The 72,089-nt window shown below is 35.1% G+C and overlaps 2 protein-coding genes across 2 annotated transcripts; one reads left to right on the top strand and one right to left on the bottom strand.

The window, feature by feature from the left end:
- The first annotated feature begins 1,543 nt into the window (after positions 1-1,543).
- On the top strand, positions 1,544-7,028 carry LOC132548960 (retinal homeobox protein Rx1-like). Its single transcript, XM_060212861.1, is given in 4 exon segments — positions 1,544-1,707; positions 2,892-2,929; positions 2,932-3,077; positions 6,618-7,028. Coding segments are annotated over 4 exon segments (759 nt in total).
- Positions 7,029-33,843: 26,815 nt separating this feature from the next.
- On the bottom strand, positions 33,844-43,231 carry LOC132549026 (retinal homeobox protein Rx1-like). Its single transcript, XM_060212937.1, has 3 exons — positions 43,081-43,231; positions 41,363-41,727; positions 33,844-34,341 (listed from the first exon to the last, which is right to left on the bottom strand). Exons 1-3 carry the CDS (start codon positions 43,229-43,231, stop codon positions 33,844-33,846), a joined length of 1,014 nt encoding a protein of 337 aa, XP_060068920.1.
- Between the last annotated feature and the right edge of the window lie 28,858 nt (positions 43,232-72,089).

Here is a 72,089-nt window from a genome sequence, read left to right as displayed (position 1 = left end):
TCTATCGCTTTCTCTAGCTAATACACCTTATCACTAATTTACGATACATGTAATCCAGTGTAGTATTGTCTTCTCCATAGTAATAATGATATAATGTACATGACAGTAATAACAAAACATTAATAAAATATGTATAAATAAAGAAAAGAAAAAAAAAACATGAAATAGGAAAAACAAAAGGGAATGTTACTTATCATAGACTTTACTTTAGTATCACAGGTCATCAAATGAACAAGTAATAATTGTTTGCAACCTGTGTTTACATACAACTCCATTTATATAACCATACTTAATGATATGTGTACATTCCTAATGTAAGTTAAACTTGATGATTCCTATTTCCCTAGCCTATTTGTGAATTTTCTTTTCTAGATAACAGCATTTCTGCTTCCTTGATTGGGCATTTTAATGTTGAAGTTTATTCAATATTTTGATAGCTTATTCCCAATATCACGATTTTCCCTGCAATATGTCAACAATTGAGAGACGAATAGTTCTGTTGTTGTCAACCTTATCATCATTTGGAAAGGCGATATAAATTGGATTGGTAAAGATTTTAATGACACCATATAGGTCAGGAAACCACATGAAACATCCTTCGCGATAGTTCTTGAACAACGTGACACATATCATGGTGGATTATGCACCACATATCCATAATTATATCTGGTTCCATCAGATCCGGGAATGTTTTATTATTATTTGAAAAGTGTGGCGGTGTTTACTGCTGAAACGTTTAATTGAAATATCCATCTAAGACAGTTCCGGTACCGAAACCGGGCAATGTGAAAATGGGAATTGTATTAACGTTTCTGTCAATACAAGCTATGTCTCTTTATTGAACACTATATAGCAAACCATGGGAGACACTAAAGTCGAAGACGTGCCCCATCTACCCTTTAAATCAATTTGTTAACATGTCGTAGTCTTCACCACCTTATCTCGTCGTGTGTTTATTGGGCACATTTAACAGAATCCATAAAAGGCCTTCAAACCTTCACATTTAACTATCTCAAAGATTAAAATTCACAAAGTACATAAATGTTTGATTTCTCTATCTTCTTGGAGACGTTTGTTCTGTATTTAAACGGTTCTGTGTTAGCTTTGAGGGTAGGCGGCACTCAGAAGTGTCCTTTTTGTGTGTCTTGTTCTGCCTGAGAGACAGGGGAGGGTACCAGTCTTTTTTGTATAAAAGATTGATGCGCCATTCACTGTTTGAGAGCGGATTAAAAGTGTAATTTGACGGCCCTATTAACAACAACGTAGGACATGTCAACACCAACAATGTCTGGGAATGTTATTTGATTCCGGATATGTCATTAAGGTACAGTTTTATAATTGAATTAAGTCAGAATTACTCACCTAGTACATACACGCATTTGACGCTTGAGCGAATTTGTAAAACCTCGTAATTTTATGAATTATAATTTGATCGAAAGTCTGCTGTAGCCTTAGGGTATGATTCAGGGTGGCAAAGAAGATTGAAAAAAGAACGGAGCCCCAATTTGCTTTTTTTATTGTTAAACAGTGTATTGGGCTCAACATGACCATGCTAATTCTGCGAGGGTGTCAGATGATAGATTTAATTCACACAAGCCGAGTGTTGTCATTGTGGCAGCACTTGTCCCATTACAGAGCCTCGCCTAAACGACACTCTAACTATCTCATCAGCACTCCAGGCAAAAAGACCCAAATCAAAAAAGAAAGGTTCACTCTTCGTCATCATTGACGAAAACATCTCAAGTATGTGCAGCCTCGTTGTGATGTATATGGGCTCCTGCAGCCTTACAATGTGTAATCCTCCTAACATGTAAACGTGTATATTGATTGCTTTGAATATTTAGAAATATTATTTTGATACCTTATGATAAAACTAAACACATCCACATAAATACGTTTCATTCCTTGTTTATCGAAAACCCCGTTGCTCTGGTTGTGATTTGAAAACGTTACCATCACGTAGAAATATTTGAAGACATTTGATACAATTTTATGTGTTTTCCCATTGTGACCGATGTAAGCTATCCACAGCTCTTAATTATCAATATTATATTGGGACTAGTTTAACATAATACAACTGACTCTAACAACCATACCCCTGTATATATTGATAAAGAGAATATAAAATGGGCGAACATTTAACATTGATCAAATGGTGAACGATATAAAGGATTACGTTTACATATTAAAATCATGATAACACTTCTTAACTTCTGCAGCTCCAGCCTGTTTTCTTTTACACGTGATGTCAGATTTAAACGGAATACCTTGAGCTCAGGAAGACTGTTAACACAGCAATAGCTGTTAATTAACCAACAGATATGACCAGGCACACACAATGCACGTAATTGATGAAATAAACGAAGTTTATAACATGTATCATAAACTCCATAGAATACTGTGTATTTTGTAGTTTACAAGATCCCTATAAACTGTAAGTGTGAAAAACTGATCATACAATAAACATTAATTTTTTTTAAACAATATGTTTTCACTATTTGTATTTACTGTATAGCTGTTTGGACACTTTTACTTACAAATGAACATGTATCTTTATACTTATTCAAAACATTCTGATATGTATTCATGAACAGATGAAAAAACACCTATGTATACATGTAACCGAAAGTGTATAGTGTTGCTTCCGCCTCTGGTAGTGCTATGTAACCTAAACGCATTAGTATTGTTTTGGTGCTTTTATCTATATATGTAGTTTCTAATACCAAATGATAAACGGACGTAAATGTTAATTAGACAGAGCGGATCGATTGTCTAAGAAATATAAAGGCAGCCTCGATCTTGAGTATGAATTAGATATCAGTTTAACTTAATTCCCGTTTCTTTTGTCATTTGCAGATAAGAATGTCAAAGCTCGTAAGGAAAACATGAAGGACATTGACGGACGAAAACTGGATTATAGCGAGGAGCAGCGCAAGAAATCCCGAAGAAACCGTACCACTTTTACCACTTACCAGCTTCACGAGCTTGAGAGAGCTTTCGAGAAATCACATTATCCAGATGTGTACAGCAGAGAAGAACTAGCGATGAAAATAAATCTACCTGAGGTCCGAGTACAGGTAAATCTAGGATACACCATATAAACTATTTTGGAAATCGTTCATCAAATTTTAATGAATAGATGTTCTTGCATGTTTATCTGTTTTTCCCGGAACATCTGATAAGAGATCAAATAAATCATTCGTAACGAGTTTCATCAATCTCATATGAAAGGGAACCAAAGATTCTGTTACATGTACATGTTTTGACTCCGTAACTCTTTCCTCTGTATGAATAGGAATCCTCAGAAAATCACAGCTGCGCTGCGTCATATTATATGTAAAAATAGTCCCAAAATATGTTATGTCCTTTATGACACTAATAAAGGGGTAGGTAAATTTATGTTATAACTACCATCAAACATGATCCCTACGACCCTTGTATTACATTTTAATACGTTTATGTGAGATGAGCAAAACACATGAACTATTTGACAGACAACAGTCACATTGACAACACATAGAGAGAACATCATCATGTTGACTCGCCACTGACAGACGACCGTAACACTGACCATACAGTGAGAGAACATCATCATGTTGACTCGCCACTGACAGACGACCGTAACACTGACCATACACTGAGAGAACATCATCATGTTGACTCGCCACTGACAGACGACCGTCACACTGACCATACACTGAGAGAACATCATCATGTTGACTCGTCACTGACAGACGACCATCACACTGACCATACACTGAGAGAACATCATCATGTTGACTCACCACTGACAGACGACCGTAACACTGACCATACACTGAGAGAACATCATCATGTTGACTCGCCACTGACAGACGACCGTCACATTGACCATACACTGAGAGAACATCATCATGTTGACTCGCCACTGACAGACGACCGTCACATTGACCATACACTGAGAGAACATCATCATGTTGACTCGCCACTGACAGACGACCGTCACATTGACCATGCAGTGAGAGAACATCATCATGTTGACTCGTCACTGACAGACGACCGTTAGATTGACCATACACTGAGAGAACAGCATCATGTTGACTCGCCACTGACAGACGACCGTAACACTGACCATACAGTGAGAGAACATCATCATGTTGACTCGTCACTGACAGACGACCGTAACACTGACCATACACTGAGAGAACATCATCATGTTGACTCGCCACTGACAGACGACCATCACACTGACCATGCAGTGAGAGAACATCATCATGTTGACTCGTCACTGACAGACGACCGTCACACTGACCATACACTGAGAGAACAGCATTATGTTGACTCGCCACTGACAGACGACCAACACATTGACCATACACTGAGAGAACAGCATTATGTTGACTCGCCACTGACAGACGACCAACACATTGACCATACACTGAGAGAACAGCATTATGTTGACTCGCCACTGACAGACGACCAACACATTGACCATACACTGAGAGAACATCATCATGTTGACTCGCCACTGACAGACCATTACATTGACCATGCAGTGAGAGAACATCATCATGTTGACTCGTCACTGACAGACGACCGTAACACTGACCATACACTGAGAGAACAGCATTATGTTGACTCGCCACTGACAGACGACCGTAACACTGACCATGCAGTGAGAGAACATCATCATGTTGACTCGTCACTGACAGACGACCGTCACACTGACCATACACTGAGAGAACATCATCATGTTCACTCACCACTGACAGACGACAGTCAAATTGACCACATATAGTGAGAACGTCATGACATTGACGCGTCATTGGCAGAAGACATCGAGGCTGAAATATTGGTTACACAAATCACATACCCACTAAGATAAATACTTATTTAATAGGGGGTTTATTATGATGGACGAGAGTACATGTATGCTTGTTTAAGCTATGATCTCGATAAGTCTTTATAAAATCAGGCACATGTAAATTGTCTTATCTGAAACTGTTGTTCGACTGCCATCTTATAACTGTAATTGAAAAAAAAACCATTTAATTGTAATGAACGCATAGACGTACATCATAATGTACTCAGTTGGGAGTGATTCAAGTACACATCATATATAACAAGTGAAAAAATAAAAATAAAAAAAGATAGTGAATGAGGATTTGAGAAGTACAGATTCTAACACATGGCGCTGCCCCGTCTCTGTCAAAGAACATCATTTCAGCCTAAAGCACCGTATTTCTGTCTTCCAGCTTAGCTAGCTCCTCTATTAAGCAAATATCATAAGCTCATTAACACTCTTAACAAATGGGGTGGCTCTCAATGGGTTTCGTCATGTCTGATTATCATGGCCAATAATCTGTCTCTAATATCATTACTTGCCCCCTTTGTCAACTATAATGAGCTTTTAGTGAAAGGGAATAGAGATATTGGATAAATGTTAAGGGCCCTTAACGACAAAGGCAAACCATGATGATCTGTAATTGACTTAGCTTCAAGTCCGCTAACTTCATAAACAGTGCATCTTTTGAAAAATGGCAGCTGCTAACCTAATACAGACAAGTCAATCTCTATTGGGAAGGCAGAAAAGGCAACAAGGCAATACCTTGCCAGAGACTATCAATTATATGCTAGACTAAACACAGAAAGAAAGACTTTTTCAGTTCGAGGGCCGATAATTGCTCTCGAGTGAGTTTCTCTATAGCCACACCTAAGGAGTGATCTCGCGACTGTTGATAAGGCGACAATGGTGCACCCGCAGTTCAACACACCTCGCCTTCTCGTGAGGATGCGTTTAGGTTCATTATCTCATTGTTACTCAAGTATTTATGCTAAACAAGCAGCCATTGAAAGTGGCGTCAGGACACCTGACGACTACTTCTCAGCCACCCAAACTCCACACTAACAGTTTCATGAGATGACCCATGAACACACATTTTTCTAGCCAGTAATTATCTGGACAACCCGCAAGTTTTTCAACGTTGACATCTTTAGGCTATATCTGATGTTACTTGTCAATACCCTTACGAACAATTCTTGCTTTGTGGAATCGTCTGCTCTGAATAGGGTGTAAAATGCTTCAAAATTAGGAAGCATTTTATTGGCAATTATTTTGATAAAGCTTGTTATCTCCATTTAAATTATAGCTTGTCGACTTTGGATATTGTGTTTTAATGTTGACTTGGTGTCTATCTTGTGCTAATCAAACAGAAGTACAAAGTATTATTTAAAATGAACTGAGAGCGAAATTTGCTCTTTACTGGTTAAAGCCTTTGTATTATAAGGCAGGAATGAATCATATGTAATGAATCATTCTAATATCGATGTAAAACATCGTCATTTACGCAAACGTATTCAACGGAAAGCATTGGAATGGTTTATACTACAAGTCACTCTGAAAGTGACGCCGATCTCATTAAATTTACAAGAAATTACAATTTGTCAAGGGTATATAACACCAATGAATGTACACAAAAATATCGCATTTGCGAATTCACTCGATCACGTTACACAACATCAATATGTACATTATTAGGTAAATATATTTACTCAATTGCAATCCAGTTGTAAACAGTTGTGTACAATTTTATGTTACAATTAATAATTATAATATTTCATTTATGCTACGATTACAGGTTTGGTTTCAAAATCGCCGAGCGAAGTGGAGAAGGCAGGAAAAACTCGAAAGTTCCGCTATTAAAATAAATGACACATACCCCATGTCCGCGCTCACTACGAAGTCCGGATGTGGTTTTGGGACGTCACTTCCGCTTGACCCCTGGATGACTTCGCCGATCACAAACAACGCTTCATCTCACCCCGTCTCGTCCCTTACATCATCATCATCATCCATTTCAACTTACCCGACATTCATTTCATCGCCGGTGTTCAACTCGAACTGTGCAATGAGCTCCACACTTCATGCTTTGTCAGGTGTTTTTAACTGTGCCGGTAAAATACCGGAAGTAGATTCACGGAATTCAAGTATTGTTTCGCTTCGAATGAAAGCTAAGGAGCATATGGACAGCTTTGAGCGGAAATACTGAATCAGAATATTCATGTTGAATCATACAATACATTACTTAACCTACAGACACATAAATCTTATCATAAATTATAAAGCGTATACATTATTTTCAACATGATTTTCAAGCAGTATGGTACCATAACAAAAAAGTAAATGACTGACATCAGATAAAATTAATGTAAATGTGTAGTGGTTTTGAACGATTAACATTTTTCGTTAAATGTATTTGTGGAAATATTTTGTGAATGCATTTGTCTGATATGTACAGGTCCAAAATATTTAGTGGATGAATGAAACTAGTTCGTTAAAAATGCCAATACGAAAGCAGCCTGAGAGTTAAGTTTATGACGAACATTAGTGAAAATGACTGTCTACCTTATTTTCAGAAACCTGTTGATTTTTTCAAAGACTTGTGATGCTTGTGGAAGCCATTTCCGGAGACAATTTAACGCTGTTCAAACAATGCCAAACAAACCGCTACATTTTGTATAACAAACAAGTTTTTAGCGAGAATGAATTTGTTATGATTTCATTTAATATACCAATGATTAGTGGCGTATTTTGTCATTCAACAATTGTCTGCACACTTGAAAACAAAATGGAAATCATTGCGATATTTTCGATTATATGTGTTCTGATAAAATTCCCTACTACTGAAGATATCCAGACTAGCATTATAGCTTATGAATAATCAAATCAAATAATTTCACATACTTTTGGAAAGATAGATAGCTTTGTACAGTGTAATATCTTTCGTTCTATGATGTGCTGTGTTTATTCTATACTATTGTAAACTAGAATCAATATATTTTTTCTGCGTTTGTTAAGAAGCATTGTCATGTGACCGTGCAATATAATTTCTTATCCTGAAAAGATGCAGAGCATGCCACACGATACCTAAAAATATCATATTGACCAATCGTGAAAAATATTTTTGTAGTGACAATGGCAGTTATATTAAAACCAATTCAATAAAACCAGCATTGATCAAAATAAAAAGGCTTATACTGTTTGCAAAATGATGAAACTAGGACGAAACATGGTTTACACGGAGTCGTTTATAAGCATTGGGCGCTACTTGTTTTTTCGGGGCACACAATATTTGTCTCCTTGTCGATTGTACTCGTTCTATTGTTTTGCGTCTCTTTAAAGGCGCTATTTAGTCAAGCAACATTTTTTCTATTCAGCTGGAAATGAAAATATTTGTGTCCAGACTAACAAATCTATACATAATACTTTTCTCCTACGTAGCCGATGTCCAGTGTGGTCAGTTTAAAATCTGGGGAAGCCCCCGCCAAAAATAGCGATAATCCAAATATGGCGCGGAACGCTGCGCCCTCCGGCGGGAAGAAGACTGTTTGTAAACAAATGCACGCGATATGGAGGCATTATGTGACGAAACGGTGAGTTAGATTTCACGTTAACTCCTTTCGTAAGGAAATCATGAAAGAAATTGCGTGGTAACCCTATGTGAAACATATAATAGTTACTAAAATTCACGGCGAATTGTTATTTGATGGTTAAAATCTGCCAAACACGATCAGATATACAAAAAAATATCACCAGAGATGATGACTTATCACTTACCAACAGACTAAGAGAGTCTTCACAACTTCTTCATTACTCTGGAAAAAATTTTCTTTCTTAAACTTGTCCCACCTCTCCTATTGTAATTCGAGGGAGAGCTGTCTGCCATTGGCCTTTTCTACGTTTTGTGTGCGATGACGTGACCCGTTTGCCACGAACGCGCTTCGGCTAGGAAGTCATTTTTGTTTAGGTTCTTCAGACGCCTTTGTGCATGCTTACAGATCAAAGTGTGCATAGGCGGCTTGCTCATTTGCATTTTATCGTGTCTGTACAGACGATTAGGATTCCCCATATAATTAATTAAAAAAAACATTGTGTAATATTATGTGAAGTATAATCCTTTATCATATCCAAGCTGTATTATTCAGTGAACATATCTCTGTCTTATGTTTTTGTATGACATTAGTGCAGTATGGCATTTTTTAGCATAAAGTAATAATATCCTGCACTTTCATGACAATAGGTAAAAAACCATTAAGGTGCCGTTAGGAATGAAATGGAAGAAAATCAAAATCAGTGTGACGATACAGTTTTGACAGAAAATGAGAGTAAATCTGTTTATATCGAGAAAGAAACTGATGACGTGTTTGTTATAGAATAATACTGTATTGCTAAAGTGTCACTTTCATAAATATTTTATGAAAATGATAAATCTTCTATCATGTATGGGTGCAGTATAATTTATGTTACAGTGTACTTTACACGACAGGAAATGTAATATTACATGCATACGTTCCTTCTCAGTTCTGTTGTCACACAGAAGTCGGATACTCATGATCTAGAAACCCAGCTCCACAAGCAATTTGATTCACTACCTTCGGAGCTGTCACGCCCCGACTGTGTCTGAATGGAGAAAGTTTGTTCTATACCAAATTAGGATTGACTTATTCCGAATTTCTTTTAGCACTTTCTAATCAAGCTAGTGTACAAAGTGAAAGCTGAGTACTTTTTCTTTCAGAAAAGCTTTTTTTATTTTTAATCTTTATTTGCGGCTTAAAGTTTCAAAGTTTTAAATACTTTAAAGCAAGACAGAACACAAATAGAAAAAAAACAGGATATACCGATAGATCACAAGGAAACAGTAAGAATGATGTACGGAAATACCATACCAACACCACCACCGCAACGAAAATGTAAGACGAAACAATAGTGGAGCGGATAAACGAAATAAAATGCACAGTTTGATAAAAGGATGGAATTTGGTAAAGATGTATGTAGGATCAGAAGTAACTAGCTTAGTTGTGGGGGATATCTCTAACAAGAAAACAATTTCCAAACTCTTTTCGCTGGTGGTCATGTTCAGGCCAATAGGTGATTTAGCCTAGGTAAAAGCAATGATTGTTGGTACAAATGTAACTATATTAAAAACAACAAAACGATTGGGCTTTGTTGCGATGCCTGTATCCATTTGTATCTAAATATTTCAGCTATGGTCCAAAGTAGAATTATTTTATACGACAGCAATCTGTTGCACTGTTGAGGGAACACCGTGGTATTAACACGCATACATTTTTGAATACATTTGCGTCAGAGCTGATTTTCATAATTTAAAAAAAATAAATAAAAAACAAACAGAATCAACCCCCATTAATGATAACGCATGCGCACAAACCGTCGTCGCCTGTTAACAAAAAAAGATTTCCCGGTAAAAAACCGTTATCAAAAACCTTTACATGTCATCAGTAGTGACATTAAACACGTAATTGAAATTGGATATGGAAACAAGTTTACGATTTATATAACTCCATCTCCAGTTAGAGAAAACGCAATCGAAATTTAGGACATAAACTACTATACTATGTGAGAAGTGAAAAAAACAGTAATACTCATAGTATATTGTCTATAGGAGAAGAGGAGGGAGAAAGGGGACTGGATCGCTCAGATATACCATGAAACAATTTCAAAATATATAGTAACTGCATATTTATAAAGCTCATGATAAATGAAAGACCTGGACATGCGTGTATTGAGAGAAAATAAAGAACTTTTATTCAAATATTTTCGATCTGAGGATGAAATTTAGCGTACATGTAAAAAATGAACGCATTTTCATCGTTTAATTACTCGTCCTCACCGAATAAGAGCAATTTGACTGAGATTGTGTGATTTATTGCAACAAGATGGAAAGGGGCAATATATTTCCTACTTATTAAAACAGTTTCAGTTTTAGCAGGGTTTAAATTTACCAATCCACTTACCAACCACTCATGGATTTTACTATGGTCATTATTTAAGAAATTCAGAACAAAAGAGGTCCAAGAATGGAACCCTAAGGAACACCAGCTTTCCCTTCAGACCAATTTGAACTTTGCCGTTAATAATGTTGATATGAAGATTATTTTCAAACCAATTTATTAGTGAGCCCCGAATTCCAAAGCTTGAAATTTTAAGAAGAAGACCCTTATGCTAAACCCGATCGAATGATTTGCTTATATCACAAAAGACCATTCGTATTTCTTGACCGTTATCTAGGGTAGAGTACACATCATGAGTTGATGGGGGAATAGCCGTGTCTAAATCCAGACTGATGAGCTGATAATAGGGAATTGACTTGCAGGAATTCATAGACATGTTTGTAGACAAACTTTTCTATCAATTTACCAAGTATAGATAATAAAGATATAGGCCTATAATTAGTTAAAATGGACTTTTCTTTTTATGAACAGGAGCGACATTTGCATTTTTCCATTATGATGGAAATACATCAGAGTCTTTAAGTAACCATGGATTCACTAGAATTGGGCCAACATTTTTAGAACAATCAAGGTTAAGTATAACATCTCTTACATCGAAAACAGATGTATTGATATTAGATAAACTGTTGTTATACTCATCAATAATTTTAGGAAGGACAGCGTGAAATTCATCAATAGATTCATCATCAGAAGAAGTCGTGAAATAAACAAGATTTCTCAAAATCATCAGAGGTACAGGTGTCATTGTGAAGAAGAGGTGGTATGCAGAGTTTTCCGGAGTTCGGTAATAGTAAATGTACGGTTTTCCACCAGTCCTTTGCATTGAGATTTGAAGAAATTGAAAGTTATTTGCATATATTATCAATATATTTGAATTTAGCCTGCTGTATAGTATTAACACATTTATTACGGATACGGCGAAATTTCCCCAATGAGCATCGCTAAGACTAGTTTGACTTTCTTATGTACACGTTTGTGTTTCCGAATTTGTCTCCGTATTTCGTTCGACATCCTAGGAGGTTCGTTTGATCCGATTGTCACAAAGGAGTATGTATGGTTTGGGTACCTATGTACCCCCAATATTTTACTGAGAAAAACTGTCTCAGAAAATCAAAAGAGTGAAGACATTTAATAATGGAAGTGTCCATGATTCTAGAATTGTTTTCAAGATTTAAAAAATATCACCAATTTTTTAATATAGCTGTTTGAAAATTGACAAAAAACACGAAAATCGGTGATTTCCCCCATTTCGTGGGTACATTTTACTGAAGTTTACCATGAGCGCAGGCTTGAACAAGTTTCATATTGATGCTACAAAATAAAAATTTTAATAAAGTCATTGTGTTAAAAGGAAAAACTTGTTCAAGACTGCGCTCATATTAAAAAATTAATTTTTAAAATTATTTTTCGGCATTTTGGAAATACACAATTAAGCAATATCTAGGAGAGTGTTTGTATAGTTTTTTAACAGAGACATAAATATCTTATACTTTAATCAACATGTTCCAATTTACTGCATTTAACTTCTTTCTAAACAAATCCAAATTCCCACGATCAAAGAGCCAAACGTCACGTTTGAACGTATACTGCAACGACATCAAGATGTTAAAATGAGCAATAGGTGGGGCAGTGATATCTAACAGGTTGGTCGAGAAAACCTTCCCCAACGACACATTTACCAATTATATTGATGTCACTAGTACAAACTATGTCTAACAAAGACGTGTAAGCGTCTGTATAAAAAGTTTGAGACTCTACGAATTGTACTAGTTAAAGGTGATAAGCAGATCACGAATAGGTTAGCATTTAGGTCGAAACGGGTGGCGAGTAATGCTACTTTTTTCATAATTCTTAATTGACTTGGAGTTATCAAATAACATTTGCTACACCCATAACAAAATCCGATACTGAAAAGCGATATGTTAATGAGTGCCACTTCTGCCTGCTGTCATTTTGTGCCCACCTTCAGGTGTTCGTGTTTACAAAATAAACTGCCTCGTTTTCAAAACTTTCGCATGACATTATCAGTGCCAAATTTGAGAGGGGTTTCCCTATCCAAAGTAGTGGTCAAGCTGGACATTGGAAATCAACTGTGACTATTGTGATTGCATAGAAACGTAATTGGAAGTGCGTAATACAATTAAAATCGGTAATATAATTTTTACTGTGATATCCCCTTTTATTCATTACCTGTCTTAACTGGATCTGAATCTAAATTTGTGTTGAAAAGTGACATTTACATGAACTTGCGTGTCTTTTCTAAAAACCATACACTTATACAAGTCCAATCGCCATGCGTAACATCGAAAGGGGTCAACATTGGGTTTGGAAAAACAAATATATAAGAATAACATATTCTGGAAAAAACCAACGTATAACAGAGAATCACAAACTTAAAGAAATTAATACAAGGTGTACGTAACGACTATAACTGTGAAAACTCGGCTTTATTTAACCAACAGTTTCCTTAAATAATGATATATTCATCAGACACTGAAAACATAAATTAAACAGGTTTTAGTAGAAAAAAAAAAACACTAGAGAACATTTATTATTTTAAATTATCAACATTTAAAAAATTTGAATTCAAATTAAAGCGTAATGAAATGAGCGATTTTTTAGCGAAGATATAAGTACAAAGGAGAAAAAAAACACGTGTTGCAAAAAAACTTAATAGCCTAGACTTCTACAAGTCATAGAAGCATTGGGTTTATTAAAACGACACTCACCGCTGACAAAGACGAGCATTTGTAGAATGAAGAGAACACGTTTAGAGAGGTGTGAATAAAGCGTACGATTTACTTAACAACACGAACATTATATTGTCTGGATTAAGCAATGTCATGTTGTAATGAAAATCAATATGCAATTGGTTATATGAACAACTTCCTGGGTTGTTAAACAAATGAATCTATACAATTATTAATATCTAATGAAAAAAACACAAGGGTGAACACATGTAATTAACACCATGGCAAAACGCAACAAACCTAATTATTTTATAGTAAAGTTTTATCGTAATGAAAACAAGGTTAACATATATCTAATAATATCACGAAAACTCATTTTCGAAATTTACATTTATGATATGACACCAAGGTGTGACACGTGTTCTAGGATAACTCAATATATATATAAATTTTGTTTTTAAGAAATTGTTTATAGTCCATGGTTCAATGAAATATAAATTGCAGACCAAATAATTTGATATATGTTATAATTTGTTTTAAATGTGGTGAATTTTGGTTTTGCCAAACAAATTATGAACTCAAAGTACGAATGACTTTACGAATGAAGAGTGCGAATGGAGAGGAAACTAAACCAGGTCCATTATGAAATATAGATTTATATTCGCATAAGTGTTTGTACAGTTGTTATTTCGGTTTTATTCATCAGCCACCATTGTGTTAGAAAAGAGAAATAATTCATAAAATATTGGTCGCATTGTTTACTTGTGTTTTGCATAAGATACAATTATGACATCATCCCAATTTACATTTCCGTTCACAGCAATTCTAAGGAGGTGAACGTTAAAGACAGCTAATAATTTTGTTATTTTTTTATATATATATTTCAATAAGATGTATGATAAAAAAACACATACATTCAATGATATCATGTTATAATGACAAACAATAATATATATAGCAATATCCTGTAACGATAAAATATTTGTTAAAAACAACGTACATTTAGGAATATCCTGTGATAATGAAATATTTGTTAAAAACAACATACATTTAGGAATATCCTGTGATAATGAAATATTTGTTAAAAACAACATACATTTAGGAATATCCTGTGATAATGAAATATTTGTTAAAAACAACATACATTTAGGAATATCCTGTTATGATAAAATATTTGACAACAACAACACACCTTTAGTAATATCCTGCGATAATTAAATATTTGATAAAAACAACTCACCTTTAGTAATATCCTGCGATAATTAGATATTTGATAACAACAACACACCTTTAGTAATATAATGAGGTATAAATATCAACGAGAGAAAAAGAGTAAGTTGTGAAGTAGTGTAACTTTTATTGTTACACGTGTAAGCTGTGAGTAGTGTTACTTTCACTTTACACGTGTAAGTTGTGAGTAATGTTACTGTTACACGTGTAAGTTGTGAAGTAGTGTTACTTTTACTGTTAGACGTGTAAGCTGTGAAGTAGTGTTACTGCTACTGTTACACGTGTAAGCTGTGAGTAGTGTTACTGTTACTGTTACACGTGTAAGTTGTGAGTAGTGTTACTGTTACACGTGTAAGCTGTGAAGTAGTGTTACTTTTACTGTTAGACGTGTAAGCTGTGAAGTAGTGTTACTGTTACTGTTAGACGTCTAAGTTGTGAGTAGTGTTACTGTTACACGTGTAAGCTGTGAAGTAGTGTTACTTTTACTGTTAGACGTGTAAGTTGTGAGTAGTGTTACTGTTACACGTGTAAGCTGTGAAGTAGTGTTACTTTTACTGTTAGACGTGTAAGTTGTGAGTAGTGTTACATTTTACATGTGTAAGCTGTGAAGTAGTGTTACTTTTACTGTTAGACGTGTAAGCTGTGAAGTAGTGTTACTGTTACTGTTAGACGTGTAAGCTGTGAAGTAGTGTTACTGTTACTGTTAGACGTGTAAGCTGTGAAGTAGTGTTACTGTTACTGTTAGACGTGTAAGCTGTGAAGTAGTGTTACTGTTACTGTTAGACGTGTAAGCTCTGAGTAGCGTTACTTTAATTGTTTCGTGTGTAGGCAATGAAGTAGTGTTACTTTCACTTTACACATGTAAGCTGTAAAGTAGTGTTACTGTGACTGTTACACGTGTAAATTGTGAGTAGTGTTACAGTAACTGTTATACATGAAAGCTGTGAAGTAGTGTTACTTTTACTGTTACACGTGTAAGCTGTGAGTAGTGTTACAGTAACTGTTATACGTGTAAGCTGTGAAGTAGTGTTACTTTCACTTTACACGTGTAAGCTGTGAAGTAGTGTTACTTTCATTTTACATGTGTAAGCTGTGAGTAGTGTTACTGTAACTGTTACACATGTAAGCTGTGAGTAGTGTTACTGTTACTGTTACACGTGTAAGCTGTGAGTAGTGTTACTTTCACTTTACACGTGTAAGCTGTGAAGTAGTGTTACTTTCACTTTACATGCGTGAGCTGTGAGTAGTGTTACTTTCACTTTACACGTGTAAGCTGTGAAGTAGTGTTACTGTTACTGTTACACGTGTAAGCTGTGAGTAGTGTTACTGTTACACGTGTAAGCTGTGAGTAGTGTTACTTTCACTTTACACGTGTAAGCTGTGAAGTAGTGTTACTTTCACTTTACACGTGTAAGCTGTGAGTAGTGTTACTTTCACTTTACACGTGTAAGCTGTGAAGTAGTGTTACTTTCACTTTACATGCGTGAGCTGTGAGTAGTGTTACTTTCACTTTACATGCGTGAGCTGTGAGTAGTGTTACTTTCATTTTACACGTGTAAGCTGTGAAGTAGTGTTACTGTTACACGTGTAAGCTGTGAGTAGTGTTACTTTCACTTTACACGTGTAAGCTGTGAAGTAATCTTACTCACTGTAAAAAATAAGGTGTAAATTTACACCAAAAAAAAGGTAGCTGAGCTGCCACCCATTTTGGTGTAAACTTTCCAGGAAATAAGTAGTGTAAAGTTACACTATATTAATCAGGTGTAACATCACACCATACCAATTAGGTGTAACATTACACCGTACCAATTAGGTGTAACATTACACAATACCAATTAGGTGTAAACTAACACCAGTACATGTGGTGTAGCAGCACAACTGCATGAGTGTAGTTTGAATGTAAACTTACATGGATGCCTATGATTTAACAAAACACCACAGTTGCGATGGTGCTTTAGTGTTACACCAATGCATTTAAGGAAAGTTTATGCCAATAATGAGTGTAAACTCAACTGCCACAAGCAAAAACAGTAATGATTTAATATCACTACAGTAATGTAGATGGTATACATCATCATGGGAGAAATAATCAAACAGAAAATTTGTTATTTCCAAGGTTGATACACCACACTACTGTTGAATTACCCCCATTCCAACAATGTGGTCAAGTGTGACATTTGACCCCCTAACTTTCACCGATTACCACCATGAATAACCTAACCACATGTATAAATTTTACTATACAATGCCATTGTGTAAATATGAACTTAAATCTTTTTGTTTGGGCTCATAAGATATAAATGTATTTGAAATGGATAGATAAAACAATCAGTTTATTTAATACCGTAATATTTTGTTGAGATATCATTATTGACAACAAAAGAAATTAAATATCCCAATATTTTTTAAATAAACTTTCAAAAGAGCCATGCAGTGATGCTACCTGCAATACACTTTCTTCATCATCAATAAAGCACTCTTTATCTTGCATGCCTATAAGAGTAATAACCAACAATATCCTTAAAATACCATACATACATTATTGTAATTACAATGCAATGTGGAAATAACAATATGTATACAAGTTATAATCAATCAAATCTTTTTTTATCAGCATTCAATATGAGAAAATGATTTTTGGTTAGAAAAAGTGTAATAAAAACATAAATCAATTCAGGGGTCAAGTGTTTAAACTGTTGTTTTGTGACACTTTCTTCCAAACCAAACATAATATTATGTAGAGTTGATTCAGAATTCTGCAAAATGCTATATGCCACCTCAAGACTGTCTATCACATTTGGTGCATCTACATCAACAATGGGAGGACTTAGCACAGCAGCCAAAGTTGACCCACTGATATTTGTGTAGCCAACACTTTAGTATGTAAGTTTGGGGCAATGTTTTATATGTAAAAACTCTGTGTCCGTGATATTTTCACATCCTGCAATCAGCAATGTTGACAGATTTTCGAGACATGGTACAAAAGACAGTGTAGAAAATTATGCATAGGACAAGTCCAGCCAAAAAAGATGTTTTGACAATGGTAAATATGTGTTTAAACATTCATCCAAAATAGCTACACTGTCATTAAAGTTACAGGTCATCATTGGAATATCTAGGCAGCGAAACTGGTGCGCATGCCTGAACACACTGTATACTTGGTCTTTGCTGCATCTTCTAACCACTCTAAATCCATGTGCTTCCATAGCACTGACCTAGTGCGTACAAAAGTGTTCATAAATCTACAGGTCCTGCTTACATTTTTCAACAGGTCAAATATTCCAACACATCCCAAGATCTTCTCCAATATCAAGTCCGGCAGGTCTGTCAGATCCACAAAATCACTCATATTGATACCTGAAACAAATAAATGTATATATGTATTGGAAATACACATGAAAATTGAACCCTTAATTTAGATTTCAAATACCATTTATTTTTTTTATATGTAAGCAACATACCAAATTTGATTTATTCAACAGAGAAACAGACACAGACAGAAGTGTAACTTAACGCTTATTTTTACAGTGCTGTTACTGTTATGTGTAAGCTGTGAGTAGTGTTACTTTCACTTTCCATGCGTAAGCTGTGAAGTAGGGTTAGCATTGTGTTTATTTTTACTGACGCTTATTTGTTTTCAGCAAACTAATAATATTAATCACGGTCAGTACTCGATATTACTTGAGACGAGGAAATGAAATCCTTATTATATCTGATGAGTGTTTCATTGTCGCCGCTAATCCCCATGCCAGATGAGTTTCTCAACATTGTTGTAAATTAGTGATAATTGAGTGCAAATACTAGCTCGTGGTTACATTCTCTCACATAATATGTTCTATTATTAAGTATCTAGTCTATTACCAAGTGATTAATTTCTAGTTGTGTGATTTCATTGCGTTGATTAGTAACACACTAACCAAACCCACACGCTCTACACGTTCTCTAAATCCTAGGAATCAGTTAAAATATAAATTACACAGCGAGCAAAGCAGTCAATCAACCTTATAAATACCGCCATGATTAATTCTACTTGATAGCGACAATGGAAAGCTAATGTGTAATTCATGACGTGAACAAGAGCTAATAGTATCATATAGAGAATATCAGCTAATTAACGCCATGTCCTGATCGATAGAACCACCAACTGCTTTGTCACTATCATAATGAAGAAAGACTCTCACCATAATAATATGTCGATGACAATTTTATCGGCTTCATTAACGCAACCAAAAGCCTACAACTACAATAAACGTTAATTTAGAAGTAATTGCAGTGGTAGGTTATGGGATTTGATTCCGTATAGAATCTATCAGGGACAAACATTAAGGGGTACAGAGCATTGATACATGGCTGTAATTACGAATAAAACATACTCATTTTTCTATCATAACCACATATAAATTGAACATTAACAACAATGCATATGTTACATTTAAAATAAATATAATTAGTAGCTAAATATAACTAGTTTGTGGGGATTCTAACATGTTTAATTGCCTTGTAGTAAGAACATTTAGAACGTAAGATATTAATTTACTATTTCAAATAGGGCGAAATCATGACTGCTTTATGTAGTTGATAACACAATTGGTAACATACGATACATTCTTTGCGTTGGTAAATTCGTGTACAGAATTATGTAACGTGGCTCAAATTAACTATAGCTGTTAAAGTTCATGATTGTCTATATAGCACATCTCAACTGTTTTAACATAAACTGCTTCACCATATACGTGCACAAGTAAATTGTCACTGTCGATCAGGATACAATATTTGTGTAAATATTTGTAAAAGAAATATTTTTTACGAGAATATCATACGACCAAGTTAAAAGTACAATATGAAACCGTTAATGATTCCGGTATGACTTTTAGAAAAAAAAGGTAACTATGTGAATCAAATGAGGATATCAACAACAATGCGTTTGGTTAACATCTGTTTATTATTAAGATACTAGGTACAGAACACTAAGGTAGTATCGAGTGTAACAGAAGGGAGAGTACAGATATCAGGCGAAGGGGCATAACTCTTGTATTCATTCCTGAATAGTGTAAGTCTTCACCTTGTAGGACCCTTAGTCGATTTCACAATTTACATGTAATAGCCCAAAAATCTGAAGAAAAAAAGTTTGTTATGGTTTCTCGATACATATTCGAAGGCAGATGTATCACGTGATCTTTTGTTCATGTTACTTAATGTTTCCATAGACGATAAGACAATTAAAATATAGGCGAAACGTCTTTTCCAGGAAGACGGATTTTAATATTAGGTGTATGAAATAAAATTATGAAAAATTATTGATTAATACCGACAAAATATATTTTGATATTTGCTTTTAAATTCATCTAATCACGTATATGCTAACGAGAAGAATTCCCCAGTAAAAGGTATATCGAAAATGATTTGTTTAATTTCAATAACATTATTAACATCCTTTCCTTTAGAAGGAAAACAATTACATATATACACTTCAAGATGGCTCAAAATGATTATATACATATTAATTTAATTAAGAGAGAGAGAGAGAGAGAGAGAGAGAGAGAGAGAGAGAGAGAGAGTTTACTCGAATGTTATGGCTAAATATATACATTCTTACAAAATACAACTTACATATATCTTACAGTATATTATACATTTACCAACACCAACCGAATCGTGATATCACACAACACAAGCATGCTCGCAAGCCAAGGAAATTCGGACACGAAATTAAACTAAATGACAAGAAATAAACATGCGATTTCATAGAAAGACACAAGAACGCGGAACGTGACCTATCTAAACTCAATATGTACTGTAGAACGTATATAAATAACTCCTTATTATCATCACTTGAGTAGTCTTCATGGCCAATTAGCAATTTATCTAAACTTAACGACAAATATTTATGAAGGTTTCTGAACATAGGCAGATGTTGGTCGTTATATCTACCACATGTAAAGAGGAGATGATGAGCATTTTCATAAGGATATCGACATGCACAAGAAGGAGAGTCTATTAGATTAATGTTGATGAGATCTCTGTATTTATGGCAGAGTTTGGTTAATAAGATATTTAGCTTACGATCTCCAACTAGGTAGTAATTAGGTACATCAAATGTTTCATTTTATTGAGAAAGACGGTCTTTGAATATCTTAAAAGAGGGCACAGTTTTAATATTAGTGTCTAGATCATTCCACAACCTTAACGTAGAAGGTATAACAGAATTGAATGTAGATTGTAAACGAAAATTAGGAATCCAAAATACTTGTGTGGTATCTGACAAAGGAGATACATGTCTTTGAAGGACAATAAAATAACAGATTTTTAAAAATTAGAATACCGTTAACATTTGTAGTTTCATATATAACATTATATTCCGAAAGCTGTTGTTTTTAGGCTGTAATAGAAATAATTGCTCCTCCTAATTCTGGTCCGGACAATTTAGCGGAAAGAAATTCTATTCTAGCTCCTGGGTTTCCTGGGCTACAACTCGGGGTGACTGATTTATCGGAGGTTAAATCTTCGCATGACGGCTGGAATCCATGAACTTGAGTTTCTGACCCGGGAAATTAGTAGACCGGGTGATATTCCAGCTTAAAGATCACAAGAAGATTAAAAGAAGATGTTGCGTCTCTCACATCAAATCATATTTGGATGTGTTCACAGTTTTCATATGAAGACTTTCCAATCTGTCTGAGGATCGGCTGTCTGACAAGGAGAGGCAGACTGACGTTCGCACTGAATTCACTATGTTCATTGGCGGCATTGCAATGATCGTTGCTCGCCGGTGTTCCATCTATAGGAGCTTCAGGTTTGCGGGCCCTTCCACTCCCGCCTCTTGTCGATCCTCTACAATGGGTTGACTCTGTTCAGTGGGGTGTTACCAGATCTACAACAGAATCTGAAGGAGGACTCATTTACCTCTAGCATTCTTGTCAAGAAGCACGAAGCCTTGGGTACAGTGGTCCGAATACTTCTGAGCTAGTTGCGAAGAAATCTAGTGCTAATCACAACCAACGTTTTGCTGAGAAGTCAAAGACTGTTTTCAAGTGCAAGAAAGGTAAGGGTGGCAAGAAACCACTTTCCAAGAGGCTTCTACCCTCCGTCGATTAGGGTGGATTAGGTCTACATCTGGTTTCTCCCAGCCCTTGTTCCGCTATGTGGGACGGCATAGACTTTCCGGTTCTGGAACTTCCGGTGGGCAACCGCCTGGCCTCCTTCCTCAGTGGAGGGAATTATCAATAGAAAACTGGGCCTTGTCTGTTGTTTTGGAGTGTTTGAGGATTCCCTTGATGTATTTCTCTTCATAAATTTTGTTTCAATCTTCTTCCCTCCCCTTTCCTCTCTATCCTTTTCTATGTGGTGGCAGTGATAAAGTAGGACGTTTTCCGACCGTGAGTGGGTACGACGGATAGAAGAGGGGCTCCCACATGGGGCGTTAATTTGACCCTCTTTACTGCTTATAATATTTACAAGTGAATGTGAAATAGACAAATAAATACATTCGAAAGTCATGGTAACTATTACATCAAGAAAAAGTTTTCTTTAAAAAAAAAGAAGTACACCAATTTAGTAATTTGATACAGTGTCCATAACGTTTGACCCGTTCAGCTTTTCAAAGATTACAGATATATTTCATTCTAATAGACATTCGTAATCAAGTATAGATCTGGTCTCAGCTACTTGGAACAGTTATAATGATAAAACTCAGAAATCTTATTATTTATCGATATCATTCTTGTATTTTCAAATAAAGCCGTAGAGCATTTACTTTACAGAATTTGCATAATGTTTATAATTACATAATAAAGGTAATTGTATTATTTTATCTAACAATAATAAATGTAGTTTGAAATATACATAATGTACACACAAGTAGAGTTTCACTTAAACAATGCAAATCTTACTGTGTGAATATTTCACCTTCGCAAAGTTGATAATATTTTCAAAATATATTCATAATGGCCTCTACCTGGAACAACAAAGTTTTGAAGCCGTATTGCCAGGTAAGTCTCGAAATGATGCGGTGATCAGTTGTATGTCTAAAAACAAAATTCTACAAGTGGTGAGAGAGATTCCGCTTTTTCTATGATGAACAATGTGGAACAAATTAAATCATAATCACTCGCTCTATTAGTTATTTATCTGAACAGTGGAATAGGGATCAATTTATATACAAAATGTAATCCCTTCTAACCAGGATGAACAAACGTTCTTCTATCTTTGCATAATTAATTTTTCGTTGTTTGTACGAAAAATTTCTGATTCGTCAAAATGTTCTGATGACAAAAAAGGTCTAGCTCCGCCCAGTTGATAATGATTGTAGGAATCTGGCATCATGTCACCGCACAGTTGGTCTTTTGCAACTTCTCACCTGAATGAATGGAATATCTGTTTACAATTCCACTTGTTGTGTGGATCACTGTCATCGAATGATGAAAAAAAAAACCGGATTAAAACGTTATAAAATTAGCTGCCAATGACGTCACGTTATGTCACTCCAGCGCTTACGTGTTGTGATTTTTTTTATAAAATAATTCTTCATTAAATTATCAAATGTATATATTTATGTTATTTTTTGTTTTTTGAAATTTATCTAAGAAATTCATTATAAGTTTTGATAGGAATGTGTTTAGTTTTATGCTGGTAGGAAAGAAAAACCTGTTTTCAAACTTATCATGAATGCGTTACGCGCATTTATCCAGCTTGCAAAAAACGCTTATTCTTTCATACCAGCATATTCCTACATTGTATCAAAGCTTAATAGAAAGAGAGTTATACATATTGGAGATATTTCAACAGGATATATGTACCAAAATAGTATTGCATGTAGCATTTTGATAGGTGTAGAGCTTACATGTTAGGTTAATATATAACACAACTTCTAACAAAAACTACTCATTGATTATATACAACAGATTGATATGGTGTGAATATTTTCAAATGAAAAGTCAATATTGCAAACTTCTTAAGAGAGTATTTTGTAATGATATACATTACCACAGAAAATTAATAATATATATAAAAAAAACTCCCCAGAACATCGTTTAATAAGAATGGTTACATTGTTATACCTTGTAACTCACGTGTCTGTTACAGCTCCGACATACCAAGACAATTTACTCGTAACGAAATCGATTACAAGTGCCCCGTGTATGTGGTTCGGCGCTTTTGTAGAGTGATCGAAAATTGAAAATCTGGCGGACTACCTCCGGCATTTTACGCCCGTCGATCCGGGTCTGAACAGTACTCAACATACACTGACTTCCGGCGAATAGACTAGTATCATTAAATGACAGAGAGCATGAATCTATTAAACGGTCCTCTTCAAATAGAGAACATCAATTGGGGAGGAAATTGAAAATTTATTAGATTTGTTTCTCAAGATACCGCGTTTACGGAATAAATAAATGACTTTATTGTTTACTACAAACTCCTTTATTCCTAAATGACATGGTAATCACTATTAGTATTCAATCAATGCAGTTATACCACGCCTTGAGGAGGTAATAACGCTAAGATCGATATCCTTTGCAACTACGCCGTTGTAACGTCTAGATTGCTAGCACTATCAGCACTTATATCCAGGTCATAACTAATAGAAAGATACAGATTTTGAGTGGAAACAAACTCATGACAACGAACTTTAACTTTACAAATCTTAGTGTGGAAGTGTTAGCTAAACTGTGAAATAATATATCTATTTAAATCCCCCAAGATATCCGTGCTTTGGCTCAAAATAATTATAAATAATTGAAATAGGCAATAATATTAATCAACACTGGAGCCTACGAAACAGCAAGACCAGAAAAGCAGTCATGCATGACCCAGGTAAACCAGTGGCCAATCAGCAAACTCCAGTAGACGTCATTGGACAATAGATAGATGATATATCTATAAAGTGATTTTTAACATGGAAGAGTTGAAGAGCCTTGACAAACACCATCAGCAATATTAAAGTCTCAAAGTGGTTTCCATATAAGACCTCATTTGTGTGTTAATTTTAATAAAAATAGGAAACTGCAGCATCCGACCATCCTGATGGTATGTCTTTGCTAAAGTAGGAAATATGTATTTCCATAATCTATTATCCTATATGTCAACAGCTCTGATGGTGCCAAGAACATGTGGTCAAGTGGATTTTACACAGTCAGAAATGTGTATGACCCTGTCTTCATCGTGCTGGCATCATCCGGGACCATTTTTGGGCTGGGTCTTCTTCAAGCAAGGGAGTAACGTGTCCAATAACATAACCACTATAAAGCAAGATGATCAGTGATTCCCAAGGAATACAAATCGCCCTGAGTAAGGATAACTGAACCACACAACTCGGATCATCACGTGCGGTTGCAGTTCCATTGAATGGGATATGTGACACCCCCTTCCCGGAATCACCCACAGGCTTACAATCAAAAAGCTTCTTTACCTAAACAGGTACCTGCAGGTACCCTCCCAGCAATAAACATTTGAGGTATATGTATGATAAATCTGAAAGAAAGAAAAAAACAAAACCAAACGAAAAAAGACAAGCTAATGCAGTAGTAAGGAAGAACACCTATCAAAAACAACGTTATTCTGTCATTCGTTCTCTGGTCACTCCTCTGGTCACTCCTCTGGTCTCTGGTCACTCCTCTGGTCACTCCTCTGGTCTCTCCTCTGGTCACTCCTCTGGTCACTCCTCGGTGTATGATATTGATCAACGATGACGATTATACCACACCTAACAGTTATCTTAATCTACCGTAATTTAAGTAAGGCTATCTTGAATTACGCATACTTACTTGGATTGACTAAGATTTACCCGGCGGGTATCGTCGGTGAAACAGAACATCCTTCCGGAACGTCTGTTCTTAAAGATCGGTACTTTCATAATTGTTTCTCTTCTTCTTTTTTTAACGAATGTCACAGTTGATTCGATGTTAAAGGGACTGTCCCCATAACCACGATTTCAGTGTAAATATTGGTAAAACTCGTAACACATGGTTTCAAAAAATGCAAATTGATGAATATAATGGGTAATCTCATAGTGATCTTAATGAAAAACATATTATTTCTTTATGTTATATGAAGTCGGATGTGTTTGATGCTTGTTAGTTTGCCTGTTGGTTCTGTTGTTGTGTACCTCGTTCTTATTTGAGAACTTTTCAAACTTGCTTGGATTGACTAAGGTTTACATGATGGGTGTCGTGGATGAAGCAGCAGATGTTCATTCTTCTGAAACACCTGGTCCTATTTTCCTTGTACTTTATTCAGGAGTCTCCGTGTAAATCTTTGTTTTTTTTTCATTTTTTGCCCTAGATTTAATGAATTTAAGTTTGGATTATGATTCTGTTGACATAATAGTATTCCTTAATTGTTATTGAATATTCTAATGAACATGGGTATCCAGTCAGTCTCCATCATACTTCTGTAGGGAATATTTCTCTATTTCAAAAAGTTGTTTATCTTATACTAACCGTACTTTCTTTATCAAATCAACTAAAAGGTTCGAACTAGTTAGTGCGCTAGATAGGCAAACTAAACCTCCCCTTCTTTTATTTCTTCTCCTTCAGTACCATATCTCCTTCGCTACGAGTCAAGTGCAACTACCGATCACTACACAACTCAAAAGACAACAAAAGCTTTGAACTATTCACTTTTTGTCTTTCCCAGCGATTTTCAAACATTTATTTCCGTGAACATATTCTTTTTCTTTGTTTCAGCGATCTTTCAGATTTAGTGAGGAATTTAAAAGCCTGCATATAACATTGCATCTGGCCGTACTACTGTAGGGAGGTCACTTATGACGTCACAAAATTAACCTTACCAAAATTTATTAATATTTAGAACATTCAGTTAACAGATGGCTTAACTGGTAGGTCAGTCACCTTATGGGGTGGTGTCATGTGTTTAACAGTTGTACCGTTCCTTCATATTATCGACTCCTATGTCCTTTGTCTAATACACCAATTAAGTGCCGTTGAAAAATAAAATGGTTGCTAATGAAAATATAGTAATTGTAATTTACATCTGAAAACGATCAAAACATGATTTAAAAAGATGTAGGCAAATTTTCCTGATTATATGGTCAAACCCACAATACGGTCAATCACCAATCTGCCTCGCTAACAGCTGATAAATTAACACTTCCGGTGAACTTTTTGTCCTCGATGTTTGCTGTGACATCCATGCCACGTTTTTACTCATTCTAATAGTTGCATTGTCCAGAATAAACACATATACTTGACTTTTTTCTAAGATAATAAGATGTATGATGGTTATTGGATGTATTGACGTATAGGGCTAATGTACTTCATCATCTAGATTTTGACTTTTGTTTCGATAACTTTGGATTTTCTCAGTTGCTTCATGAACTTCAAAATAGGCCCTTAACATCACTGACGAGTCCTAGACAGACGAAACAGATGAAGGTGCAGTTTGATTTATGGTACATCTCTTCGTTATCTCACTCTAAATTTTGAATTTTAAAGTGCTGTCTTGTACAGTCGTACAACTCAGAGTTTCGAAAGATGAAGCAAGTAAGACTGTGAGTTTTTTTATGGTAACCACCAGGATATAACTTTTGTTTGGAAATATTCTTGTTAATCGTGAGATATGAAATTGGATGCGTTTGATCCCTCTTGATATGATTGATAATTCCATTGTCTTAACCTTGTTTTCATATCAGAACGTGGCGTAGAGGGTCTTCCCGATTAAGGAGAAGGCACTTGCCTTCCAGCACACCTGGCCTTATTCTCCTTGTACTTTTCAATCGTTTATTAATATTTTGCCTTCGATTCATGTATTTGGATATTAAATAACGATATAAGTAACGTTAAGATATTTTTTGTTGTTATCATAACGTTATTTGCAAATTCATTGTTAATGCAACAGCGAGAGGTTAGATCAACTGATTTTCCATCCTGATGAACCAGTCTGATTATTTTGTATAGACGCTAAAAAAGTCCTAACGTTCAAGGGACTCGTTATTTGCCGCATATTTGCACAATTCAATATACGTTTTATCAACCAGATTACATAATAAATTAATGATGTAAATATCACAGCAGCTCTATCAGAAAAAGGGGAGATTCTTTGATGCATCATCGGGAATCCCTTGCCTCGTGCTCATCTACATTATCAGCCATAATAAAAGTAAAAGTACAAGTTACGCTTCACTGATCATCGTTTTTAAAGACTACAATATGAATTACACACACACAGGTACAATATCGAAATCATTTAAATTACGCCAAAAACATATTTCCGCCATTTCCCACCGAACAGGTTCTGAAACTGAACACATTTGGAGACCGCAAGTTAATGTTCTGTAAACATTTCCAACAAGAGCCCCATGTCGGTTATCAAGCTAATCATTGTTGAAACAAACGTAACTAAATCTGGGAAATCAGATTTTTTTTAATTTATGACCTGTGTGGTTTCATTATGATGGTAAGTAATTGACAATAGAAGACGTCATTTTTGCTACAGTACTGATCTGATTTTCTTAAATCTTATCAAATGAACATGACAACAATATTAATTGAGAAGTACTTAATTTCATAAATTAATTTCACAAATAAAACTCTCTCTCTCTCTCTCTCTCTCTCTCTCTCTCTCTCTCTCTCTCTCTCTCTCTCTCTCATGTTTTTTATTTTCCATTTGTACAAGGCATTTAAAAATACAGGAACATGTGACATGTACATCTTATTTAATTTTCCGTTGTTTGTACACAAAGTTCAGGTTTCGTCGATATTTTTTCATTTTTATTTGGATCGCTGTCTTTCAATGATGTAAACAAAAGTACTACAACATCGTAGAATATCCAGATATTTTACAATGACCACAAATAATAAACAACAAATAAATAATGGATTTATTAGGAAAAGCATATGTTATTTTATATTTTTTATACATTTTCGTTTGGAACGTGACAGGTTCACTCATGATTGAAAATTAAGAGACTAAAAATGGCTCGAATTTGCTGTCAATGACCCCATTTAATGACTCGCCAGCTGTTATGTGTCGTGATTTGTTATAAAATCAAATCTATACACTTATGTATTATTTTCTGGTTCATGAATGGGTGATCTAGTCGTTAATAAGTTCAATGGCACGAACACGACGATTAACGACACGTTGGCATCAGTGAAATCCTTTAGCAGTTTGGTGTCAGTTTAACGATAAGGGGGTGGGGGGTCGGGGGTGGAGCTTCTTCATGATATATGGACATAAACGGCCATTTCTAATTACAGAGTTCCGCTACTCCCGAGCAAAGGCAAAACAAATCTTATCTTAGTGCGGGCCTCAGTAAAAGAGTAAGTACCGAAAAACTACAACCTATCATTTCAAAACCGAAACGATATCAATGCTCTATATCTGCTTTTATGATCAAGAAAATTTAATGGCAATGTAGATGACGACATGAAAGCCCGTGCACCAAGAGATGAAGGAATAGACGAGAGAGGAAATTCAGCAGGATAAGAGAAGAACAAAACTTTATGAGACCTTTCATGTTTCTACTTATGACTCGGAGGCAGTCTTGTCTAACCTTTTTATGTTGGTGGTGAGCTATATTATTAACGGAAATTGTTACAATGTGTCGTTCTATTCTTTATCAGATCAAAGTAGAACGTGCCATCTGTGGGATGAAACACAAGGTGGAATGGTTGTAATCCTCACCTTGAAAATATGAATAAAAAACGTTTGAATCGGGTCACTCATAGATGGAATCCGATACATTTTCTCTGTAGTTGAACAATCAAAAAAGAAAACCCAGGTCCTCGTCCCAACCAATTTGCAACGATTGTCATGTTGGCGAGAATGAATAAGCCGTACACAGTGTTTCCCGTTTGATTTGATAATCTTTTGCAATCTTCTGAAGTCTAATACTGCTACATGTTGACATCTTCGGAAAAAGAGTTAACTGGCTCTGTATCAAATGGATCCAAGTCATAAAAGACATTCTAGATTTATATACTACATTTTTGATCCTGAACAATTTTCAGAAATCTTTGACACTTTGCTGAACTGAAATTATCCAGAGGGAATAAGCATATTTCTTTTTAAAAACAAGTGCGTCCAAATCAAAGAAGTAATATACGGAGGAGGAAATCATAAAAACGATCGAGTTTCTGCTTGACAATATCTTCGTCGAGTTTGGTGGTAAGATCTTCAAACAGACTGCTGGCATACCTACGGGAACCAACTGTGCCCCGCTATTGGTTGACTTGTTTTTACTTTCATACGAGGCGAAATAGCTTAACAAAGCAGGTCACAAAGACCTTGCAAAGTCGTTTAATTTAACTTTCAGATATATTGGTGACGTACTGTCTTTAAATAACAAGATCAACCACGTCACTCGTACATACCCACCAGAACTGGAAAGCAAAGACACGACAGATTCTTCTACATCAGCCGCCCATCTCGATCTTTGCCTACAACGAAACCATCATGGCCAGCTTTATGATTTATGTTTAACGTGACGATTTCAATTCCCCTATTGTTAAATTTTGATTTCTGGATAGGAACGTTCCTGCATACCCAGGCTTTCGTATTTACATGTTGCAGTTGTTTCAATGCTATGTTTCCATTATCACGATTTTCGTGCAAGAAGTCGTAAACTGACGGACGAATTCGTAATACAGGGTTTAAAAAATGCAATTAGATAAAAAATTGTGGGGAAGCTTTACGCTCGTAATTTTGATCTCTTTGTTTTGTCTCTTTATATCTTTGTCTGATATGAAACTTGAAGTTTTTGATGCTCTTTGATATGCAAGTTGGTTTCGTTGTTGTATTCCTAGCTCTCATTTTAGAAAATGACATTACTTACTTGGATTGACCAATGTAAACTTTTGTTGCATTGTCTTTGACATATTTTGAAAAACAGACAGTGTGTTAAGTGGCTATCTCAGGAGATTACACCTTGTTGTATATCAACCAGTTTAATTCTATCAGAGCAGCATAGTGCTAACTTAGAAATGACCTCAAATGCATTATTTAGAGCTTCCCTTTGACTTTTCCCAAAGTTCTTCTTGAGTTTTCGTCTACACTGTGTTACCATTTCTTTCAAGAGGTCAAATTACATTGCTTCGTCTTTCTAGGACACGTCAGTGATGCTAGGGACCTAAAATTAGGAGTCGACTGAGGAAAATACAAGTGATCGAAAGAAATGTCAAAACTTGATGGGTTTACTCACTAGCTCCATAATTCAGTAAATTTCATATATCTGATTATTTAGCAGAACTTCAAATAAATGTATGTCTTAAACCGTGCCAGTATTCGTATAACTTAAAATATGGCATGCAGTATACGGCAAGTTAACATCGTTCAACGTCATATATGAATCGAGCTTTCTGACGGATAAAACTCCTGAAAGGAGCAGGATTATCGCTTACGAAATCACCACATCAATCCATAACAGCCAACTCCGTCCGAAAACATTTAAGATTGAAGCCAGCGCCGTGTGTTACACGTCATTCTATCAAATCAAATTTAAAACTATTTCGGTCTTGATATGATTATTCGTAAGCTGATCTCAGTATGAGTAGATGTTGGTAGTGTAATTATTGTCATTTCATCCTACATTTCCTTCCCTAAAGGTCATCATTCATTAACTAACGAATTTTACATCGGAAATGTTTTTCAACTGACCACTATTTTTATCATCCATCTTCTTCATGCAAAATGTCATCTATATGTCATCTCTCCTCTACATGTCATGTGTCTTCTATGTACAATAAGTTATTTATATATCATTTGTCGTCATTATACCACTTATCCTCTTTATGTCACCTGACATCTATATGTCATCTCTCCTCTATTTGTCATATGCCTTCTATATACAATTTGTTGTCTTTATGTCATTTGTCCTCTTTATGTTATCTGTCCTCATTTTGTCATCTCTTCTCTACATGTCATATGCCTTTTATGTACAATCTGTTATCTATATGTCATTTGTCGTCAGTATATCATCTGTTCTCTTTATGTCACCTGACATCTGTATGTCATCCATCCTCTACTTGTCATTTGCCTTTTATAAACAATTTGTTCTCTATAGGTCATTTGTCCCCCTTTTGTCACTTGTCCTCATTTTGTCATCTCTCCTCTATTTGTCATATGTCTTCTATGTACAATCTGTTATTTATATGTCATTTTATACCTTCTGTCATCTTTATGTCACCTGACATATATTTGTCGTGTCTCCTTAATTTGTAATTTGCCTTCTATATACAATCTGTTCTCTAAACGTCATTTGTCCTCTTTTGTCACCTGTCCCCTTTTGTCATTTCTCCTCTATTTTTTCTATATGGGATCTGTTCTCTATATGTCTATATATGTATACCCTCTTTTTGTCAGCTGTCTTCTATATGTCATATCTATTCTTTGTAGCATATGCCCTCTATATATCACGCTTGTCATGTCTCATTCAAATACCATCTATCCCCTTTATCCCACATCTCTATTGGTCATCTTTCCTCTATTTGTCGAGTCATATATATATCATTTGGCCTTTATATGTCATCTGTACTCTATATGTCATCACTCCTATGCATGTCTTATGTCATCTATATGTCATCTTTTTTCATATGTCATCTGTCAACTACATGCTATATGTCTTCTATTTGTCATTAATTTCGAATAGGTTTGATTAATTATGAATTCTTTTGTCCTCTATTGTGTCCGGATTTATAATCATTCCTTTGTTCTGTATTTTATCATGCCCTATATTCCATTTCTTTGTTCTCTTTTGTCTCAGGTTTGATATTAACTCCTTTGTTTTGTATTGTGTCAACTTTAGAGTTTCATCTCTTTGTTTTTACTCTGTTTGGTTTGATATTTCAGCGCTAAGTCAGATAATTCTGGTATGCTTACTTTTTATAAGTCATATTTTGCTGTAATGACTTTCTGAATTATCAAACGGATTTCAAAAAGAATTTCAGTTTTTATAGAAGAATGTCGCAGCCGTCTAATATGTCTTACATGGGTATTTTCTCCTCTTTTCCAATGTAGCTCTGAAACAGAGACTAGTTATAAATTTTCCTATTACGACTATGAGTTTACAGTTTTTAAATATCTACATACCTTTCAGTCTTTTTTTCAATTTGATATTTAATTTTTTCTATATCATTTCAATTTAGCCGTCCCAAAGCTGGCAATGACGCGCATACATAGCATTAAAACCGAACATTTTTTAGGATTGAAACATCTTTAAATGTGTTTACAGATCGGTTATTCTATAAGTATTCTAAATACAAAAGACTCAGTTTTACAACATCTATCCTTTATTACAGACACTTAACACCATCAATACATAACGAATCTGTATATAATTCAACAATTAAAAAAACAAATATTTGATCTGATTGTGATGTGATGGCTTTTCTTATCGGGTCTATTGGCGAGACACACTGTATTCTGTAGACATGTGTATTACGTAAACCTGTGAGACTTTGATTACGGGAGATGGCGATGATAAGTAGTATAATTTGTACCTAATCCCATGTCTAGATTTGACAATAAAAATGATTAAATTATAAATGATACGTCAAAGTCATTATTTGACCGTATTGGCGCCGAGAATAGAGTAATAAAGATTCTTTTGATTCATTTAAATCAAATTTACTTTTAATTTTGATTTACAATTTTGATATTAAAATGACCTCGCTTGCTAAGTATGTGGCACATAAGAACTAGGTATATCGTATGTGAGATTTCGAAAAAAAATCATATCGCTCATAATGAAATGAGAGAGCACATATATTCATGTTTATGATATATATATATATAGATAAGAAAACAATTTTAACAAATGACTAGATAATGTGGAAACCATGTACTAAGCATGTCACATCAGAATTTAGATATACGGTAACCCTGCTGTTTGTACCGTGAAAACTTAAAGCATCACCTCATTCTCATTCAGATGCGTAATTCTGTCATTTACAGCGTGAAGTATCCATATTTATAACTTTTCATTATGATATCAAACTGATGTACCGGAAGACTCATTCTTGCAATACTTAACTTGAATCATATCACAACTTTCTCAATATTAACTTGACATTGAATATCGATACGCCGTAAGTAATTATACAAGCACAATTCACTTTGGACCTTTAAAGCATTTCTAAGGCATTTATAACCAATAAAACGATTGTCATAAAATCTATTACGGAGAAAGATCACCTGCTTCTGTAGAAGCCGAGTGTTCTTTTGCCTTTAAACGAAGTTTGTCTATGCTTGACCTCCGTAGGTCAAGAGATTCAGGGTCCATGTTGTACCGTGAAGATGTAGGGGATAACAATGATGATGACGGTACCCCCGGCATTCCTCCACCCAGTAAGATTCCTGGAATTCCGAATGAATTCGTGTTCACAACATAGTTAGCTAGAAGTCCACCGAACGGCATTTTGCCTTGCATATAATGAGCTGCCGCCATACTGCTGATATTGTTTTGATGAAAAGCCATCATAGGGTTTACCCCTGTCAGATGTGTCAGTCGCGTCGACCAGTATGGATCAGACGGTGAAGGATAGCCACTCCCAGCCGGGATATGAGGAAGGTCTGCAAGAGAAGGACCTGAATCTCCTTGAAGGAAGTTTGGACTCTCGCGACCAAGAGCCTTTTCCCTTTTTCTCCATTTTGCTCTCCGGTTCTGGAACCATACCTGAAAATACAGAACGTAAATTCATTTGATAAAACAGTTACACTTCATACGAAATAAAACGTTGCATTTCTTAATGGATTGGGTAACGTCTCCTATTGGTTGTTTTGCTAATTAGATACCTACTTGTCGAAAGTAATATTAACGACATGGTGACCAAATAGAGACACTTTTGGAGACAAAATTTCCCATAAAACAGAAAAATCTATGTTTTGAAGCGAATTAAGTAAAACCTTTTTGATGTAAATTTTGAATCCGTTTTACATCGCCCATTCAAGATTAAATATCGTGAGAGTGTGACTGAATTAGTGACGCTGTGGAAGTCTGTCAGAGAACACCAGCAGCAGCAGCCGCGTCAAACACTGGACCCGTTGGCCCTTGGCACTGTTCGCTATCTAAACATCAATATCATGCGCCTGATTGCCCAATTTCATTGTAATTAGCAGACTCATTTGTTTATGAATCTCTTTATTGGGTGCCACAGGCAAAAAAGGTTAACTGCAAAATTGCTTGTACAGTTGAAGTATCTTCCAAATTTGATTAATTTCCTGTCAAACGATGCATCAAACCATGCTTCTAGGGCTATGCTATTCTTAGGTAGATCTTATATTTACCGTTTATCTCATTCGACTTACTAAGAGGGGTTAGCCAATGTCACGTTAATATCTTCAGCTTCTGATTTCTACAGGAAATTAGTTTTTGTTTCAACTCGCAACCAATTTCAGTCTCGCGGCATAATCAATTATCTGTTAAGAATCTCGAACACACGACATGATATAAGGAATCACTGGGTTGCTGTACAAGCATGGTGTCGTCAATTAAAGCAGCGATGATCAAGAAACCAAAGGAATTGGTCAATATACCTTATAAATAACAACATGACATCAACATTGCCTGCCAAATATATCTGTCGCAAATAATATTTGTATACTAAAACTTTCTTTTATTCCCTGAACATTTTTATGTATTGTTTTTTCTTATTTAATTCTTTTTTTAAAGTAATTTACAGTTATATGTGGACTTGATTCCTCTTTCGTAACATGGCTATTAGTAATGACCTGACAATATTTCAAGAATTAAATAAACTGTACACAGATATAAACGGGCTGAATATTACTCCAATTTACACTTGTTACATTTTACGACATTATCTGTTCAGTGTTACTGCGGTTGCTGTGATTTTTTTCTCTCTCATAAATACTCTAATTAACTTTGTAATTTTAATTACATAATTATATACTATGTATTATTTTGGAGAATTTTCATAACGCACTTTGCACTTTTCATGCATACACTGGCGTTTTCTGGAAGGATGGCAAGTGAAAATCAATTAACCTTGACAAGAAGATTAATTTTCATATGATTTTTTCCATGTTCTCTCTATTACATAATTTTAACTTGATAATTGCCTTTAATGTCTCAACAAATCTACAGCGCTGAAATGATGAAAAATGTTCCTAAATTTGTTTGATTCATATTTAAAACATTTCGCTCTCCAGTAATTGTTTCTAAACAGCCCTTGAACAGCATGTGCCAGATCGCTAAGGTCTACATTTGTACAAAGAGTAGATATGCAATGATAACTGTATATAAGCTAGGACCCGTGAAACTTTATCTACAACCTTTGATTACATCATCATATGTTGTGATTATCCGACTTAATCTCTTACACGGTTATTATCGTACATTTACGGAATATTCAAAAACCCGTGTTTCACTTAAATACACATTCTGCATTTATTTTATCAATCACAGCTAAATGTATATATAATTTGCATTGCATAAAAATGCTACTTTCATTTAAGTTATCAATTACATATTGTTCGTTTATCTGAACATTAATTTCATTCTTTTTTTAAAATAACATTCTTGAGATAGTTGATAAGGTTAATACAAATATTTTTAAACCGATAGCGCAATAGAATTGAAGTTTTTGAGGATGCCTCTCGTTATCATTAACATTTATCAAAATTTAATAACCGCCATAAAAAATCCTTCGCGGGTTATCTCCCATTTCACCACATCCTCACCACATCATTGTAACCAAATCAGTGATGCACACATATAATCACTATTTATCTCATTCTCTGTAAGTATCGGCCATCCATTCAAATTAATGCTTACTAAGAGTGAACAACTGAAAGTAAGTCTTGGAGATTCGAACCATTTTCACGAAGGTGACCTCTTAACCTAATACATTGCAAAACGTGCTTATGTAATGTGTAAATCCTATTCTCTATCACAGATTAGATCTATGAATGATAATTTGGAGCCAAGTTTCCTATTACAAGTAGTGATCGGTCAAATTAAGGCCGATGATCAATAACAGGTATATTGAATGGCGCAGGTAAAACTAACGATATAGTCTACCATCATTTCACACTTAAGGATTAACGTCCGTCTAACTTCTCCAATAACTGTCACACACTGTATAGTGTTCGTTCGGAGTTGTTTTACATAATCAAGCATTAATTTATTTGACCGTAATGAAGAAGATATTACATGTATGTGAATCGCACATTAACACCGTTTCCCACAGTTATATCGTGATTATCGCCTACATAAAGGTGGTTAAGAGCAATTTCGTTTAAAACAGGTGTCGCATACAGAGTACAAAGCCTAATAAGGACAATAGTCGTCACCAGCACAAATAATGTAATTAAAAAAAAAACAGTGTTTGAATATAGTATCGATTGTAATATTACAATGAATACTTTATGACATCGTGATGTGAAATTTCTAATAACCGATTTATTGCACAGAAGTGTTAATATTTATATAGCTTGGTGACAATAGGTTTGGTTAAATTAGTTGACTTTTAATGTTATGATGTTAATGTAAGGGAGTGAACTTTCCATACTTAGAGTACAAATCTTACTTTTTTCTGGAAGAAATCCATTACTGTGGTTTTACTTATCCCATGATTACTGTCAAGCTGAGAACTTTACAAAATTTAATTCTGTTCACATAAAGCGATTATCAGAGTACTTCTACACAGCTTGTAAAACATTCCATCCTCTTAATTTACAAGTTAGTCCGCAGTAATTCCTGTTAAGCTGTTTGCCTCCTGTACTGAGACGGCGGGGGACTCAATGTTCATCATTGTCACATGATCTGTGGACTTGTTCCGAGGTCCCTCCTAGTGCGAGAGTCTCGCCTTAGCTCTATGATATCTTTAATTCCGTTCCGCCAATTTTGTAGCACTCGATAATAACAAAAGAACGTATTAAACTCATCTGTGTAATTACTGCATTGATGGTGTGTAATATGTGTGGGAAAGAGCACAGGTGGACCGTGTTTGTATCTGATACCATGACTGGACACTGGTCAGTCTGTATAACTTCAAAACAGCCTCCATCTTGTTTGTTAATTTTTGTAACATTCTTGTTCGATGAATAATCTTGTCTTTACTGTGTCGACTACTTTATGAATAAGACTGCCCTTTGTGTATTGTATTACAGTAATGCTGTCACAATGGCGTTTCTTGTGCAATGATGATATAGTATTAATTACAAAAATATGGGTGGCGTTGTTTACACCTGCTCAATCAGACAAGTCTTTGTAACTTTATCATTTAGAGTATATAATCTAGAATTATAGTGTTTCATTGTACGTCATGTTTACCTATAAGGTCCTATGTCTAATGTTTTGTACTTTAGCTATAAATTGTATGTTGCTAACATATTGTTTATGAATCTGTTATTCCCGTCACCTTCCGTTTCTTATCATTATTATTCTCTTCTTCCTCATGGTAAACGAAATTTTAAAACATTTTCTGAGTGACTTTTGCCCCAACCCTAACCCCCTCATTAACAATTTTTTTCTGTGAAATTAATGGTTTTTAGGTTAATGAAATGCTTCCTTTTCGTTTGGAGTCTCATTTTTTGCCCCGTGATTTGTCTCGGATTCCACCTTGTTTATAATCAAGCTGTAATATATTTGCTTGACATACATCTAGTTCCTATCTAGAATTCCTGTCCAAGCCCAAATCGACCCTAGTATAATAGAATATGTCATTGAGAGTAGAGTTGGGTTTTTTTCCCACTTCTCAAACCTCCCCCTACGAAAGTACCCCAAGTTATCGTAAAGGCGACCAACAATAAAGTGCTCAAATTTTCCAAAGAATTCATTGTGTTCAGACCAAGTTTAATTTTTTTTTTTAAATCTACATAATATTCACGAGCGAAAGGCGGACTTATTTAAACATAATCTTTGAGAAATGATGGTAATTATATATATATATTTATAACACTGTCACAATAACAGTTGATGGACGTGGTTGTATAATGCTTTTGATCTGTCATATTCTTTCATTTGTATTTTGAATTTTCGTTTTATTAAATGACGTTAATAATATTAATGTTAACGGATATTGTTTGTGTCTAAGTATATCACTATAAGTCAAGATATGAATGTAATGAGTTTTCAAAAAAAAAAACAAAAAACAAAAAAAAATACCACCTCGTCCTTTCGTTTAATTTTTTCCTCGATTCTGAGTTTGAATTAACACTATTGATATGTATATGTTTTATTTTTTTATACTCTCATTAAAAAGTGTTAGCTTCATATATTTAATCAATTTGAAAAATTTAGGAAAATATTTGTAAAAATAAAAGATGACAATTTTGTTTTTATCTGATAGTGATGCTGTGTTATGTTTTAGAGAAAAAAAAGTGAGTAGCCAATAAAGTGCTTTTATTTAATCGAGGATGGGAAGTTTGGGAATATTGGAAGATAAGACAAATTTTTTGTCGATCTAGGATGGTATCTTAAAGAAGGTAGAAACATTATTTTATTTGTCAAATTGAAAGTGTATTGTGATATTTATCTGGGCATTTTGTTGTTTTGTCTAGATACTGTTGTCTACATTAATGTTTCTTGTAAGAATCTTTCTGAAAATATATCATTGTAAGTAGTATTGTTATTGTGTTTTCATTCAGTTTAAACACTGACAAACTTTAAGACATAAGTCTTAAGTGGGATATATGGTTACTTTTTTTAGTTGGTGCACCTAATTTTATCTGTGTAGTTACTTGTAATTTTTCACGTTAATATTCCAATTTTTTACCTAAATGTGTGGTTACTTTGTACGGTTTGTAGGCTCTTTTTTTACTTTTAGATAATGCGTGGTTATCGCACGAAGTCTGTAACCTGATATTTTTTTAATGTTATATGGCCACTTTGTCCGGTTTGTACACTTTTTTACTTGGATTTGGTTGCTTTTTCGAGTTGGTACACACAATTTAACGTACCAATGTAGTTACTTTGTCAATTTCCTCACTTCATTTTCACCTTAACGAGAAGTCATATCGTCAAATTTGCACACGTGTCTTTACCCGAATGTAATGTTACTTTGTCAAATTTGTGCACGTGTCTTTACCTGAATATGATGTTACTTTGTCAAATTTGTGCTCGTGTCTTTACCTGAATATGATGTTACTTTGTCAAATTTGTGCTCGTGTCTTTACCTGAATGTGATGTTACTTTGTCAAATTTGTGCACGTGTCTTTACCTGAATATGATGTTACTTTGTCAAATTTGTGCTCGTGTCTTTACCTGATTGTGATGTTACTTTGTCAAATTTGTACACGTGTCTTTACCTTAATTTGATGTGATGACTTCGTCACTTTGTTGCACGAAGTGTGTGGTCAATTTCGTACATATATGTGTTTGACATGAATGTATGGTTACGTTTTTAAATTTGCACACCATACGCTTATAATTTAAATGTTTATTTTCCCGAATACAATATACACCATACGATAGAGTGTTCTTTGTATTATCAGGCTGGGTCTCTGTCAGGCGGATAAGAGTGTGACTTTGTCATCTACGATGCCTAGGTGTTAATCTTTCCAGCGGTTTATAACGAGGAAAAACTTTCCTGTCAGAAGTGAACAAACAATGGGATAATGTGTGAACATCGAAAATCCTGCTGATAATATCTAAAGCAAAATTCTTTCTGAAAGCCTCGTGAAGACTCGCCATAAATACATCACAGACTTTGAGCAAACAGGTGGATCCTTTTCTTTCGCTATTGTATGTTTAATGCTCTGTATACATTATGCGTTGTGTAAAACGTTTGTTAATCATGCTATGTTCGTCAGGAATTATTTGTGAGCTAAATAAATCATTACCAACAGGTAATAATTAGTGTATATTTTAACGAAAAATAGGAAACGTGAGTATATATATATATATATATACAATTATGTCGACATCAACTTGTGTTCGCAGCGCGTTTAAAGCAGAGATTAAACTAGAACTGCAATATGTAATTAAGGTAACTACATATTTTTCTGATGTAGTGAACGAATGGTTGCTACTAGGCGATTTAGTTATCATATTATGTTTAATGGGAGCGAATTTGTAAAGATTTGTTAGGGAAAGAAATTAAATGAAATTAGAAGGAATCTTTTATCTGAAAAAAATTAAATGTTGATAAGGGCAGCAAAAGTTAAATTTTATGGACTCGTTATGAATGTAAGGATATGCTGGACTAGCTAGAGTAGTGGAACTAAGTAAGAAAGACACGTTAGAGTGACAGACATATTTATAAGGAATGGTTTGATCATTGAAAATATTTTTTAAGGAAACGAAATAGATGTTAAGTTTAATTCAGTGTTTAGTCTAATTGTAGAGGACGCATATGACTCGCCACAAGTGTAAAGCTTTTTTTACATGTAATCTAAAATGAAGATTAAAAGTAAAGATTATTTACGAAACTAGCTATGGGAGTGAAGTTAATTCATACTGGCTCGTTATGGCTGTAAAGATTTTTTTAGAAACTAGCTATGGGTGTGAAGCTAATTTAGAGAAACCCGTCATTGATGATTCTAAGGGATTCGCTAGGGATTAAAAAATGATATCATAAAGACTTGCTATAGGTATAACGCCACTTTGGTTAAGATTTCAGAAAGGTGGCGATTAGAGAGCAAAATCAATTGAATTGACTGTACGCCATTCAAAATTATCTTTGGTTAAAAAATCTACTGAAGTCGCATAAAATACAAGTCACTTGACATACCTGAACCCTTGCTTCGCTCAGGTCCAACCTCATTGCCAACTCTTCTCTTGTGAAAACATCGGGGTACTGCGTCTTTTCAAAAGCTCTCTCAAGTTGATGAAGCTGATATGTGGTGAATGTGGTGCGACTCCTACGAATTTTCCGTGGCTTGTTTCCGAGTCCGGAGTCGTCGTCGCAATTGTCCAGTGAAGTGTCCACGTCATTATCCGGAGTGTCTAGAGATGTGTCGCTGTGACTGTCCCGTATATGGTCTGTTTTCTCCGGAGTAGTGGATTCTGAAAATGTTTCCGACAATTCTGAATTGTCGCAATCTGTTGTAGAATCCCGGGGGACGGGGCTCTGAGGGCCGCGGCAAACAGGTGACGCTGGAGGAACAAAACGTTATAAATAGATAATACAAAGACAGAAAATAATGGAATGCCTCTCCAAAATCGCCCCATAGTTTTACATTTTAGCAATAAAGGGTTCTTTTTATAAAATCAAACTCTTAAGTAATTAAAGGAACCAATGTCTTTTCTCAGGTACGCTGTAATACGCTGTTGTTCGTGTGTGTTTTATAAGTTGTTTTAAATTTAAAACTTAAAAAGATAAGAAGAAAAATAAACTAATAATAATTATTATGCTAATAATAGAAATTGTTTAACGGTGAATAAGTATATCGTCATTCTCAAACTAACTCAACCATTTCACCCAGAGAGCATTTTAGCTCGTGTAATTTGTATGTTTCTTTACGTACTAAGATATATTTTATTAACGACGAATTCGGACACTAGTGACCTATTGACATTTACAGCTAAATCTGCATGATTATATTTATTACCTGTGACATAACATCGGATTTTTTTTTAGATAAATCTATCAGCTCGCAATTATCGCCCACGGTTCATCAGTATAGATTTTAACGATAAAAAATGAAATAAAGAGCAAAGGTAAGGTATTGAGAATTTAAAAAAAAATGTGTTATTAGAGTTAGCGGAGAAAGATTGTTTGAGCAGTTTTTGAATAGAAAAAAAAATGTATGAATATGCAATTATTTACAAGATTGGAGGAGAAAATTAAAGTATCACTAAAACGAGAACGTTTTTGTTCCTTCTAATTGGAACTATACAAAAGAATAGACACTAAAAAGACAATAAAACTTTAATATGCTTGAAATGAAAATAAAGGAAAACAAGATGTCTGTTTTTCACATAAATATTCGTCTTGTTTTTTGGTATAGTTTGTGTGCATTTGACTAAGCTTATCGTGATTAAAATAAAAATGATTAAATCGATTCATTTGCAACACTATTTTATCATTTCAACGACTATAGTTTTTTTTTATATATATAATACATGTAACTGTATTAGTATATCGGAATTTTTAATGAAAACAGGGGATACACGAGACAGATTAAATGAGGGCACAGAGATGTCATAAAGTCCGTGAATGTTTCCTTTACTTATCAACAGAATGTCTTACAAAACCAATCATTTGTGTGAAAATCATTTTGGATTATTTAAATTGAGCCTATGGTATTGACATCACTATCGTGTCTAATTTATTTCAACATATATATTTGAAAATTACTTATGGACTAGAAATTTAAAAAAATACATTTCATATGATAGTTTTCTTAGTATACCGCTTCTGTGTATTATATTCTCATATGAAAAGGATATATCTTTTTCGAAACATTTTCTTTTTTTTGTCATTCCTTTTCTTTTTTCCACACTTACCATTCATGTGAGTAAATTGTTGAGAGATTTCCGGAGAAGAACTATCTGTTTCCCGGCCCAATATACTGTCCACGCTGAATGATTTCCTGTTTTTGGGAGGGGCAGGTATCCGAGAGGGTGAAGAGCCGGAGTTCCGAGAAATGGTAGTCATCACTGTGTTTGAAAAAAAAATCACTATACAATACTACTTTGCGCTTTAACAGATCTTACGGATGTTCAGTTTTAAATGTCCTCAAGCATGATGTTCGCTTTTGAATAAATCTATCACTTAAATAAAAATATATTTTAAATACACGAATATAACCCAGTGTGTCTTATTGTTATGATTTCCAACGATACACCAGAAATGACTCCTTGTAGTGAGAACTAAAGCGATCTTATTGAATTGTAACAATATTTTCTTCTTTTCTATTTAACCAATTATTTGAAAACTGTCGACAGCTTTACAATATGGAGTGATTTCATTGGCTGTTGGGTGTATGTAAACAGAGGACAGCTTACACACCTAATAGAATAACCAATGCTGCCGTCTCGCTCAACACAGGAATAATGGGGCGATCATTTGTAGGTGGGCGTGGTAAGTGACCGTGTATCTCGCCTTATTAGCGGTTAGGGAGGGGTCTTGACAAATAGACAAGTAATGGTTGTGTAGCTTGTGTCAGTTTAAATCACAAATCTCGCCTGTGATCATGTACTTGTTGGTCTGACTTTATAAATCAACACAGAAAAAACATACCCGTAATTGACGTGAATTATCAGTTAACCATGTAAAGCGCGACAGGAAAATGGTTACCATGGAGCTGATACTTACTTTTTTTAAAAATAGATTAAGATGGGAAATGTCCAGCTATATAATAACATGTAGTCTATACTTAACGAAACAGAATAGAAAAATAATAATAGACAGAAATAAATCAATGAATGACATCCACAATGAAAATTATATCATGATCAGTTTATTGATTCGGACGATAGAATATAATTGGCTAAATATTTTACATGGAATAACTTACATACATAAAATAATAAATTCATTCACTTAGCTAAGACGTGAGTTATGCATATAAAGATACAGACGGAAAAATTCAATGTTTTAGTTGATGACGGTGAAATCTGATTAAACATCCCTGTTAATAATAACCCTTCTCATATATGCGAACAAGACATAACAAAGAAATTGATTTTGAATTTATATTTAATAGATCTTTTTGATTTAGTTCCGACGGAGAAACAGAACATTTGAATGACCAAGAAGTTAAATAAATCTGAAGTAAAAATATTTTATGATTGATGTTAAGGTAAAAAAGAAAAGAAAAAAACAAAAAAAAAAAAAAAAAAAAAAAAAACCAACTGGCATCTTTATAAAACAACCTGAAGGGATTTGAGCGTAGATATATTTTATCGCTAGTTTGAAAGGTGTAACATATATTAGGCAGTGTAATTAAATCTTTGTATAAAAAGATGTGAGTCGTGCACACAAGGCGGTAGAAGTCCCATTTTTACTATCAACCGTTTTCTTAGATGTAACCTCAATAAATCTGGCTGATGTTGGGACGTCCCTTGCTGATGTCAAGAGGTACTATTTAATTCAACGCAGTGTATATTTTTTATTGTCGGCATTTTTAAACAATGAAGAATACATATAAATGAGGGGAATTAGGAAATATTGCATAGTATTTGTAAAATAATCTGATTGCATTTTTATTTAAGCTCCTCTGCATGTTGTTGAATTTACGGGTGTCCCATTTAGGTGTGTTACTGATATCGTTGTACATTTTTTCTGTCTTTGAAATATCACTGATACTGAAGATGTACATAACTTCTTCATAACGTAATGATTATTCCATTCATGGATATAGTAACTTTGGCAGACCAAATTCTAAATTGATAGGATAGTATTACGCTTCTCAAAGGCAATTGTTGTTGTTTCGAGGAATTGAGCGTATTACTTTATCTTTTTTATTAAATGTTTAGACAAGGACGGATCTGATCAGGTAAACATGTACGTGTTACAGGTAAACAAACAGGTGTCATTTGTAGGTGTCAGGGACTTAGAAACACCTATCACCTGGATTATCTTAAAAATTGTTCGTCTTTAGTCCAAATTATAGCTCATTGTTTACTTATTATAGACCATTGGTCAGTTTGCGCGCGTCAATGTGCCATGAATGGTCACTGCAGGTGTCCGAAGTCCGTAAAACGTTCGTTAGTGTCACGCACACATACCTGTTGCGACGAATAACTTATCTTTTTCAGGTAAATATTGCAATCAGCACAGGTAAGAATTAAAATATTCACACTTAGTTTTATGGATAGATCCTATTCGTTAGTGTCACACACCTTATATTGAGAATTTACGGATTTATGAAATCATATTCCAAGTTATCTCTATTTATTAACACTTTATTGAAAATCTATCATTGCAGCACGTGTCTATGGGTCGTTAGTGTCAAAACTAAATATGTAGTCACCTGCTTAACTAATAATGTTAATTCAAGTTTTAATCAATAAAATTGATTTTTAGATCGTTTGTTAGTGTCACTACGGACGTGTAATGACTCTGTTACATTCAGTTTTGTATTAATTGGATTTGTCTATGTGCTATTGAACAAAATAACACAGATATAGACTGGCCCTTAATCTTGAAATAATCGTGTCGAATTCTGTAACACATGAACACAAGGAAATGTCATTAATTGAATAAAAAGATCCGTTAGATTATAAGATTATAGCGTGAAATATATTTTATATCCTGACATGTTTGGTATCTATAAACATTCTGAAGTATATAGGGTAAACAACAATAATTTTTTTGGACACGCTTCTTGTTGATGAATGTTTTTAAGTATATAATGTATCTTCTAACGACCATCTACAGCTAATCGATACAGTATACTCTGTAATCCAATCCTACCGCCTTTATCTTATCCCGATCTGAATTTCGACAACAGAGATCACGTTTTTCACATACTTTTTCAATCTAACATTAAATTATACCTTCAGTGCTACGTTTGCTATCCCTACCTTTCATCTAATGATAGATCATACATTCCGTTTTCCCTTTTTTGATGTTAGATCCTACATTCCGTTTTCCCCTTTTTGATGTTAGATCCTACATTCCGTTTTCCATTTTTCAATCTAATGTTAGATCCTACATTCCGTTTTCCATTTTTCAATCTAATGTTAGATCCTACATTCCGTTTTCCATTTTTCAATCTAATGTTAGATCCTACATTCCGTTTTCCATTTTTCAATCTAATGTTAGATCCTACATTCCGTTTTCCATTTTTCAATCTAATGTTAGATCCTACATTCCGTTTTCCCCTTTTTGATGTTAGATCCTACATTCCGTTTTCCCCTTTTTGATGTTAGATCCTACATTCTGTTTTCCCCTTTTTGATGTTAGATCATACATTCCGTTTTCCCCTTTTTGATGTTAGATCCTACATTCCGTTTTCCCCTTTTTGATGTTAGATCCTACATTCTGTTTTCCCCTTTTTGATGTTAGATCCTACATTCTGTTTTCCCCTTTTTGATGTTAGATCCTACATTCTGTTTTCCCCTTTTTGATGTTAGATCCTACATTCCGTTTTCCCCTTTTTGATGTTAGATCCTACATTCCGTTTTCACTTTTTCATTCTAATGATAGATAATATATTGTTTTTCTTCCTTTTCAATATAATGTTGGATCCTGCAATAGTTTCCACCTTATTAATTGAATAATGCAGCCTCATTCTGTTTTGCCATTTTTCAATCCAAAATTGGATCCCAACACCCCTTTTTTTCATTTCCAAATCCGTAACTAAATTCCTGTAGTCCTTTTATCTCTGCTTCATCAATCTGAAATTGATTTCTTTGTCCCCATCTGACCTCGTTTTCCTTACAAATATGAAAATGGATATTTTCTTTTTTTTGCTTTTCTCATTTAGATTAGCAAATTCAACACCGACAAGATGCAAACGCGAAAGATTAAATGCAGTAGAAGATATTTCAACATGAGATGGATGGGTAGAAGAGTGCTTACTTCCGAACATAGGGGTTCGACGTTTTGCACGACCAGAAATTAAAGTTTACAGGGGCGTAGCTTCCATAGAAAGAAAAAGCCCGGGCTTACACATAAAAAAAATCCGTGCATAGAGTATGTCGGACAAAATTACAAAACTTAGGTTGAAACTAAATATCAGGGGTTGAAGTTTGTTGCTAAATAAGTTTTAAAAAACTGTCTTAGAATACGATTCAAAACATCTTTGAAATCATGAAATTCATGACCCCTCGCCTGGGCTTACACATTACTGCTGGGCTAGCTACGCCTCTGGTTTATGAGTCTTTTCATTTTAAATATAGATTAAATTCAGAATGGATTTTTTCCAATATTCATGTTTGTATACTATTTCTGCTATCGATCACACAATATGATGTTTCACCGTAAAGTTCTGTCATTGATCACAAATTTCACAGCCTGACTGTTCGAATGGAGTGGTCCGGTGAATACAATGTACTTTGATTGTGATTATATTTACGCTTCATGTGCATGATACCTGGAAAATTGATGTTCCTGTTTTCTTCATTCTGACGTCTAACAATATTTCTATTTCGTATTTTCTACACGTGTTCCTACGTAAAAAATATCTATATTGGAACCACTAGAGGGACTTTGTGACGGCAACAATTAAGAAAACACCAGGAAATGATGGTTATTACATCATATTAAACTGTCTTCGGTGACTTCACGCACAAGTGAAATGCACCTCTCAATACAAATTAGAATTAATCGTATGTATGTACCACTGTATTATACTACAATAAAGTTAAAAAATTAATTTACAGTTAGATTATGTAGAGCCGTGTGTTACAAGTAAAAACAGATAGGTACTTTTTATCATGCTGGGAACTAAAGTTTCGCATTTTACCATGGAGGAATTCTATAAATTGTCACATACGCAATCAATTTTATTTTTTGATGTAGAAATAAAACGCACAATGACATTCAATGACTTTGTAAAAGACGGAATGCAATAAAATAAATGACGTCTTAAACCTGGTAGATTCAGCAGATGTCGATGTGGGCACATAATTGGTGAATACTGATTATATCACAAATGTAATTAGCAGGAAATGAAGGTTTTATTAATGTTGATATAAGGTAATGATGACGGGACACAATTTTCAAAGTAGGTCGGGAAGATCTGATTAATCCAATGTTTTATATATATATACCATTTCTGTTCTCTCTCTCTCTCTCTCTCTCTCTCTCTCTCTCTCTCTCTCTCTCTCTCTCTCTCTCTCTCTCTCTCTCTCTCCGAATTCCTGATCTCTCTCCATCTCTCTCTCTCCGAATCTTTTATTTCTTTCTCTCTCTGAATCCTCTCTCTCTCCCTCTCTCTCTCTCTCTCTCCCTCTCTCTCTCTCTCTCCCCCTTTCTCTCCGAATCCTTGATTTTTTTTCTCTCTCCCCGAATCCTTGATTTCACTGTGATATGATTCATCAACATGTTTGACTATTGTTGTGTTTTCATCTTTCACGTGACCTGAATTCTGACTGATGTATGTTTTACGGAGAAAACATTTATACATTTACAAGTTGGTCAAACTTACTAACGAACATTATTGTCATATTATGTCAATATGTTCAATATACAGTAAGTCTTAATATACGAAATTTTCCAATATTTTTTGTCCTGATGAATGGTATAAAAATGACTAAACAAGTAGACATATTTTCTAATTAAACATATTTAGATATATAACTTATAAACGATCAAGTAAACAGACCAAAGTACATTATACACCATACCTTTCATTGTCCTCATAATTTTCCTGAGGTGATCTTGAATCAGGGACATTTAATGCAGCTACGTATTATAGTCTCTGTCGTAAGTAAATAGCTGTATTTTTATCATTTTCGGTCTATGGGACTTTACAGGAAACATTACTAAACGCCGTTCATTCTAGTGTTTAGTATGACAATATGGTTACAGTACTGTGTTCTGAACCTTTCACAGTCATTATACGGTCTGTTCCTCTCCTTTCCCACGTTCTGTCACATCGTCCTGACATTCTTTAAATAATTTATTCAAACAAAAACCGAATGTAATTAATTAATCTAAATTCATAATTGTACTCAAACTCATGGATACACACACCCACCCACACCCACACCCACCCACACACGCACGCACGCACGCACACACACACACACACTCACACACACACACATATATATATATATATATATACTTTGACGTAAGAATCTATTAGTTGTAAGAACCTATTTTTCATCTATTTGTACGATTTTCGCAGTGTTAAATAAATCAGCTTTGTCAACTATTGATTATAATTTCTATATATCGTTTTCACGTTATTTTCGTGCAATATCATAAAAATATATCAAAATAAATAAATAGATAAATAAATATATGTCCTCAGTTACCAAACGAATGCTTATTTCTGACGAATCAAAATAATCTGACTGGTTTTAAAAATTTAGCAGAATTATATTTTTTTATTCAAACTTCACACTTCATTGCCTTCTATCAGTAACTATAAACGAGGAATAATAACACGCTTACACAGCGACAAGATTGCGATCACTGAAGCAATATTGATCATAACGGATGACTCACGAGACAAACTATATATCCTGAATCTTAAGAAAACTATAGAAAAGTCTTTAACGTCTTAGCCATGATTAATCCATTGTCTTTTAATAATACCGTTTCGTTATTATATTTCGTTCCGCAATTTGATAAACCCGAAGATAATTAGGGGTTTTATATATTGCAGACTGGTACACAGCGCACGCGCGGTTAACGTCGTGCTGGCGTCTGTTACCTGTCATCGGTTACATGTCGTGTTTTTCAATTGAAAATTTATCAGCCATATTATCTGCTCTCGGAGATAATGGATTCTGACCATTTAAATCCTAATGAAAAGATGATCAATTGTGGAGAAGTGGAAGCTATTACATTTTTACCATTAACCAAATTACGTTATAGCGTGTTCGGGTGAGATTTATCGCCAGTGTTTCTCATATCCGCCAGGACAAAAACGGATCTTCCAAGACAAGTTATAAAATCAACATGTGTATGCTTCAAGACGCTGTTGCGTGTTATTGGCTTTATTGAAACGTAAACATCCACTAAACGTGGGGCCCGTGACGGGGGCTCTAGATACCATTTTATGGAATTTGCTACATGAGACGGTTTGGTCTAGAGTGTTTACAAATCTAACAATATAGGAAAAACACTACTTGTCTGTTTGACAAGACAATACAGATTATTGTTGTTGCAAACAAGTAATTACAGCAAAGGTCTTTGATAAGAATTAGCAGTTAATGAAAAAAGTTTAAACTATAATTTTGAAAATGAAAGGGACGTTAAGTTACAAACATTTATGTTTACAATAAGCTTTAAAGGCTTCAGAATTCGAGTATAGACCACGATTTTAATCAAGCTTTGACCGAGTCGTTGATAACAGAGTGGATTTTAGTTGGAGTCATATGAATAAAGTACTCGAGTTAAGGAGGACTAGCGGTTGAACTCTGCCAGAAAACCAAGAACATATGTAAACTGTATGTCAATCACATATATGTATTTTGAAGCACCGTCATACTGGTGTACTATGTGGGTATTTCGAAACAGGCATGTTAAGTTAAATTCATTAAGTCCATGCGGAATTACACATATTGCATTACACACATGCCATTCCTTGTAACAAGAAGACGCAGAGAATAGCCAATACAATTCAACTTCCTATTCTTGAAATCAAGTGCATGTATGTGGATGAAATATGATTTTTTTTCTCACACCGTGTTATTTTCGACATAATTTGATAATTTTGTTTCAACATATTTTTGTCTACATGCAAAGTTGAACAATACGTTTGAATTTTCGAGATCGGTATGCATCACATTTGTTGTTCTGAAACTAAAACTTTGTTCACGATAATGTAGTGTACCACCGCACTCATTCTGAATATCATTACCAAATCATGTCAGTCGAACATGCCGTGTTATTGTGTTACGTTTCAAATCCAGTCAGAGTTTCTAGTGTCTCGATTTCTTAAAAGAATAAATCGGAATTAAAAGAAGATAAATATATCTGTTACAAGGATATAAATTGTTGACAGTTAAAAAAAACTATTCCTTTTTTAAAGAATCCCTCCGGTTAGAACAAAGTATTCAATCTACTGTAACAACACTAATAACAATAGAGAAATAGCGTCCTAACTTGTTACAGGAATTTTCCCTGTGAAGGGAAAGAATGTCCAAGTTTGCAGCAGGATAAAGTCCGGTTTGAGAATACACAGTTAAGATAAGCTGATGCATGAATGTTTCATTGCTTCATGCGCTGAAACTGAAAAACACCCTGTCGACAGTGTTACCCTGATTAACAAGCCCTCTCCCACCTCGTTCCACCCACCCTAGTTACCAATTCAGTGTGATTACGCTTGAAGATGACCGTTGACTAGACCGAGTGCCCTTACACACTTTCATCACGTGATTGTAGTAGGCCTAGCCTTATCATACACAGCCATCGTTTAACGTTAATTAACGTACCCAGTTACACCCTCCCCTGAACCCCTTAAGACAAAGCTGCTGCTTCTTTCTCGCCATAAAAGCCAGCGCCCGTGATTGATTTACGAACCAGCCAAATTGGTACCTGTTCGTCGTTCATCCTGTTTTCCGTATATATGATCTGATTAGTCCTAATGGAACGCCATCACCCAGGCAATTAGCAGCTCATTACTGAACACTTGTCACAAAATTCCCTCCTTTATAGTCTAGCTAATACAAATAAATTTCTCGTGTCTTCCTCAATGTAATTTCCCCAAACTTCTAACATTTCCATATAAAATCTTAATTACAATTACTCAAGTTGTTCGGCCGAGTGTGAGCTTTCTTAGCAAGCTATTATAAACATATATGAGGGTGTTCAGGCCGACAGTCAGATTGACTGACAAACACAACTGTTCCGTCGTTTGTTATAGGTTTATATAAGGTAGATAATTTGTAGTTACTGATCATTGTCAGAGTAATTGTGTGAAAGCTAAACGTTCCACTTGTTATGTATAAATATACGAGATTTGGCGTTGAGCGTAGACCAAATTATCGACTACTTTTTCCTAAGGCATTGTTACCATGACCGAAACATTAGCAAGACGCACTCAGTCAATCCGACCAATTATCGGCAGCGATTGTGATGGTGTAACTCTCACTTTAAGTGATAATTTGTACTGGACAGGAAGAAAGCTTCCCCAATGAACTCCCGCAGAGAGTGAAATTGATTATATTATATTTGCGATTTGTCTGTGTGAACAGGGAAACCTGACTTCGACAGTTTTGGCATCCAAGCGTTTTCAGAATAACATTTCATTATTTTCATATTAATAAATTCACAGTTTGGGGGCATGCTTGTTGTTGACAGGTGCTTGTCGTGTGTCCTAATTAGTCCTTACAAACCATCCCTTAACCGTACTGTTCCTGCCTCGCTAGTCTCTGCATGGTAATGTCATATACAGATTGAAATAGGAAAAAGTCTGCGTACATTTGTCCATTTAACAAACAGTATTGAAATTTTCCCATTGTTATGATTAACCCTCGGCCTCCTACGACACGTGCCTCGACACGTGTGCCGTCTGGTGGAGAGAGAAGAAGTTATCCATGAGATGTACACAAACACACTTGATCAGACAAGCATGCAGGCATATAATTCTTGTCAATGCCATTTGGTTGTAGACTGAAACTATGCCAAACAAGTTCTGTTGTTCTAGAAACTTGCTCACTACTGTAAGTTTAAAGATACTATTTTCTTGGAACAACATGGTGATGTTTTTATCACCGAATGTATTATCATGCAATTTTAATTGGGTGTTAACACTTGACATTTTATCATAAACAATCAGTCAATTTCTTTTATATCTTCTGTTTGTTCTCATCCTCTTACGTTTTACAGGTTACATACATTTGCGACGTCAGGTAGTTTTAGAAATATGTCGACATACGAGAATAAGTCGACATAATGTGGCAATGAGTCGACATAATGTGACAATGAGTGGACATAATATGACAATGAGTCGACATAATGTGGCAATGAGTCGACATAATGTGGCAATGAGTCGACATAATATGATTATAAGTCGACATAATGTGACAATGAGTCGACATAATGTGGCAATGAGTCGACATAATGTGACAATGAGTCGACATAATGTGGCAATGAGACATAATGTGGCAATGAGTCGACATAATGTGACAATGAGTCGACATAATGTGGCAATGAGACATAATGTGGCAATGAGTCGACATAATGTGACAATGAGTCGACATAATGTGGCAATGAGTCGACATAATATGATTATAAGTCGACATAATGTGACAATGAGTCGACATAATGTGGCAATGAGTCGACATAATGTGGCAATGAGTCGACATAATATGATAAGTCGACATAATTTGTAATTATATTACAAATTATTTTATTTGCAAAGACAATGTTATCGAAATAACTATCTTGCAAGGAGTCAGATCGTGTTAAGTTTGTTGACCCTGATCGAAGAGGCTGAGATCAAGTTGTTCTCTCTATATTGTTGGGTGAATCCAGGTCAATTTAACTGTTAATAAAGAGTACCTGTATTTGTCTTGTGACGTAGATCAGAACAGTCCGTCTGATATGACTTTGTGATACAGGACAATATCATTATCTAGGTTAATACGATGTCCATAGCTCGTTTGTTTCCAGTTTAGTTTAGGCAAATATAACCTTGGGTCTTTCGAAGCAATCAATTTTATTGCGATGGTTAGGAGAAGCCAGATCGACGAAGACTGCAAAGATACTCTGGTGATGTAGCTAGTACATCGATGGAAGTATAGAGAATAAATTGTTTTTTGTAGTGATGCAAGTCTGTTCATAAAATCATAATACTATCATTAAGTAATTGTAAAAATTGTTGTTTTGGTTTAGGAATGCTTGTTGCTCTGTTTTACATGACTTTGATTGTTGCTGCCTAGCAGGTAAGTTGAGTCAGTCAGTATTAAAAAGGTGAACTCAAAGCAGCTGGAATCGATATATTAATTTATCGACTCAAGAACAGCAATGACCAAATATCAAACTGTAGGAAATGGTGCTAAACAGTTTAGCCTGTCTCATGTTTACATCATTGGTATGAGCGGAAGTATCAGAGAAAATTACACTTATTTCTGTTATAAATGCACTGTGTAGTGATACACTAAAACCGAATTACCTTCTGATTTAAAGCATCCGCCTTCAAGCAATCATATTTTTCTCTTCTGTTCTTATCAGAAATTAACAAAGTGAACTATTTTTAGACATGTTTTAGTTTGTCAAAAATGTAAATCGGGTAATTTTCATACAATTAGATGTTGTTGATGGAACCGTGTTTCTGTGTTAAAATTATTATTGGTAGTCGGGTGGTGCAGTGGTAACGTATTCGCCTTTCAGCTGGCCGTCACGGGTTCGATTTTCATAGTAAATATGCAGAGTCTACGAAAACTCACACGAAAAATCTGTAAATTCTTAATGTGTGTATTGGTTTGATTCACCAATATATTTTAAGTAAATTGTCATGTAACCATAAGGGATATTTTTTTTTCAGAATCCATGAAGTATTGAGTCTCTAGACATATTAAACGCGATTCATGGTATATGCTCAGAAACTCAATGTTGTAATGACCTCATTAATGTCAATGTCTTCATGAACCTTAACATATTTAAAGCTTGCACCTTTATTAGCTAATCATGACTCTATGTCGAACTTAAGCTTAGAAAATAGAATAATATTTTTTCACCGCCACCAAATTCATCAAACTTGCTGTCATAGTAACAAAAGAATGTCGATGCGTCAATATTTTTTTATTGTAATTGGAAATAAATAAAACGGACTGAAAAAAGACGTATTTTTTTATGAGGACCTGAAAAGTACAAGGGAAATAAGATGAGGTGTTCCGAAAGAACAACATCTTATGTTGCATCAAATACATCCACCTGGTACAATGCAAATCTACCTTAACCTAAACAATGTTATGCACGAATAACCTAAAAGACATACTATCGAAACAAATGTAATATGACGTTATAATGAACTATCAGACATACTATCGAACGTGAAACAAATGTAATATGATGTAATAATGAACTATCACACATACTAACAAACGGGAAAAAATGTAATATGATGTAATAATGAATTACCACACATATTATCGAACGTGAAAAAAATGTAATATGATGTAAAAACGCAGGTTTTATTATGTAATTTCCGTAACTGATAAATCCTTGATAAATTTTATTGTAACTTGTTTAAGTAGTGTAACATGTAACTGTAATCTGACACAACGGGTGTTTGCAGAACTGTTACTTTGGAAACATGATGGAACTTTTGATAGGCCGAAATTGAGATATTGTCGGATGGTGTTGAGAATTGATATACAGGTTTTGAGGAAAGGCAAGGGTACCACCAACATCTGTAGTCCTTTTCACCACTGACTGGCCATAGAGAGATGATACAACTGTATGATGTGCTGTACAGTTCATAATTTTGCTTTACTTTAATATTATTTGAAAGGGCATGTTATTCATTTTGTGCTTGTTGAATATCTTGAAGAAGACTCAATAGAGACACGCTCATCATTAAGCGCAATTCGTATCTATCTCCGTTGTATTTCACCTTAAATATGTTTTACACGTGAGTTTAGAACCATATGCTTGTGTCGCCATGACTTAGATGCACGAGAAAGTGAATGAAAACCTTTATTTAGTTTGCCGAGATCAGGTAGTGTACAGAGTACATTAACAAAACAACCTTATATAAGGAACGTTTTCTTTGAGCTAAAATCCAATGGTGATTAACACTTATTTAAAGTTTCTTCCAATCCAAACTCGATGAGTTCCTCCTGTTGATGATTACGTATTACAATAGCAGCTTACTACGATCTTTTACATACTAACTGTGTAATTATAACAAGCATGGGTAATGGCTACTGATAATGACTATTGTGAAATCTTAAAACACATTACAGACTTGGAAGGCCCACTTCGGTATCACGAACCGGAAATCTGAAAATCATAGTCCTAAACACCTATATTTTCGCCTTTGTATAACGAAAAATATGTATGTAGAAAAATAACGTAATGACAACAAAATCTTAATTCAGACCCCAAACAGATGACACGAGTACAGAGTTTGAACAAAAGATAGATTTACACGGATACATATAAAAAAAGTATGAAGAACAAAACCGAAGAGCAAACATATTCTGTAGTTGGTCTTCTTAACTTACCAAGAAACCCATGTTTTATGTTTGGTTTTGGGTTTACAAGAACACATCTGTTCTTTTCGCAACAAGTACATTTTGTAGTAGTGTTAAAATAATGTAGCGAGTTATCAGAAACCTATTCTAGAAACAAAAACAAACTGCACACGGAGATCGTTTATTTAGTGATCGAATAGAGGACCCAAGTACGGAAGCGTATTCCAACCACGTTGTGTTTTATTTTAAATCGAAATTTCGAGTTAGTAATCAGAAATTTTAAGTTAGTAAGTCGAACCCGAAATTTCGAGATAACAACTCAAAATTTCGACTTTCTAACTCAAAATTTCGGATTACTAACTCAAAATTTCGAGTTCCTTTCTCGAAATTTCGAGTTAAAACAAAACACAACGTGGCCGGAATACGCTTCCGTACCCAAGGGTATATTGTATACAAATATCATTTATGATCAAATATTACACGTGCTATATAACCAGGCTTACATGATATAAACAGCATACCGCTGGACAGGCTGTTTGAAGTCAGGACAAGGAAACGAGAGGATATTAGAGAACAAACGGACGTTACCAGAATATGTACGTGTAAATCCGCTGAGAGAACGCCAACTTGATAAAAAAGTAAAGTATGTATGGATCTCGGTCCTCTTTCTCTGCTTTCAAATGTTAAAAGTGCATGTCAAAACAATTTCAAATAGATGTAGTCTTCCTAAAACTGATAAATTCCTCTTTATTATTATCCGTTTACCTGTATAGTTTACAAGGACGATTTGCGTGACGTACACAAATAGGGGCTTGACAAATGGTGGTTAGTAAAACTTTTGTCTTAAAATGCTTGCAAAATAAGTTACGTAATTCATGTACGATGGATTTAACTATCAATATCGTGTTATGAATTAGCATTTAATTCATATTCTTAGATTCATTGAGACACACTGTATATTCTCTATAAACACGTGTTATTTTTTACAGGTTTTGTAAACCAAGCCTCAAAAGTTCTACTACTTACCGTGTCACGTGACTCTTCTTGGTTTTTTATATACTCTGTAGCTCCACAAAATTGTCATCAGGACACTGTCGCTAAAATCCGATCCAAAATGGTTACATGTCCGAAATTATGTCAATATTTTGTTTTTGAAAATATGACATCGAGTAAGCACCTGGTCAAATGCTTAAAATGACAGGAAAATATTGCCTTTTCATATATCTTAATAATAACTTCAAGTTCGTATATTGAACTGATGTTTTAACACTTCACCGCCCATTTGGACTCAAAGTAATAAGATCTTAATTAGAAAAGTAAATCTGCATACTACACAACGAGTGACCGAATCGGGCATACTGCCATAAATGGTCAAGTGATGCGGTGTTTGAAGCCTTGTCAGCTTACAACGATGTACCAATTTAATTTACGTTAGTCTCAAAGCGTTCGTAGAAGTGATCTCCCCATTATTCAAATAAATTATAGAAAATATTTACGGAATACTCGGAAATACCTCATGTCCATCCACGAATCTGATGTTTAAAAAAGAACTGTACATACGTTGATAAGATTTTCCAGTTCAAAGTAATATTTTTATTGGCCTCTCCATCTGACATGTAACATTTTCTACTTCTTTACTAAGACTTATATAACACACAATGTAACGATTTTAAAAGTAAACGTTATTAGTATTTCTTGTAGAAATATTGCGTAATTGAAAATGTTTATTTCGATTTGAGTTGCTGTATGGATATAAGTTTTCTAGTGAAACAACTAAAGTAACTTCCCTAAAGCTAACTTTGCTGAAAATTTCGTCCAATCGGTCACGTGGTACCCATTTGTGAGATTAACTTCAACGTGTACAGTGTGTTGACTTTAGTAGATTTGAGAGGAGGAAGATTAGCTCCCTTTGTTTGCTTATTAAGCTCATTATAAAGTTTGTAACCTATAGTCAGGTTTATAACAGACTTGTGATGCAAAATTATAATACTGATTCTTCTAACAAGGGTAAAAGTTGAGCGAGGTAAGCGGAATATATCATGTTCTTGTAAACCTCCATAAACTTAAATACGAGACTACTGTGATGACAGGAAAACCATGTTTTATTGAGAAGCAAGTTAATATGTATGCAATACATTCTTACTTGTTTCCGGATTCAATTTACCGTACGTTTCTTTATCTTTTTGGTCATGTGACTTTTTTTGCGAATGGACATAAATTCATACAAATTTAATTCTACTACCAGAGTTATGAATATATTTTTATCCGGAAGAAAAAAAATATACAAGATAATGTCATTGAACATCAAAGAATAGAATAGATATATTAATGAAATTACAAAAAAAGCTTGTGTTTAAAATGAGGCGATTTATTCAAAATTTGCAAAGATTATCCCATATAAATGCATTACAGAAAATTTAGCGCATACCAAGTCTGTATACCTGGTCGGTACATCAAGTCGGTACACAAAGTCTATAAACCAAGTCGGTACACCAAGTCTGTACACCTGGTCGGTACACCAAGTCTATACACCAAGTCGGTACACCAAGTCTGTACACCTGATCGGTACACCTGGTCGGTACACCAAGTCTATACACCAAGTCGGTACACCAAGTCTGTACACCTGGTCGGTATTCCTTGTCTTTCTCTACTCGTTCCTGTCCAAGGGCCTATATGTTAATCATTCTTCTGTTGATAATTTGCCTCTGTTTTATCAACTTAGCTGACATTATGGTAATCTCTTGTTTTATCTTATTATGTCCATCCTTTTATGACTTCTTATTCTCTACTTATTCAGGTTGTACGGTCCTCATTAGAGAAATCCTCCGTATCCTTGTGCGATGTAGAATTGGCTGTGTCTGCTGTTCGTCAGTAAGCTGGTTCCGTTGTTGTATACTTTGTTCTCATCGGGGACTAGAATATACTTACCTTACTGGAACACCTGGTCTGACTTACCTTCACTTGTCTCTGTGCAAATCTTTCTTTTGTGAATATATCGCCCTTGTTTCATCGAATTTAAGCTTATGTCGGTAATTTGAATAATCTAAATTAAGTTACAGAATCTTGAAAATATGTCCTATCTAAGGATTTTATAGTGTGGTGTGTTGTTACAGACTTAATTACAGAAGTAGCAAAGCCAGTAATAATATTGTTTCTTCAACTCATGACACATTCAGGGCTTTTTCAAGTCAACGGTTATCAATAAAATTTCATTAATAATTGTTGTCAAAGAGATACGATAGGAGAGTTACTGGTTGGAGTGCTTTGTCTTCTCAGCTCCTATTGTTTTCTCTACATGTTGATTTGTAATTTGTACGTTTACGACAACGACGATAACGATTTTATCGCTTTTTTCTTTGCCCAGAAATGTGAACTTCGCACATTTAATTATGTTAAATTCAACTTTTCTGAACAGAAAAAAAATCTGACAGCTATTTGTTTTACGTACCATTTAATTAATGCGAGGTTTTACGTTCCAAATTTACCTCACATTAAAAATCAAGATCTTCCTCGTCTCCTTTTAGAACACTTGCGAAATGATTTTTTTTTTTTTTTTTTTTTGGGGGGGGGGACTACTGTTTACTGAATAGGTAAGCTAACCCCACATCATCATTTATGAAGCAACAGATGGGACCGAGAGAGCAACCCCTCTTACACAGTGTCGTTTGATAACGCTTAACAAGGAGTGATCAAATTAGAATCAAACGGATTAAAATAAAGTTTATTTATTCAGAACTCGTAAGTCCATTATCCCTATAATGTTGTTTTATGCTCATAATAATCACTAAACCTACTTCAATTGCGTTGACGTGTTTTCTAGTGTAACTATAGTAGGATAATTGTGGTTAGTCGGACGCGTGCCTTTGTTGACACAGACAGAAGTAGTCAGATAGCTAATCTATCCTCATAATTGTCCACAATCCACTCGTACTGCAACAATTTTACCTTATCATCGACATAAAGGCCATCGTCACGTTGTCACCATCTGCACACATTATGGCCAATTTGTGAAAAAGGTCAACTGCTGTTCTTCCTATTAAATGCTGTTATCAAGTCGAATCTACATGTAATCCAATGTCTCGATTTGTCTCTAACATGGTCTTTTAACTGTGTTACTGTAAAGGTTCACACTGTCGATCGAGGTACGTCTAGTGTTACTGTAAGGTTTCACATTGTCTATCGAGGTACGTCTAGTGTTACTGTAAGGGTTCACACTGTCGATCGAGGTACGTCTAGTGTTACTGTAAGAGTTCACATTGTCGATCGAGGTACGTCTAGTGTTACTGTAAGGGTTCACACTGTCGATCGAGGTACGTCTAGTGTTACTGTAAAGGTTCACACTGTCGATCGAGGTACGTCTAGTGTTACTGTAAAGGTTCACACTGTCGATCGAGGTACGTCTAGTGTTACTTTAAAGGTTCACACTGTCGATCGAGGTACGTCTAGTGCTACTGTAAGGGTTCACATTGTCGATCGAGGTACGTCTAGTGTTACTGTAAAGGTTCACACTGTCGATCAAGGGACTTCTAGTGTTACTGTAAAGGTTCACACTGTCGATCGAGGTACGTCTAGTGTTACTGTAAGGGTTCACATTGTCGATCGAGGTACGTCTAGTGTTACTGTAAGGTTTCACACTGTCGATCGAGGTACGTCTAGTGTTACTGTAAGAGCTCACATTGTCGATCGAGGTACGTCTAGTGTTACTGTAAAGGTTCACACTGTCGATCGAGGTACGTCTAGTGTTACTGTAAAGGTTCACACTGTCGATCGAGGTACGTCTAGTGTTACTGTAAGAGCTCACATTGTCGATCGAGGTACGTCTAGTGTTACTGTAAGAGTTCACATTGTCGATCGAGGTACGTCTAGTGTTACTGTAACGGTTCACACTGTCGATCTAGGTTACTGTAAAGCTCACATTGGAGGTACGTCTTACTGTAAAGGTTCACACTGTCGATCTAGTGTTACTGTAACGGGTACGTCTAGTGTTACTGTAAAGGTTCACACTGTCGATCGAGGTACGTCTAGTGTTACTGTAAAGGTTCACGCTGTCGATCGAGGTATGTCTTGTGTTACTGTAAGGGTTCACATTGTCAGATGTCTTCCGAGGAACTTCGAAAATACAGAGATGTTTCCGTGGGAGACAGATACACGTCCTGAAAATACAGAGATGTCTTCTCACGGTAAGGGTTCACACTGTCGATACAGAGGTCTTCCGACTTATCCTGAAAATACAGAGATGTCTTCCGTGGGAGACAGATACACGGTATCCTGAAAATACAGAGATGTCTTCCGTGGGAGACAGATACACGGTATCCTGAAAATACAGAGATGTCTTCGGGGTTGAAATAAAAGCAAGCAATAGATCAACTTTACCCGGGAAATAGAGAGTTGTCTTCCGTGGGAGACAGATACACGGTATCCTGAAAATACAGAGATGTCTTTCTCGAGAAACGGTTACACTGCTCCCTGCAAACAAATATATATCTTTTTCGAAAATGGCATTCTTAATGCGACAAACTCTAGTTAAAACCACGGATATTTAAACCATAAATATTGAAATACTAAGGTATGAGTAATTCCGCGAGGATGTTTTCATGTGTTTTGATTGCCAGAACAATCTTTCATAAAATAATTTATATAGTATTTGTGATTAGAGCCATCGTTAGATGTACTATTATCACCCGTTATTTCAACTACTGCATGATTTATTGAAAAAATATTGTTTCAAATAAGATAAAATGAAAAAATCTACATCACATCAAATTATCGATAAATTGATTGATTTATTGATTGCCCGCGCACTTGCCGGATCGATCGATCAACCGACCGACTGACCTACAGGTTGATTGATTGATCGATCGATTGATTAAATGAATATTTGATTATATGCTATTAACAGTCCTTCATCACAGGAAAGGTCATAAGGTCCAATATACAAGGTTTATGTAAAAAAATTAAAAAAGAGATGACATATATGACGAACTGTTAGAAATAAATTGATATAAAATTGACATAAAATCTATATTATCTCTTTTTCACTTCTTTTCCTTCTTCTTAATCTTCTCATCTTTTCCTCTTGTTGACAAAATGATTTAAACTCACAATTGTACTTCTACGAATTACATATTTTCATGTCATAGTGTAAATATCTGTCACGTGCAGTTTATTAATAATTTGTAATTTATTTATGGAGAAGAGTTCATAAGTTGCTATAACTTTTCTCTGATCCATTTATCTGCTACTGATAATAAAATATGTTTAAATCAGAAATAAACGTATGGATGAAACTAGTTAGAACACAAAATGAGAGCTCAATAAAGCAACCGCAAATTATTCCTTGTCGTAGATCAATTATTGAGAGTGTCATTAAAGAGACATTCCACGCAAATAAGGATTTCATAGGATGCTTTTAAACAAAAAGATGAACAAAATCATTTACTGATGTTTTTATGGAAATCGTACACCTCAATTTACGATTTAAACAAACATATGATATTTAATTTGTTGAAATTCTTTATAGATTTAGCTGAATCGATCTACAAACGTTCGCGAGGTCCCGATTGCGTCATAACAGGTGGCGCGGTTATAACCCGAACAGAATGAAATGTTTGTGTGAATTATAAATTCAACAGAAAATAAGTCTACTGAAGTAATAAAACTGCAACTACAGCAGAAAATTTAGTGAACAGCATACACACTTTTGTATATACCCGAAAATCTGCATAAAATCTACGATCCAGTTACATTTCAGTTCCGGATTTTCCCGATGCGCTTTATTTTGACAATTTCACTTGGAGTATTTCATTCATTTGCGCCTGTCCTATCTTATCACAGGAGATATATTTTGATACTAACAATAGTTTTATAAGTCATTAGAATGAGTTCTTAAAAGGTACAGCGAGGCCAGAAATTTTGCGGAATAACCCTTTAATGACGGGTCTTACTTTTACTAATGCATTGGTACTATGTGTTTTATCATTTCCCTGTTTACATCGTGTATTTATAAGTGTAGAAATATTCAGTTATTTTATCTCTTGCGTGCATCGCGTGATGTAAAGTTTCGCTGTAGATATAGGATATGTTTTTTCAGTTATAGGACATGTCTCTCGTATTGTTATTTGACGTAGTTCACAGTGGTTTGTAACTGTATGACGTAATTGCTTTGAGGAATATTTTAGTTAATTTGATAATGAAATATTTGGAATCACACGTAGATAACGTGCACATGTGTAGGTCTTGGTCATCTTAGAAACAATACTGAAGTAATTCCAGGGTGCCGTTTGATTAAAACAAGGTGAGTACTGTTCAGAGAACACGATTTCGTCCTTTGATACAGAACATAACGAAATGTATGTATATGATAATATCTATAATAATATATTTTATTTAAGTGTCACACTTATTTTTCATCATAATAAAGCACGTGCATATATATGTTCAGCAATAATTTGACTTAAGAGACACTTCGATTCACACTAATAAAATTACATACAAGATATTTAAACATTAAAGATCCGATGGTAGAGAATTGAATGAGCATTTCCCCTTGAAGGTGTGTGGAGACTACACGCCCCGTGTCCTATACAAACACAATGGACTCTCTAGTGAATTAATGCTTAGTCTAGTTTTCTTAACCAACCTTTGCTATCATTTGGGGTAGTCTAGAGATATCATTTTGGTTAAATATTTGTTACTTGATCAAAGTGGGTTGTTATTAATTTGTTTAGGTTCTGTCACAGCGATCCTAAGCCTGACACGAGTTTGAAGGGCTCTCTGGACCCCATTCTTAATTGTTAGTTACATTAAAATGACACCTATTTGTTTTCGTACCAGTTCCTTGAATAGGTATGTCTACATGGCCTGCCCTGCTTAACGTTAGTATTAAGTAAACTTCGACATATTGTTTAAAAGTGGACTGAACTGTAGGGCCTTTGTGTAGTGTACATCTTGTGAAGTGTTATAATAAGTTTGTTGAATGTTTCTATAAACTATTACACACTACAATCAAGTACAACTGAGCTTATACAACACTGTAATATTAATATTATCACATGCCTTCACTCTAACTAAAATTATATTAACGTATGTTATAGTTAAATTTGATATGCATCCAAGAATATTTGAGACTGTGATGTGAAGACCCGCATGAACAGCGCACCAGTCAGAATACATCTTTTGTCGTATTTTGCTGGCTTATGCAAGAAGTGAAATACACACACACAAAATGGATATGTATATTGTTAAAAGAATAAAAGAATTTGTCATTATGTTGTGTGTTGACGTTATGTTGTCTGTTGTCGTTGTACAGTACAATATCAAACCCTGTGTTAAAAGTACTATTTACTTGTGTGTGTTTTAAACAATATCTTGTTCATATTTTGGTTTCTTTAGATTTGCGGTAGGATATAATTCTGTGTTCGGATGATGAATCAATATATTGAATTATCGGTAATCTATCAAGTCTATGCCCTGACTGGCTTTAATTTTGACATCAAACAAATCCCAGATTAACTGTTTGAGAGATTGCTACAAACGGCAAACCTTAAGTGAAGCCTAAAGACATTTTCCGGAAAACTGGATAAAAACAATATGCTCCAAACAAACATTCATCGGAGACCACTTGGTGTGTGAATAACTGGGAGAGGTCATTCTAACAGGCAAAGTGTTATTCTTTGTTCAGAAATGACTGTTTGTTTACAAATACTCTACTAGCTATGAATTAGCAATACCAACCAAAGCATTCACCATACAGCATAAACCCGTGCCTTATATCTCATTAGGGCTCTCGGTTAAAATCTGACACACCAATTTATCAATTAGATCAGCAGGGTATCTCAACTTGCGATTGTTGAATAAAATCCATAACCTCTTCAAAGTGAGAAATATTTGTCGAAGAAAACATAAGAAAATCGTTTCAACACTTGAAGGAAACATATGGCGATACTTCAACGCCAACGAATTGTTTGTTAGCAAATTAGTTTGTAAACATTTGCATTGTAATCTTAATTCTGTTGGCAAACGTTCCAGTGACATAGGTGTTGTAATGCTATTTTAATCCATGTCAATCAGAAGCTTAAGCGTCTTGAGGACTTACCACACCAACAGAGCTAGGTTTTGCTGATAGCATAGTCAGTTCTATTGAAAATAAGAACAAACCTTTACGGCATGTGCAATAAGATTTTGGACTTTAGGAAAGTACAGACCTGGTTACGAAAACTGAATTATGATGTCAAAATTTAAAAGATGTTTAGTTGTTGATGCTAAGCAATATTTCTGGTAAAAATTCTCTAAAGATGACACTGTGAATGAAAGTTTCCCTGTTATTAATGGGTTGTTGGGTGCTACCAAAATCAAACAAGAAAACTTTATTTGTTCGTGGTGGAGTTCAATAGGGTATCGTATGAAAGGTTAATTGTTGTTTTCAAAATAAATGGTATTTAATTTACAGAATGTATTGACGTGGTAATGTTCTAATACGGCGTGAACAAACATAAATGTTTGATTAATCAGCTAGTTAATCCAGCTAGTGTGACAGTAATACCAAACCAGTGAGTTAATCCAGCTAGTGTGACAGTAATACCAAACCAGCGAGTTAATCCAGCTAGTGTGACAGTACTACCAAACCAGATAGTCAACACAGGTAGTGTGACAGTAATGACAAACCAGTGAGTTAACACAGGTAGTGTGACAGTAATACCAAACCAGCGAGTTAACACAGGTAGTGTGACAGTAATAACAAACCAGCGAGTTAACACAGGTAGTGTGCCAGTAATACCAAACCAGCGAGTTAACCCAGCTAGTGTGACAGTAATAACAAACCGGCTATTTAACCCAGCTAGTGTGACAGTAATACCAAACCAGATAGTTAACCCAGCTAGTGTGACAGTAATAACAAACCAGATAGTTAACCCAGCTAGTGTGACAGTAATACCAAACCAGATAGTTAACCCAGCTAGTGTGACAGTAATAACAAACCACCGAGTTAACTCAGCTAGTGTGACAGTAATAACAAACCACCGAGTTAACTCAGCTAGTGTGACAGTAATACCAAACCAACGTGTTAACTCAGCTAGTGTGACAGTAATAACAAACCACCGAGTTAACTCAGCTAGTGTGACAGTAATACCAAACCAACGAGTTAACCCAGCTTGTGTGACAGTAATACCAAACCAGCTAGTTAACACAGGTAGTGTGACAGTAATATCAAACCAGCGAGTTAACACAGGTAGTGTGACAGTAATATCAAATCAGCGAGTTAACCCAGCTAGTGTGACGGTAATACCAAACCAGATAGTTAATCCAGCTAGTGTGACAGTAATACCAAACCAGATAGTTAACCCAGCTAGTGTGACAGTGATAACAAACCGGCTATTTAACCCAGCTAGTGTGACAGTAACGTCAAACCAGCTAGTTAACCTAACTATTGTGACAGTAATATTAAACCAGCGAGTTAACACAGGTAGTGTGACAGTCATAACAAACCAGCGAGTTAACACAGGTAGTGTGAGGGTAATACCGAACCAGCGAGTTAACACAGGTAGTGTGACGGTAATACCAAACCAGCGAGTTAACCCATCTAGTGTGACAGTAATAACAAACCAGCTAGTTAATCCAGCTAGTGTGACAGTAATAACAAACCAGCGAGTTAACCCAGCTAGTGTGACAGTAATAACAAACCAGCTAGTTAACTCAGCTAGTGTGACAGTAATACCAAACCAACGAGTTAACCCAGCTTGTGTGACAGTAATACCAAACCAGCTAGTTAACACAGGTAGTGTGACAGTAATATCAAACCAGCGAGTTAACACAGGTCGTGTGACAGTAATATCAAATCAGCGAGTTAACCCAGCTAGTGTGACGGTAATACCAAACCAGATAGTTAATCCAGCTAGTGTGACAGTAATACCAAACCAGATAGTTAACCCAGCTAGTGTGACAGTAATAACAAACCGGCTATTTAACCCAGCTAGTGTGACAGTAACATCAAACCAGCTAGTTAACCTAACTATTGTGACAGTAATATTAAACCAGCGAGTTAACACAGGTAGTGTGACAGTCATAACAAACCAGCGAGTTAACACAGGTAGTGTGAGGGTAATACCAAACCAGCGAGTTAACACAGGTAGTGTGACGGTAATACCAAACCAGCGAGTTAACCCATCTAGTGTGACAGTAATAACAAACCAGCTAGTTAATCCAGCTAGTGTGACAGTAATAACAAACCAGCGAGTTAACCCAGCTAGTGTGACAGTAATAACAAACCAGCTAGTTAACTCAGCTAGTGTGACAGTAATACCAAACCAACGAGTTAACCCAGCTTGTGTGACAGTAATAACAAACCAGCGAGTTAACACAGGTAGGGTGACAGTAATAACAAACCAGCGAGTTAACACAGGGAGTGTGACAGTAATATCAAACCAGCGAGTTAACACAGATAGGGTGACAGTAATAACAGACCAGCGAGTTAACCCAGCTAGTGTGACAGTAATACCACACCAGCGAGTTAACACAGCTAGTGTGACAGTAATACCAAACCAGCGAGTTAACACAGGTAGTGTGACAGTAATACCAAACCAGCGAGTTAACCCAGCTAGCGTGACTTTGATGAAAAACACATTAAGGACCATGATATAAGTCATAAGTTCATACATTAATTGATGACGGAATATTTTCGTATTTATATACATATAAATGAAGTGATCTAGAAACTGAGTTGATATTTGTGACATAAGCAAGTTATGACAAATTGAAATCCCCGTACTATTTCACAGTTGAACACTTTAATTGATTTGATTTCAATTCGTGTTTCTAGTTATTTATTAAACGTTTGTTGTTGATACAAGGATCAGTCAGTAATTTCTGTCACTACACGACGCCTGTACAAACAGAAAAATGATAATAAACATCATACCGCCAAGAAGGCAATGCACGTGCTATATACAGTTGTGGTAACGCACAACACAACAAACACTTCGTGCGCACCTTATCGTGTATACATCGTGCGCATATCGCACATTTTGTAACGTTGTACGATTCCACAACTATATGAACAAAGCCAGATTAGAAAAGAGTAGGTAAAGCGTCGATGCATATTAAGGACTATATTTGAACGTATGTTTACTGAGGGAGACACAACCCCCCCCCCCCCCCCCCCTTAAACGTATGGTTATGGGGGAAATGCAAAAGTCTTCCTAAAACGTATGTTTACTGGGGGAGAGACAAAAAAACCCTTAAATGTATGTTTACTGGGGGAGAGACAAAAACCCCCTAACATGTATGGTTACTGGGGAGAGAGAAAAAAAACTCCTAAAACGTAGTGTTGTGGGTGGGAGACAAAAGGCCCCTAACAGCAACAGCAGGAATTCCATATCAAAAATCAGTCTTACAGTCATACAACAAAATGACATTTGTCAAAACAAATTTTATCTCTTATACATGCACAGCAACAGGATTTACGACATAAGCTTGTATATGTAATTGCATCCTTAGCATAAAGACAAATTACCATAAAGCTACTGATCAGAATCAATGATGTAATATGGAGTGTTGGTACAGTCGTATCTCTGTCTGAATAATTCTATCGATGGGTTTAATATTTATCCAGTAAGATGATACTACTTCCTGCCATAAATTCAAACATTAGAAATTTTAATGTATTTGTAATAATGACATTATGAATGTAATGAAATTTAATCGTTCGAAATAGACGTCGATGTTATTGGATAATCCGATCCAACTGGCTGATGTTGGCTTTGTACACATTTGATGACATTTAAAATTATCATTTATAATAGTTTTCTGTTGATTTCAAAACATCAACAAACTAAAAGACGATACAATATGCTATAATTAAAAAAAATCATTGGTATCACATAATGATTTAAATATTTAAATTTGATGACAATTAATCAAAACCCAATTAGTTCCTAAAACGGTTAGGATAATTATGACAGACCATAATTTCCACATATATACGTGTTTTAAATAGAATTTATACTAATTTTTAAACATATAAATGTATTTGATATTGCTATGAACTCCTATAGCGCTACATTTCTATAACCATATCGCCATCATTTCAGTAATAATGGCCTGATAGTATATATATTCTCCTTGTTGCCTTAGGTAGGATTCATGTTCATCATTTGATTTCATCGTTGTTGTCTCCGCTGTTCTGCTATTTAAAACCATTTTATCTGATATATGGACCAAACCAACCATGAGTGTTGGCAGTGAGTTGTTAAGTCATTTAAAGACAACTTTGAAATAGAAGAATTTCTTGCATCGAATCCCTGATCATCATCAATTTTTCTCAAATGTCTTTCTCTGGTTTCACGTAAGAATTTTTCAGTATTTTACTTTCGTACTTCACAATCACAAGTAGGTAGCAGTTATCACATTTGTTCTCATTTCTTGAAAATACTACTGATAATAATATTTGATCTTTCACAACCTCCTGTCAGTTTTTGACAGTTAAACCATATCGTCACTGAAGTAGTACTCTCTCAATAGAAAACTTGCATTTACTTTAATTTGATTTCTCAATCAAAGTGGCCAATTTTAAGACGTAGAACTATTCACCGATATCAATTCATCTTTAAACTACACTGTGTAAGTTCGTGATTTGTATTTAGCAGACACTGTACACCTTTAAATGGTCAAAGTTTCTGACCTGTTTAAATACATAAAGAAGATACAGTGTAGATGGGTAGATCAAGCCGACTTTGTCCAGAACACTTCCTGTGTTTTTGTAACAGCACACTTTTACTGCAGACATCAGGGGTTAGGATGAGGGTAACGTCATTTACAATATAATAGGTTAGGATGAGGGTAACGTCATTTACAATATAAGGTCTCAGGATGAGGATAACGCCATTTACAATATAATAGGTTAGGATGAGGGTAACGTCATTTACAATATTACGTCTTAGGATGAGGGTAACGTCATTTACAATATTACGTCTTAGGATGAGGGTAACGTCATTTACAATATAAGGGGTAAGGATGAGGGTAACGTCATTTACAATATAAGGGGTAAGGGTGAGGGTAACGTCATTTACAATATTAGGTCTCAGGATGAGGGTAACGTCATTTACAATATAATAGGTTAGGATGAGGGTAACGTCATTTACAATATAAGGTCTCAGGATGAGGGTAACGTCATTTACAATATAAGGTCTCAGGATGAGGATAACGCCATTTACAATATAACGTCTTAGGATGAGGGTAACGTCATTTACAATATAATAGGTTAGGATGAGGGTAACGTCATTTACAATATAAGGTCTCAGGATGAGGGTAACGTCATCTACAATATTACGTCTTAGGATGAGGGTAACGTCATTTACAATATAATAGGTTAGGATGAGGGTAACGTCATTTACAATTTAAGGTCTCAGGATGAGGGTAACGTCATTTACAATATAAGGTCTTAGGATGAGGATAACGCCATTTACAATATTAGGTCTCAGGATGAGGGTAACGTCATTTACAATATAAGGTCTCAGGATGAGGGTAACGTCATTTACAATATAAGGTCTCAGGATGAGGATAACGCCATTTACAATATAATAGGTTAGGATGAGGGTAACGTCATTTACAATATAAGGGGTAAGGATGAGGGTAACGTCATTTACAATATAAGGGGTAAGGATGAGGGTAACGTCATTTACAATATAAGGGGTAAGGATGAGGGTAACGTCATTTACAATATAAGGTCTCAGGATGAGGGTAACGTCATTTACAATATAAGGGGTAAGGATGAGGGTAACGTCATTTACAATATAAGGTCTCAGGATGAGGGTAACGTCATTTACAATATAAGGGGTAAGGATGAGGGTAACGTCATTTACAATATAAGGTCTCAGGATGAGGGTAACGTCATTTACAATATAAGGGGTAAGGATGAGGGTAACGTCATTTACAATATAAGGGGTAAGGATAAGGGTAACGTCATTTACAATATAAGGGGTAAGGATGAGGGTAACGTCATTTACAATATAAGGGGTAAGGATGAGGGTAACGTCATTTACAATATAAGGTCTCAGGATGAGGGTAACGTCATTTACAATATAAGGTCTCAGGATGAGGATAACGCCATTTACAATATTAGGTCTCAGGATGAGGGTAACGTCATTTACAATATTAGGTCTCAGGATGAGGGTAACGTCATTTACAATATAAGGTCTCAGGATGAGGGTAACGTCATTTACAATATTAGGTCTCAGGATGAGGGTAAAGTCATTTACAATATTAGGTCTCAGGATGAGGGTAACGTCATTTACAATATTAGGTCTCAGGATGAGGGTAACGTCATTTACAATATAAGGGGTAAGGATGAGGGTAACGTCATTTACAATATAAGGGGTAAGGATGAGGGTAACGTCATTTACAATATAAGGTCTCAGGATGAGGGTAACGTCATTTACAATATAAGGGGTAAGGATGAGGGTAACGTCATTTACAATATAAGGGGTAAGGATGAGGGTAACGTCATTTACAATATAAGGGGTAAGGATGAGGGTAACGTCATTTACAATATAAGGGGTAAGGATGAGGGTAACGTCATTTACAATATAAGGGGTAAGGATGAGGGTAACGTCATTTACAATATAAGGGGTAAGGATGAGGGTAACGTCATTTACAATATAAGGGGTAAGGATGAGGGTAACGTCATTTACAATATAAGGGGTAAGGATGAGGGTAACGTCATTTACAATATAAGGGGTAAGGATGAGGGTAAC

The sequence above is a fragment of the Ylistrum balloti genome, unplaced genomic scaffold (assembly GCF_031769215.1).
Source record: "Ylistrum balloti isolate Yb309-2 unplaced genomic scaffold, AGI_CSIRO_Ybal_v1 Utg370038, whole genome shotgun sequence".
Taxonomy (NCBI): Eukaryota; Metazoa; Mollusca; class Bivalvia; order Pectinida; family Pectinidae; genus Ylistrum; species Ylistrum balloti.
Note: the sequence above shows the minus strand (reverse complement) of the source record. Positions and strands in the feature narration are given on the sequence as shown.

Excerpts from the sequence above, each read along its gene's own strand:
- LOC132549026 (XM_060212937.1), bottom strand. The coding sequence starts at position 43,231 with ATGACTACCATTTCTCGGAACTCCGGCTCTTCACCCTCTCGGATACCT. Across the intron at positions 41,728-43,080 it reads ACAATTTACTCACATGAATG|CGTCACCTGTTTGCCGCGGC; the intron begins GTAAGTGTGGAA and ends TTGTTCCTCCAG. Across the intron at positions 34,342-41,362 it reads TGAGCGAAGCAAGGGTTCAG|GTATGGTTCCAGAACCGGAG; the intron begins GTATGTCAAGTG and ends CTGTATTTTCAG.